This window comes from Astatotilapia calliptera, chromosome 5 (genome assembly GCF_900246225.1).
Source record: "Astatotilapia calliptera chromosome 5, fAstCal1.2, whole genome shotgun sequence".
Taxonomy (NCBI): domain Eukaryota; kingdom Metazoa; phylum Chordata; class Actinopteri; order Cichliformes; family Cichlidae; genus Astatotilapia; species Astatotilapia calliptera.
In genome coordinates, this window is record NC_039306.1 from 10,630,064 (window position 1) to 10,686,148 (window position 56,085).

Below are 56,085 nucleotides of genomic sequence, written 5' to 3' on the forward strand. Positions count from 1 at the left end.
CAACAATAAAAGCAGCCCAGTTTTCTCACACCTGCTTGATCGTGTGTGCGTGAACATGTGTGTGTTTGCACCACTGGGATCTGCAAAGAATGTAGGCATGATGCAACACACACACAATCACCAAAGCGGTGATGGATCAGTGGAGAATTCCTGATTCTGACACTCAGACAGTGAACTTCAGTGAGATCTCAGAGACTGTTAACTCACTCAAAACTCTGTTTCTCAGCTTCCACTGTGATGTAAAAACCAAGCTGGTCTATTTTTCATCAACTCTGATAATAAGGAGGCAGCTGTTTGATTAGTGTTCACAGTCAGGATTTGTTTCTGTCACTAGAGGCAGAGAAGTGTGCCTTCCAGTCACCAGAGGGAGACAAACCCCTACTCTGTTAGTTTACTCTTATTCTCTCCACCTTTGCTTCATGTGTAAGTTTACATCCTCATTTACTCACTTCTGCCCTCATATCTCACACCTTCATTCAAACAGAGAACATGAGGTACTAGGAAATTAACGAAATGAGACATCCTTGCTCACAGGTTTCATTTTAAAGGAAGGAAGGATTTGAATATGATCCATTTTTCTCTATTATAATTTTTTTTTATCACACAAATGGTAAAGGTCATGAATACAAAAGCATCACTTATTTATGCGGTCTTCTCCTAGCATGTGTTTTCCAGCTGTGTGTCATGCCTCTTTGATACGTCACGAGTGAAGAGCTCTTCCAGCGAGCCTCCTCTTTTCTCATTGCTCTTCTTCGTTTTAGGAACCGAGACATCTATCAACATGTCACCTTAAGGTAAATTTCAGGCTCACAGGAAGGAGGAAAGAGCCGACGAGGTTCACAACAGAGAAGTGAGAAAAGCCTTCTCTCTTTTTCTCCTTGATTGCTAAGTATGTTTGTTGATAACAGCAAATATAATTTCATGGCTCCCACTCAAATTTTACAAACACTCGTAATAAACTATTTTACACACGTAGAAGTTTGATTTAATGTAACAGGAGTCCTCAGGTTGTATTTCGGTGTTAAGTGACCAACATCAGAGTTAATAGATGAATAGGATCATAGCAAAATTCAACAATGTAATAATAAAAACCTGAAAGCAATTTCTCGATTAACTACATGAAATAAATGTTTGCTACTCTCTTCAAATGTTGCTTTTGTAAACCTTTATGCATACAAGCATTCTCGCTTTGGAAGAATTCTGTACTTAACAAAAGTGTTTTTACTTTAAAAGAATGCCTATGGTTAAAAAAAGCAATATTTTTTACTCTCTGATATATCCATATTCATAACATTTTATCAAGAAAACAATTTTAGAAAATGTTTTCATTGTAAAAGAATGCCCACTCTTCCTCTTTGACTCGTCAAATAAACTCATTTTCAAGCACTTGCGTTGTTGGATTCAATGACTGTAAAAAAGAAAAATCTCAAATCAAATACAAACTAAAAATCTTGTGCTTTTTACGTTAGTGAAGTCACACACAAGCTGGCATCCAAACTTGTGACTTGGAACTGATGGTCACAAGTCATCTGCAGCTACAATTTTCTATGTGAGTTTAGTAAGAAGCTGCAGGCATCTGCAAGCATGAGGAGTGCAGGGGGTTTAATTTTAGTGAGCACGAGAGGTGGGGTTTTTCTTGGGGGGGGGGGGGGGGGGTGCAGTCAAAAATGAAAAAGCTTCATGCAAGTGATACAGAATTGATCAAAAACCTAAATCAAGATGCTAAAGTAGTGCGTACAGGAATTAGGGAATAACAGGTGAGTAGCAAGAGATGCCTTTAATCAAATGCACTTGATCCGTGGGAGCAGACATTTGCTGGACAGTTTGCTGGTTTAGAACATTCAGGTGTATGCTAACACAATGCCAATCAGGAAATGAGCAATAATCTTAGAAACACATCAATCTGGGAAGGGTTATTAGGGCATTTAAAAACAATCAAAAGCTCATCATTCTACATTGAGAATGATTATTAACAAATAGAAAACATTTAAGCCAGCTACCAATACCCACATAGCAACATTGGTATGGCCCGGATCTGGCCCACACAATGTGATTACACATGGCCCACATACCGCAAAGAGTGATGGTGGCCCAGATCTGATTTGCCAGAGGTGGCCCACACATGGGCCAGCACAAGGCCAGTTGCAGACACACTGGTGGTCCTTTGCTGGCCCAAAACAGTTTCAGCTCTGGCCCTAGATGTCAGCCTAATGTGTGCCTTGATCAAGCCATGTAATAACAACATGTGCCGAAGCATATTAGTGCAAAAGTAACATGACGAAACTCTGTTCAGAGAGTGATTGGACTTTTTTTTTTTTTTTCACTCTCCCAGATTACTCAAAATGCTCTATACAACATGCCAAATTCACACACTTGCTCTAAACTGAGTGCTTCCTAACTACATTCATACACTTTTTTTTTTTGCACATGTCGAGGAGCGTGTCAGGCTACATTTCACTGTGTGTTATACTTGTATAACTATGCATGTGACAAATAAAGAACCTTGAACCTTGAACCTTGATTGTGCCCAAAAAGGGCAAGGGAAACTAAGCTTTTGTCACGGTCTGGAGGGCAGACCGTGGGGGATGTAGGAGAAAGGACCCAAAACGCAGACTTGATGGAATGAACAGTGGGTTTATTTACAGTGAGGTAAATGTACACCACACATTAAATCTCCAAAAGTGCTCCCTCGACTCCCGTGACGTGTCTTCTCCCAAGTGCTGGTATCCCGTGCTCTCTGCCCCTGTGCCTTCACACACCCCGTGTGTCTTGCAGTCCTGTGTTCCACTGTCCTCCTGGGGAAAAACACAGACACAGCCGTTATGGCACCAACTCCGGCAGGCATACACTTTAACAACACTAGAAACACTGACATGGAGTCTAACTCAACGATCCTGCGCCGGAGGAAGCTCCATCACTCTGTTAAGTAGCTCCCCCGACGATCCTGATCAGAAGCAGGTGTGTGGTAAGCTAGGCGTGACCAGCAGGTGGCTGTCCTTCATCCTCCAGCCTCACACACATACACACACCAGCATTGAACACAAGAACACAGTGCAGCAAACATACATCCAATACACTAATAACAATAAAGGTCCACACTGTTCACGAACCCCGAGTCCCCGGAACCGGGTCCGTGACAGCTTTTCCTTGCCCTAAGTGTGGACGGAGGGCCGAAATGGAGAGAAAAAGATTTCAAATGAAAACATATTAGTGGCACAGCTTAAGTTTGCAAAGCTGCATCTGGAAGAATCACAAGTATTCTGGACCAATGTCCTTTGGACAGATAAAAACAAAATGGAGATGTCTTGATGCACGCTCAATCATCCAGGTAAGCAGATACGGAGTTGATAAAGAGGGAATATTCTTTCTTAGCATGACTGTAGTCACATGGTATATGTTTATAAAAGCAGTAAACTGCCACCTAATTGCTTTGACATAGTGTTTACACAAAACATAACTGACATAATTCATACACAATAATGGCAGTACAATTATAAAATACCCAGTGATAGCAGCCTGACCTCCTCCACAGCACCATCCCTCTGATTATCGTGACTGTCCACATGACACATCACACTCTGATCCATCCATTTTATCAAGCTCAGCCTACATCTTTCACCCCTGCACGGACACACACATGATCCCAGTTGTGTAATTTGAATTAATTTTTTATGTCATGAGCAGAACATTTTTTCTGTTAATTTCTGAGATCTTCAAAATCAAATCACAGGCTATGCAGTTGCATTGAGAAAAGTCATGTGAGGAATGAAAACAATCATAAAGAGAAACCAAATACTTAACACAGGGCATGTGCCTTTGCTCCTGCTGAAGGATTAATCTCTGCAATGAAAGAAAAAATAAGTTTTTAACAATAGGATAATAAGGCCCTCTTATTTCGGGCATTTTGATCTCAACTCTCTCAGTTTCTCCTGCTTCACTCAGACGTCACACTGACAGAAAAAGCACTTAGCATACGACACGAGCAAATTTCATTTTCACTGAGAGTCGGAAACAAAATAAGACGTTCTTCCATCAGGAGATGATCTGAGTCAGCTCCTGGAGAATCCGAGATATTCTCTGACGTTTTCAGGATTTTACACACACACGTTTGTTTTTAGAGAAACCCATCAGTCTGCGAGGAATTCGACAGTTTGTCCTACTTACCAAGAGACAGAAAACAATAACATACAGCTTTAAATGGGTCAAATAAATTAAATTACTAACACAGTTTAAACCAGGATAAAATATGAAGTCTAAAAAAAAGCCCTATATCACTTATGAATGAATCAGGTTTGAATGAATGAGCTATTGTTCATGCTGCCTTACTACAGAAAGTCTGGCCTGGATAAAAATGCAGGTTTGAAAGTAAAATCCTTTATTTTACTGTTGAGATTGTGAGATCCATGTTGGGGAGCAGAAGTGGCCCAAGAGATTTTATTTATGAGGCTTTCTATTATGAAACAGTCTCCAGATCACTCAAAATTTTTAAAACAGTTACCACCTCAGTGTTATGTGTTAGCATGATAATAATAAGTACACTGTACTTGAAGTGGGCATATCATGGACACTTTCATCACAGTATTTTTATTCTTGCACTTCACCATGATACCTCTAACAATGATCTTGATTGATCTTATATTTAGCCTTGGTGCAGCCCTTCAGTTTTTCATCTGTCTGAATCAAGCCAATTTAGTGCCTTTTCCTATTAACCGAACTTTCCTCCGAGTGGATACCCCTTGCAAACAGAAGGTTTGAACAGCAGGTGTGTGGGAAGATCATATCGAGGATATTCTCTCTCTAAGACATCAGACAGGGCCACGGCTAGAAAAAACTAATTGAAACTGATGCATAAGAATTACATGAATATATTAGACTCATCCATTAAAACCATAACCCTGATATTAGCATGCATAAGGGACTGAGAACAGATTTTGGAGACAAACACATTTTTTTTAATCAATTGCTGTATGAAGTATTACTGATTATGTCCTTGTATAAACACACAGGGTTGCTAAGGCAAGTGTTATGTGACCTATGAACTAAAACAAATTTGCCACGCTATTGTACAACATAATATTTAACACAATGTTGAAATTTCACCTAATGATGGTGACAATGGTACTAATTATTAATCATAACTATCTGTTTACAAATTTCATCGTAATCAACCAGTAGCCGTCGACAGAGGTCACTTGAAATCACCCTCCTCAGCTATAAACCAGATGCTGGTTTTTACGGCATTACATGAGACAAAGAAATGATTTCAGGTTTTAGGATCTAAGCTTGACATTTCTCCAGATTAAATGTTGTCTATTAACAAGCTAAAATGAGAAAATTGCATTGTAGTAAAACTGTTAAATAACTTCAGGACGCTGGTATATTAATGATGCAACTTGTTTAACAGCAGGATGACCCAGATAATGGCTGCACATTGGGCTAACGATAACATTGTTCTCTATACCTTAAGTGCAGTGTTGGGGAGTAACTAGGGTTGCCAACCGTCCCTTAAAAAACGGAATCGTCCCGTATTTTGAAACAAAAGTTCACGTCCCGTATTGAGCTAATAAGGGACGCACTTTATCCCGTAATACAGTGAGAATCAAAAGTAGTCTATAACTTTTAATGGAATTAACACTTTGTTTGAAAACACAATTCCCAGCCCCTCTCCTGCTTTGTGACCAATGCGCTGACAGCACACTTATGACAATTCGAGTATGACAAGTCAGATTATCGCTTATCTCATTGGTCGAGAAAAGGTCGCTTACGGTGAAAATACCGGCCAACAGGGAAACAAACGCCGACACTGCGGTGCAAGTCTCGGACGGCACACTGTGCCTCCATAAAATGAAGGTTATAACAGAAAATCTGTCGCTCTCTCTCTCTGTCTGTCTTTCACTCACACAGACACGCACACCGCCACCATCAACTTTGCTAAATTGCTAATGAAAAACATTAATAAGGCAGCTGTGATTGAGCAACAGTGTAAATCCAACTATTTTCACGGTTGTTATGGTCGTGATAATTTTGTGATGCCACATCGAAAAGGCTCGGATGAGCTTTCCAAAGTTCTACAAGTTGTGCCTCCATCGCTTGTGTCCAGATCACACGCTGCACAGCCGTGCTGCTCCATCTTTTTCACCGACGTTTACGTGTTTGCGCGCGCGCAGTGTGAGCGGCTGTGGTGACACCCTCACGAGCGATTGATGATCGGGAGCTGCTCGAGGTGTTAATCGCTTCTCGTTACCCCACGTATACTACACGATGCACGATGAAGGCCAAAATCGGGCCGATCACCAAATCGGTCGCACGACTCAAAAATCGTCTCAAAATGGGCCAAAAATCGCACAGTGTGAGCCCAGCATTAGAGCAGCAATGTTTGTTCGCTCAGAGAAAGAAAAAAAAGGCTGCAAAAGTACAGGGAGGAATGGGAAAAGGAAAACACCTGGCTGGAAAAGTGCACTATAAAGCGCACTGCACTGTGTGCTGGCGCACTTTTTCCATAGGCATGCTTCTAATGGTGGGCACATGAAGAACACGAGGGGCGTGAAAGCTCGGGGAACCCTTAACCAATTTCTTGTCCACCAGGCATGGCAGAAGCAGATATGGTATGTAAACACTGGTTTGTTTTTTTTAAACCCTCTGGTTAAGGTTAATATGGGCATGTGCAGTGAATATCAGCGCTATGTGGCCAGAAGTGTAATAATATAATTTATTTTGTGTAATAAACAACTGCAAGGATAAATGATTACAACAAATAGATGACTAATACATAAAAGTAATACATGGATGAATAATGATGATGAGTTATGATGCGTAATCATGGGAACAAGCGGGTTTACAAACAGGAGCAGCTGATTAGCATTAGAAAAGCTGAAATAATACCTCAGCTGAAGCCAATTATACTAAATGCACTATATGTGCACTGTTACAAGAATATTTTTGTTCTATTGCTTTCTATTAATTTATATAATTTTAAGTTAAGCAGGACAGAGTTCTTTTAAAGAAAGATTTACTTATATTCTCAAAAGTTAAGCATGACAGGCTTCTGTTTAAGACAGAGACCTGTTTTACTGTGTTAATGTTGTCATTTTGAGCTAAAAATAAATGGCTAAATGATCATTTGTTTCACATATGGTCATATCACAAAGAATATGCATCTGCTTAAATCAAGTTCAAGTCAAATGGTTAAAAAATAATTTCACACACAAAAAAAGAGCTACCACACTGGGAAGGGTGAAGACAACTGGGTTGCCCAGCCCTGGCCACGAGGTGTCCCTTATTTATTTTTCAGGGAGTTGGCAACCCTAGGAGTAACGGAATACACACAGCAAAATCTCCAGTGTTAATTTAACACTGGAGAGTGTCTATATGGGTCCACACCTCTGAGTGTTAAATACAACACTGTTGAGTGTTAAATTAACACTTTTGACAGTGTTATATGTTTAAAAGTAACCTAGTCAGTTTTGAAGATTAACAATGGCTAACACTGAGCAGTGCTGATTTTCTAACACTGGAATATTTCTAACATTTTGAGTTATTTTCCAGTGTTAGAAAATCAGCACTGCTCAGTGTTAGTCTTTGTTAATCTTCAAAACTGACTAGGTTACTTTTAAACATATAACACTGTCAACAGTGTTGTATTTAACACTCAGAGGTGTGGACCCATATAGACACTCTCCAGTGTTAATTTAACACTGGAGATTTTGCTGTGCATGTACCGCCGTTACGTATTTAAAATACAAAATATGAGTAACTGTATTCCGTTACAGTTACCGTTTAAAAAGGTGGTATTCAGAATACAGTTACTTTGTTGAAATAAATGGATTACACTGCGGTACTTTCCTGTTTCATTTTGTCGCGGGTCAGGACTGTTTGGGTTTTGTTTGACAGCTACGTTCTGTTGTTCCAGGCGGCAGCGTTACGGTTGCCATGGTTACAGGGCGACGCTCTCTCTCTCTCTGCGACTGTGTGTTTCCTGGGTGAGAGAGCACCTTTTCGTTGTTGTTGTTGTTGTTGTGCTAAGCTAACAGGCAGAATGCTACAAGCATAGCTCTAAAGAATGTAGCATCATGGGCAGTGTAGTCCGTGTTGCAGGGAGAATGGACTGCCATACACGTTATGTGTCTGTGAGCGCGAGGAGGGAGAAAAAGGGGAGTGGAAAGGTACGAGTTGCCATCGAGGAAAAACGGGAGCTGGAAGCATGTAAATATAATAATAACCACTGCAGCCAAGAAGAGTGCCTGATGAGCCCAGTTGTAAGTAAGCTATTAAGACTCGACTGTACACCGTGTTCGTGTTTTCCTCCGAAAACAATAAGTTCCATTGGAGCAGCCTTTCAACGCCTCTCTCTGTCTCTCGCAATAAAAGTTGACCCACACAACAAAGTAAAGCTATTTTTCGGCTACGAGCCGACAGGGACCCCGCCGTATTAGTCAGAGGTCCCTTTACTACAGTTCGGAGTCGCGGACCTTCAGTAATAGTAATAAATCACACAGCAATAGTACATTCACGTTGTTGTAAAAAGCATGATAATATATTAAGTAATCTAAAGTATTCAGAATACGTTACTGTCATTGAGTAACGTAACGGAATACGTTACAGAATACATTTTGGGGCATGTATTCTGTACTCTGTAATGGAATACATTTTAAAAGTAACCTTCCCAACACTGCTTAAGTGTTACTAAAATTGTGACTTGTGCAGACTTTCTGTTTTACTGCATGTACTGTGGGAAGCCTCTACTCTGCTTCAGCGTGTGTGAAAAGTCAGTTTTGAGCTAATGCATTTTGATCTTACATGAGATGTTGAAGAAATCTAAAGACATTAGAGGTTGTTAGTGCTTAGAGACATTGTGTCCTGTTCTCATCCAGTCCGGTCACGAAAAAGGAATTTATTTCCTGTGTGTGGTTTCACAATTGTCACGTTTTTGTCTCGTCTGTGCACATGAACACAATTAACCTTTTAGACATTTCCAGGCCTCAGGGCTGAAGCAGCAGGAATGAAATGAGCAGGTTCGGCTGCTTGTACGTAGAAGAATCCCAGATATCTGACATTTAAATGGACGCTGTCACATTTTTCACATTTTGCCGGTTGTGAAGGAATGCAGTAATGCTGAACGTTCAGCTGAGCATTAAACGTACAGATGCAGCAGAGTCAGAACAGAGAGCAGCGTAGGAAAACAAAAACACAGGAGTGAATTCAATGTGAAAGTTGCATTTAAAGTCACAGGATGCTAAAACGAATGCCTTTATTTCTGGAGACCTTAACAGAAACAAAAGCATTCATTTGTTGTGTTGAACTTGATTTCTTACCTAAATCCAGAATTTTACTTGTATATGTGATTGTGAATTACCCACCACCGTAATAAAGACCTTACAGATACACATGTGCCTCAGGCTTTTGCTAAAAGGCAACATATTTGAAGGTCATTCATGAATGCGACCCACTTACTCCATGCAGAAATAGTAACAGGCTGTGGTTTGCCCCAGAGCTAACGGCAGCATTTAAACAATGCATGATTTTATTTTGACCTACTCTTAATAAAACAACAATGATAACAACAACTGTCTTGTATTAATTGATTTATGGTGGATTTAGAAAGTTTAAATGATTGTATTTTCTCAGTATCCAGGGCAGGATAATGACAATGCACACATTTCAAGCTAGGATTGCAGGGAGTAAATATATATATACAAAATATGTTTTTATGTATTAATGATTATAGGCTCCAGTTTCTGTGACCCTGAAGTGGTAAAGCAGAAGAAAACAGATGGGAATAATTTTATTCAATAATCCAATCATCAGAGGCATGTTTATGAATTGTAGTGCACACATAAATCAGCTGCCATAAGCGTTTTTCTTTAACAAAGCAGTTAATAGGTGGTATCAGATCTGACCGCAGGCTTGGTTCCTCCGGTTGCAGTCCAGCTCTGGTACCCCTTCATCAAACCCACATGAGCCTCATTAGCATTAGCTGATCAGGGCAGCAGCGAGGGAGCATGTGAGGTATGTTAGCAGTCATGAGACTGGACGTGGAGCTTCAATTAAAAGGGAAGTGACTGACGAGCTGCTGCTCGTTAAACTCCCACATCTCTTGAGTCTTGACTTGATGGACTTCAGGTGGACAAGATTTAACTTAAACAGTTTAAACATGTTTCTAATCGTGCTGCAATGTGAAAGCATATAACAAAAAAATCTGTTACATGTTAATTTATACACAAGATGTTGGAAGCTCATTAGCCAATGACACCTAAGTGCTGTAATAAGAAAAATATTCAACCAGTAGGCATATGTGGTTATTTCTTATGTTATAGTGTACACTTGTGCATTCTACACTTTTTTTTATTAATACATATGTAAAGCCTTGTTCAGGTATGAATTCAATAATACTGATAGTTTGAAAATATTATACAAAATCATCTCTCTATAAAACATATTTGTCTCTTTAACATTAATGATCCTCACACCCATTGACGGAGACAGTCATTAAAAAATAGAACGTACAGACACACTCAAACACATTAAGCTAAGAGGTGGTGTGCCACCAACTGCCTCCAGCTATGTAACAAGGAGCGAGTCCATGCAAGAGGTTCACTTAAGTACAAGATAATTATGTAAACATAAACTAACAAAGCTGAAACACTGAAGCACGCTGATGCCAGGTGAAGTCAAAGAACGAGGCTGAGCAGTACTGCTCGACCAACTTTTGCACCTTGGAAGGCCGAGATGATATGCAAGACCTTCACATCAGGCCAGGACTTTTTTTAGAGACATTGGGAGGGGGATCAGTAAGACGTTTAAAAAACTACATACCAAAGTCAGGAAAAAAAAACCTTATCCACATATAATTGATAAAGAAACCCTGTTTGCAAAAAGGGATTTACAAAAATAAAACAAGATCTAAGAAAAACTCAAGTATATCTCTATATACATACAAATGCAGTTAAAATTCATCCAATTACCATAGAAAGGGAACCTCACATTTATGCTGACATTTTAAATTATTAGGTCACAGCTCGTCTGTACAACTGTTTTCTAAAACAATGATGTGTTCCTCACAATATCCAAATGATGCAATCAAATCTTTCAGGAGAAGCACAGGTTTGACAAAGCCTGGAGATCTGATGATTTCTGCCATTAGCACAGACGAGTTTTCCTAATATTGTCTTGTTACTATAGTGACTATATTTCAGGAGTTTCTTAGAGACACCACATCCCAAATGTAATGGGAATACCTCCTTTAATTAAACAGATAAGAGAATTATTGCTCTCAGGTAACTAACCTGTCTATGGACTATGTAGCTTAATTAGCTTCCTAATTGATCCTGTCTCTATGAAAGGTGGATTTTACTCTTGGGATAGCAGCACAAACGAAAGATTTTGGATGGGGAAACACTGAAGTGCTCGTGTACTGGGTTAACAGCCTAAATGCTAAAAAACATTGCTGACATATACCAGGTAAGCAATTTTCAGTGAATCAGATGAATACCATCTTTCGGTATTTAATTCATTATGTTCATGATTTTAATGCTGGAAGACTTAAATAAGAAGAGTATACATTTTTCTATTGATAAAAAAAATATCATCTTGCTAATCCAGCCTATAGAAAATTACCTAAAATCCAGCTGCATGCTATGTGCTATGAAAGAAAATCTCAAAGTAGATAATTCCAGGCTCGGTGCCAGCTTCTTGAACAGGCTGTACCACACAGAAAGCCATTTTATTAGCCTGATAATTCCATTAAAAATGCTCCGAAAGGGAACCAAGAGACTATGTCAGCTTGCTTGTCTATTATAGCAGCCAAAAAATATTTACAGTCCTTCTTAAAGGCTTTCAAATTTATGGATGCTTGATATGTTTTTTTCTACAAGACTGTAAAAATGTGAATTTCATAGCTGAAGTTCGATTTTTTTTTTAGCACGGGAGTCTACTGGCTATTAGAGGAACTGCAGTTTGTGGCTACACCGTTGGGTTAGTTTTCTTTAGTCCCAGAGTTTGCAGCTTGGACAGAGTATCTGAGGATCTGATAGGTGAAGTTATTTTGGCAAATTTGACCTAACATTAGAACATATGATTCTTTCATGTTTGGGTTTAAAGAACCCAAACCCTTTTATATCATCAAACACTTGTTAGAAAGCTCAACTTTCTAGGATACAGTTTTAGAGCAATTTCTTGAAGATGATTTTTTAGACATGGCCAATGAATTCAGGGAGGTAAGGCAAAAACAAAGTAATAGGTAGTTTCAACATGCTTGAAAGTTTTTAATAACCACATTGTTGGTGCAAAACTATTTATCTTTGCTATCTTTGGCTTTTTTTTTAAATAAAAACATCAGGAATTACAGTAACTCTAATGTGAAACAGCTGACTTCAAAAGGGGGGGGGGGGGGGTCTGCTTACATAACAAACAAAAAAAACTTTACGTATCCACACACACATTCACTACTACAACACGGCTGCAATTGGCTGCTACTGCCAATCAGGAGCATGTGACTATGTGAATATGTAGGCTGGTCGACATCAACCGGCTGCACTCGCACCGTCTCTTCGTCCCACACACACACACGCACACACACATACACACACAGACACACAAACTAACAGTAACGGAGGCTGCTCCATCATGCACAGCAAAGAGCACATCAGGTAAGAAACTTTTTTTGTTGTGTATTATAGGTAATAATATTGTGTTTTTCTTGATACAGTGCCATTAGGTAACTAAGTCGTGGTTTCTAAACTTTTTGTGTGAGGACAGTGTTGTGTTATTGTATGTTTGTGATTTCGTTTTCTGAGGCCTGAAATGTAAATTTACATTTTCACTGATTTATGTGAAGAAAATCAAAGAGAAAAATTATTATATTTTTCAGCCTGCTTAGCTGTTAATCAGCTTTCAGCATCTTATTAGGCTCATGAGCTACAACTTGGTAGACCTGGTAACATGTTATATAATGGTCCACAATTCATAGTCATTTAGTTTAGTGAATATTGAGTCATTTATTTAAAAAAAAAATACACACACACACAACTACTACAGCCTTAAAATTGAAGAGAGAAGAAGAGTTGAAAGGATCAAGTCTATGGAGAAATAATAAGTTATTTTAAATATATTTTTAAGGTCCTTTACTGACTTATTTAACAGGTAAAGTGTACATTAAGAAATAAAGATTAAAAGACAGCAAAGATGTAGCTTAATTTTCATTTGCTTTCCTTGGTGAGTTTTTTAAATCGTACTTTTTTTCTCAAGCGAATTTAATTGAACTGCTGCTGGAGTGTTTTTAATTCCTCCTTCATCTGACACAGAGGTCTTTCAAAATACTGTAGCTTTGGAGAATGGCTATGGATAATTAATGGAAGTTGACCACCTAACACTTTGTCTAACATCAGTCACAAAGATGGAAAATCTTTACCAGCTCATACCACAATAGTGTTCAAGTTCTTCATTTTATCTTATGTGATTTATTGAGCTCTTCATTCATAACTGAATTCTTTCTTTTGGTCATTTTTATAATCTTTTCAATCCATTTTCTTTCTCATCCTTTGGCTGCTGTAACAAATAAATGTTCCCAATTTTGAGATAAATAAAATATTTACTCATATATGCTGACTTCATTATTTCAAACTTTTGCTAGGAGCATCCTCTGTTGTTTATATCTATATGAGAAAAGGCCCAAAAGTGATTTTGTTTTTGTTCATTTGTTTTCTTTATTTTGATTAAAACTTGTAAAAACATGTTGTGAACTGAAAATTGACATATTGTGAAGTCTGTGTAGGTTCTAAGTCTTCCAGGTAATGATAGTTGAGAGGCAAAATATCTTCAAAAACCTAAAGACGTCAGGTTGTCTTCTTTTTAAGCTCTCAAGAAATATTGTGAAATTGTTGGCAAACAGTTGCTTAATGTCAGTCACTTGGAGTCGTGTTTTTCTCCATCTGAGAAATACAAACAGTCTCTGTTTGTGGCCTGCATATTTCCCTGAGAGACGTAGCTGCCTTTTTATCTGCTGTGCGAACGGTTTTTACATAAGTTGACTCCATCTGTTGTTGGGGACTGAGAAAGTGGTGAGAAGTGAGTTAAAAAAAAAAACAGCTTCCTGCTCCAACTCAAAATGCTGCCGGGCAGCAAGGGTAAACAGAAACAGTAAAGGTGCAGGACAGGCGGCCACAAACTGAACTCAAACTCATATCAGGTCTTTCAGTGAACTTGGAAAATAATTCCCTCCAATTTCATTATTATTTGTGACCCATATTTTATTTCCCTTCAACATTGAAGTAATTTGTTAAATACTTTATACAGTGAGGCAGTGGTCTTGCAAAACATGAACATAAAAGGCCAGACTTAGTCCAAAGTAAGCTTTATGTTATGGACCTGATCCAAAATGTATTGAGCCTACACAGATCCCAGCGGAGAGGAAACAGCAACAGCAACAGCAAGATGAGGTGAATCATGATGATGTTGCAAAATAATATTTATTCTTTCTTTTTTGTGTCCGTAGTCATGACGAATACCAGAAGACAGCTGACTGGCTGATGTCCCAAACAAAGCACCGACCCCAGGTAGCAATCATCTGTGGATCCGGACTGGGCATGCTCGCTGACACACTGAAGTGTCAAGACTCCTTTGCTTATTCTGACATCCCAGGCTTCCCTCAGAGCACAGGTACACTGAATATTCAGGTTAATGACTGATAAATATGCTACATTATTCTGTTTAAAAGAACTGGTTCCCATATCTTCTAAATATTAATCATGTTAACATGGGATTCAAGGCAGTTTGAAGTTACTATTTGCACATATTGAACAAAACAAACTAACTAAAATATGTGGAAATATATATGTTAGGAGGTTAATTTATTTTTATGGGAGAAACATCTCCTCACTCATCCAAGTGACTTCTTCAGTCTTATAAACATTACATTTGCATAATGACTCACACTAGCACCACTGACTAAGAATGCACTGTGAGGTCAGTTTCATGGTCATTAAAATGCGAATTATCATAGCCATTGATCAATGGTCATTGATCATATTCTTAATATAACATATTAAGAATATGTTATATTGTTTTATAGGTTCTTTTTTAATTAAATTGATATGTGGGATTACAAATATCAGACTGTCGAACAGCAACTTTTTGTAAGTTCACCTGCTGATTTATAGAAAATAAATCCTAAAATTAACCAAGACAAGCAGTTAAATGGTTAAAACCATTTTAATATGAACAAGGAAAGAATGCATGAACTGCCTATATGAAATATATATATGAAGCATAGTTACATCAGAAGTTCCTGTATGTATGTGTTTGTGTTTGCAGTCCAGGGTCATGCAGGTCGGCTTGTTTTTGGGGAACTGAAGGGGAAGACATGCGTGTGCATGCAGGGTCGCTTCCACATGTATGAAGGACACTCTCTCTGCAAGGTACATGCACGCAAATGCACTGATCCTCGCTGAAATAATGCATTCCCTTCTGACCTCATGAATCTGATTCAAACCAGAACCCCAAAACTCCCTCAATTCCATGACAGCTCTGTGAAGACGTGTGAACCAAGCCAACCAAACCAACAATTCATAAGTTAACATTTTCTTAAAGATCAAACCACAAATTATAAAACTCTTAAAAAAAAACTTCTGAAAAGAGAAACAGATTTTTACAGACTGCACGTAATAAGGTTCACATACACCAGGCGCGCACACACACACACACACACACACACACACACACTTACACATGCACACACACACACACTCATAGTGAGCTGATTAAAAAAGCTTAGTCATGCACACATGTAACTGTAATCAGCAGCATGAGACTGAACTTGTAGTGTGTGTGTGTGTGTGTGTGTGTGTGTGTGTGTGTGTGTGTGTGTGTGTGTGTGTGTGTGTGTGTGTGCATACACCCGCATGTGAGAAGCCGGCCCAAGTCATGCATGGGTTTGGTCACATGCAGCCTTTTAGCTGTTCAATGGTGTCATTGTTTCCCTCTATAACCCAGACACACATACACACACACCCACTCTCTTTTTTATAATATTGAAAATAATGACACTCCTGTAAATGGAACTCTGTGGAAAATGGAAAGCTGCTTCTCAATAAACACATTTCACTCCTGGGCACCATTACTAGATAACCATCTGCAATGAAGCTCACTAAAAGCTAGAGGCCTGTGTGCGAGTTACAGCTTCACAGGAGGCTTCTGTGTTTGTCAATTCATTACTGAGGCTCCAACTTCCTGTCTGTCCATCAGACGACCTTCCCCATTCGAGTTTTCAAGCTGCTCGGAGTGGAGACCCTGATTGTCACAAATGCTGCTGGCTCACTGGCCGATGGCTTCCAGACTGGAGACATCATGATCATCAAAGACCACATCAACTTTCCCGGATTGGTCGGTCTGAACCCGCTGTGTGGGCCCAACGATGAGAAGTAATTACATGGATGGCTATGTATTGTTGCGACCGTTTTAAAGGTCTTTTTGTGTCTACTGCTCTTTACTGTTGTTGTGAAATTTGTTTTAGGCCCTTGCCTGACCACTATCAGCATGTGAGTGTGTGTGACTGTTAGACAGAAAGCATTTAAGCATAGAAAAAAGTGCTTGTGTGAATGGGTGTCAGGAGGTGAATGAGGTTTAGGTAGTGAAGCGCTATATAAGAGCGAGTCCATTTTCATATTATTTTTTGTTCGCAGGTTTGGTCCTCGCTTCCCAGCCATGTCTGGTTGCTATGACAAAGGTCTACGTTGCCTTGCTATGGAGATCGCCAAAGAGCTGGGTGTGGCCAGTGTTCTGCAGGAAGGCGTGTACGCCATGGTGGGTGGCCCCAACTTTGAAACCATTGCTGAGGCCAGACTGTTGCATCGGCTTGGTGTGGACGCTGTTGGTACGTTCAGTACAGCCACATTTTCATGGAAAAGCTAAAAATGTAAAGTTTTACTTAAGGTTAGCACCGCATGGACAGCCATGAGATCTTTAAATATCAACAAGAGTCATCTTCTGCACAAAAGGAATGAGTTTTGATTCTGTGGAGAACAGGAAAAAAGACAACTTCAGAAAATGGTACCATTGTTATATTTATTATTTAACTAGTGGCACTTTTTGTCAGGGCTGGGTCATATCAACTGCGATAATACTGGTATAAACTTGTACAATATGAAAATGTCATATTGTCACATCATTGTTATATCACACACAGTGTTTATGTTCTATAGTGTGCACAAGAACAAGACAAGCCCCAGCATGTCTGAGAGCAGCACGGACTCAAGCGCAGACTATGAATCACAATAAACAGTTCTTTACTCACACGACACCGAGTGCATTATATACAGGTGGGGAAGAGGGGATCCAGGGAATCCAGAGGTCCACGAGGAAAGACAGGGGAACGGGGTCCTCACTCTCGCACACAGCTCCACACGCTCGCTTCCAGTCAGCTCACTCCACACGGAAAACGCACACGCCACACTGCAACTGCCACACTCATGAACGGGGTCTCAGGACGGGGCACAGAGAATCTCTATACAAAGACAAATTGTCAATACCAAACAAAGCATGAAGAGAAATCAAAATATTTCGAAAACTAAAATTCCACTAACGAATGTTGCACAATAGTCCAGCGACGAAGGACTCACAGCTGCTGCCTTAAGAAGTGGCTGGTAAACAGGATGATGAATCTCCGGGGAGTAATTGCTTGCAGGTGTGAGGACCAGCCCATTATGAGCTTTGCCTGGTGAGATCAGACATCGCCATTTCCGATGTGAACAGAAAACACCTACATGTGTTAGACTGTAAATCTCCCCTAAGCTCGATTTATGCTTAGTGCCAAGTCCCTAAACCACAGAAGTCTACTCTCTGCACTGGTAAGTGTTGTGGCATTTGTTACAACAACTCTCTTGTTATGCCTGTTTTAAATATGACTCACATCAGCTCTTTGGAACAACTGGAAGCACTCTTGATTTTCCTACATGGCCTTTCAGGATAGTCATTAGATAATGGACATAACAGTTTTAAGGCCAGAGCCACCAAACTCTTGGCAGGTCACAGGTATATAGATTTTACTGATGAAATTGCTTTTTTCCCTCAGTATTAGTTAAGTATTTGTGAGAAGATGTGACCTATATCGATACATGCTTTGTGCGGTCAGCTTTGTATTCTACTAAGAGAAAGATCTTAGAGATATGTGTCCTCATTAAGGATTTGTGTTGATTTGTGGGGTTTTAGTCTCAGATGTATATTGTTAAATGGTGATTATGAGACAGTGTGTTTCAGCTATTTTACAGAGTAAAATGAAAGTAACGAGTAATGAGTTTGTAGAATGAATTACTTCTTCCCAGCACTAACTAAGTAACGTAATGTGTAATGTGTAATAATTACTTTTTTGAGTAACGATTCCAACACTGATCACAACAAAGGTGGGAAATAGCTCAACAAACATGCACAAATATTTGACCCACAACATAATAACAGAATCGGAATCACTAAATTCTTATCAGCTCCCTCCCTGATCCCACTGCACTAAAATCAGATAATCTCACTCCTGTTATCTGCCATCTTAACTAAAATGCTCGCTATTTATAGGGTTGAGTGGGAAAATTTGTTGCAGTAGCATCAGTATTATCATCAGTTGTTTCATCACTAGTTTTAGTAACATCCCCTGGTCTGTTTTGGGGGTTTTTTTTAGGTATGAGTACAGCTCCTGAGGTGGTTGTGGCAACTCACTGCGGTCTGAGAGTCTTTGGCCTCTCTTTGATCACCAACAAGGTAGTACACATCCGAGTCACTGATCAACAACTGATTAGCTATAACTGTGATCATTTACAAAGCTGCAGGCTACAAAAGTAACTCTGTTACAAAGACTCTGTGATATCTCACTTTGCTTCAGGTGGTGAAGAGTTACGAGGACACGGAAAGCGTGAACCACGAGGGCGTCTTGGAGATCGGCCGGCTGCGCTCTCACACCGTGCAGCAGCTGGTGACTGAGCTGATCGACAGGATGGAGATCAATAACAACGACAACCTTAATAAATCTATCTGAAAAACGTACAATCACCCAAAAACACATGAAGATTGTGTACATATTTCACTGGTGCATTCACAACATTTTTAGCACTTCTTCCTGTTTTGTTTTGCTGTAATTAAACTTTATTTATATCAACATGGTGCCTAATATTCTCCATCAGGGTAAATCAGAGTGTAAGTATTCTTTTATGATATTTGACTTTAAATCCTAAAACTTTATATACCAATAACCGCTGTGTTTGAAGGTGCTTTAATATGAAAAACATGAGACACAGTTTTCTTTTTGTATTATTGTCTTGCACATTTTTGTTGTAGAATTGTATGTAATGTAAAGTATTAGTAAAGTATGTCACAGATTTCCTGATTGATGTTAATCGGATTAAACAAACTGCCACATCTAACGCTTTCCGTTTCCTACTTATTGTGATTAGCTCGTTTGGGTAGCTGCAGTTCCTCTATTGTCCACTAGATGCTACTGTAATAAACCTGTAAATCAAGGATATTTTACATGACAGGCCACAGGACACATCAAGACCAGATCAGTGAAACTGCCCAGAAGTTTAAATACACATTTAATCCCTGAGATATATTAATTTAAGACAAAGACGCTCAATTTCAACAGTATGTCTGTTTTTCTACATGATAAAGAAATGCTGCTGCTAAATGAAAAACTGGTCCACACAACACATACATTACTATAGCAGATATTGAAAAAACAGGAATGTTTCTGTCATTTAATGTTATTACTTTATTACTTTGGTATACTATAAAAGGCCACGGGGGAGGTTTTTATTAGCAGAAAAAGCTGCAAAAGTTATGGAAATACAGACAAAAGTCCCAAATGTATGCCCTGCTTCACATTTTCCAAAGCCAACCAGTGGGACAGAATGGAGTCTGGCTCCTCATGTTTGACATCCCAGCTCTAAATGAAATGACGTAAACTGGAAACCAGTTTTGCAGAAATAAGATCATAAGATCATCAAGGCCAGGACTTATATTTTGGAACAAGGAGAGTGTTATATATGTGTATATATATATATATATATATATATATATATATATATATATATATATATATATATAATAAAGTGCAGTAAACCTGGAAATCATCAAGAAAATAAACAGCTATTTGTTGATGATATCAGAATCCTTTTATGGCCATCATAATTATTGTGAACCAAAAGCAGATAAAAACTATTTCACAAAAAGCAAAACTACTTGTAAAACACACAAAGCCTAGTTCACCAACAACTGATGACAAAATAACACGCAAGGTCAGGTTCCAATGCATTACATGTATTTGGCATTTTGTAATAAGGGTAAAAATAGGTATCAACACTCGGCCCACATCACACCAATTCAGCCCTGGCTTTATAACTGAATCAAAACACCCTGCCTGGAGCATGAGTTTTCAGCTGAATAATCCTTCTGCCCTGCTTCCTTCGAATGGCTTAACAATGACTCCAGACCAAACATGTGACTCAAACCACTCCAGATACATTCCCCTTTAAGCTCTAATCATTTTAACCAGAAGAACACTAGTCAAAGGGAGTACACAGACCAATGTAAAAAAAAAAAAAAAAAAAAAAGGAAAGGAAAGGAAAAGTTACTTTATGATTATGAATACTTTATAAAAGAGGTTAACAGATTTTGAATGCAAGTTCGCCATCAAGCAATTCTCTGCTATGAGTCAGTTGGTTTTAGTTTTCATTTAGTGAATCTTTTCATGAAACTGGGATAAAGGTACAAAGCTGTTTCTCATTTCTGATGTTTTGGTATTTGTATGTTCACACCTGCACTAATCAACTACACCCGTGTGTGTAATTCAGCCAAATCACAGCTTCTTTTATTGCAATAAAAACAAAAGCCAAAAACTACAACAAGTGCTCCAAAAATTTGCAAACAGTAACACGTGGAGACTGCAGTATGCCTCGGAGTCATGTTTTTTTTTTCCATGTTTTCACATTAGCCATGTGCAGATTATCATTGTCACTAACCATGACTATCAGAAGAGTCCTGGCCTGGGAATGTTTACTTTCAACTTTCTAAGAATGGCACAGTTTCATTTCTAAGCAACAGAAAAAACTTCAGTTGCAGAATACCAACAACGGACATTGGTACGTAAACAGATTAGCAGAAAATGCTTTACAGCAGTGACTGATATGTGTACATGTGATAATATATTTATTTTAAACTAGATTACAAGTGTAGAAGTGTGCATTGTTCATCAAAACAACTACAGGCTATTAGTGGCTAGTGAACTAAGACTGTAAAGTGTGTCTCCCCTCTTACTGCTGCCTGTGACTGAAGCATCTTTGTATGTTTTTCATCGTGTCTTTGCTTTCTTTTCAGTCACATTGATGCTTTTGTCACCATTAAAATTTTATACATTTTCTCATGAGGATGAAATTGATAGCTTTAAAAGAGGAAAGGGAAAAAAATTACTTTTTTCCCATAAAAAAGTAATTTGGGGCATAGATTCCTTAAACAGAATAAATCTTTAACCAAAACACCCTAACATAAGGCCTTCAGGTGAATCAGATGATCTTCATCACCAGATAAAGTGTCGTCACATGTCATGAAAAATTGTAGAGCTTTCTGATTTTAGGGCTTTTTACATTTAGTCCTAAGAATTAAAGATCTAAAAAAATGTTCATGTTCAGTGTTATTCTACCTTTTCTACCTCTCAAACTGTTGTTTAGTGTGGAGATCTGCATCACATTGCTGCTGCCTGCTTTCCAAATATCGCCATGACAGTGCCTGAGCAGGTGACCTACGAAGTCTTCTGTTTATCCCTGGCAGCTCTACTGCTGGCTGTGATTGAGCTCCTGCTGCTCTGTTGCGTCCTCAAACAAATCAGAAACAGGTAAAAGCAGCTGCCTCATAAAAATCAGCCGCTCAATTCTGCAATTCAGAGTTATTTAGATTTACACTGAACTACTATTCTTCTATGTTTATTTTAGAGGTCACTTTAAACCTTCAATTATCAATAATCTCTGGTGTTTTTAGCGTGGTTCTTTTTGCAAGAACATATGTTTGTATAAACTGCTTTGATACAACTTTGGCATTGATTTTAACATTTCAGATTAGCCAAACTCGCTCTCCTATTTTTGACAAAGGCACAATTCAATTCAATTCAATTCAGTTTTATTTATATAGCACCAAATCACAACAACAGTCGCCTCAAGGCGCTTTATGTTGTACAGTAGATCCTACAATAATAGATACATAAGACACTAGAGTCTTTGTATGTAATATTACAACTACCATGCTAAGCATTAAAACCACAACACTGGCTGACTTAATTCCCAGTTAGTGCATTTCTTACAATGGTGCAGCTAGCTCTAAACAGGAGTCATAGGAGTATTACAGTGTAAATAAGATTCATAAATCTCTGTTAGACCCAAAGTATGTGACTGCTTATAACTGAGGTGGCAAACAGGAAATTTAACCCATGGTCTTTAAAGGACACATAACAGAGAGATGTGGCTACTATGGCTACCTGCTCCCAACCAAGTTATATGTTCAGCATAATTTATCATGGATATTTAGCCAGGTAAAAGAATAAAAACAGCCATTGTTGCGACACTTTGACTTTAAACTTGACATGGCACACAAAGACATCCCTTTGTAGTACATATGGCTGTCGACATGATTCGTGTGTCACAGTTGAGCCTATGTCCCAGCTACTGCAGTTCCAGCACAAGAGCTGTTGTATGAAAATGCTGTTACTTAGACCAAATTATAATTTCAGCTTTGATTATGATCACTTGTTATTTCTAAGAATACCCAGGTCTTTGTATTGAAACTGGATTGCACACCTGGTGAGGATTTGTTTGGATCTGTGTGTCTGCCTTAAATTCAATAACATGTGACATTGCAGGCAGCATTTATCCCTTCAGCGCTCACACTGAGGCCGAGCCTTAGTCAGAAAATGAATAGCCCTGGTAAGTAGGGCAGCCTGACATTAATTCAGCAGATGTAATGGTTGACCCAATCATGACCAGTCTGGTGACGTCAGTCTTTGGCTTGCATACTGGAGATGTGTAGACACTTCAAGACTTGTTGAGGTGGTGCAGTGGTTTCCTCCCACAGTTGAGGAATCTAAACTGAGACTGTCTCGTTCTATGTGTTAGCCTAACTGGTGATCTGCTCAAGTCTCAGGCAAACCTTTCATCAGATGGGGTAGGCTCCAGCTTACAGCAGCCCTCTGCAGGATAATGCCAGTATATCGAATGGATGGATATTAAATAGATTTAAGTATTTGGTTAAATGATATCTTAGGTTAAAATTATGACTTTTAAAGGAAATCTCCTCTGCTGTTGGTCAGTTTTTCCCAGGCTGGTTTACTAGCGTAAAAATGAATGAAAGTAGTGAAGTTAGTGAGCCCATGTTTTCTCAAAATGATTTTCCCTTTACAATGAATGTTTTATAACCTTTTTTATAGTATCTTACTGTTGGTATTACTGGATAATATAGTCCAAATTACAAAAATCTGTTACATTACAGATACCAACATGGAACCGACTCAAGGGGCCATAAAGGTCTGGCTGTGTGTTCAGTGGAGAAAAAAAGGACCCAAAAAGTAACTTTGAGCAGTGATTAGTCTCTCCCATATCCACTGACCTTGCTGTGTGTTAAATAGCCTCTTACTGGATGGCAGGATTCAAGGAGAATATGAAGGTGTAATTACCCTTCAATGGGATTTTTATACTAGTATAGTCTGATTGGATGGATCCAGAGGACAGAGCTAGTTCTTGTGTTTCTTTTTCCAAGATGAAACAAATTCTCTCATTCAGACCTTAGGGAATATAGCTACAACGATGTAGAGACCACAAATATTGATCATCTCATTAGGTGTAAATAATCAGTTGGATCTGATTCCTCAGAAACATCACCGAGATGCAGATCTCAGCAGAACAACCTAGTCGTAAACTGACTGTCAGAACCAAGCCCGACCATGCAGACCAGCTGCTGGACCACCTGCTGGACAGAGTGTTTCTCCAGGGGAATGCAGGACTAGCATCTGGAGGAGAATCCCCAGCGGACGTTGAATCACAAACTGGAGGAGAATTCAAGAAGGAAGTTGGATTAGAACCTCAGAAGAACCTTAGAGAAGGATCTGGATCATACCCAGAAGCTTCAACATCCACTTCTCATCCTCAAAGAGGTAAGTGTTACCAAATTCACTTCACTTTTTCATTGTCATAAGTAGTTAATATGCAGTCCAGAAATATAAATACATTTTAAAAAATGATAATTACGTTTAAAAAGTCAGGAATATATGTTTAGTCATCTGAATAACACAAACGAAAATGTGTCTCAAAGTCGAGCTGAAACCTCAAAATAGCTTCAATAGTCCTGAAAAAGGCATTTGAACTGGCATGCAGTGAATTAAGTCAGACTGAATTAAATCTGTGATTTGGTGTAGTACAAATACTGGTTAATTTCTTCCAGAGTTTTAGTTGTTCCTTATTGACAGTGTGGAAGCATCGCCACCTCCTGTAACTAAAGGGAACTGCAGATTTTACAGTTTTGACTAATCTGGAAATACATACTGAAATGCTTCAGATAAGAAATGAATTTTGACTGAAGACTGATCCAGATTGTTCTCTCGTGCAGCTGTGAATCCTCTTCATAACAGACTGCAGCAGTGGTTCCAGGTGACTGCTCCTGGTCAACATGAGAAAAAAAGACATTTCAAAAGTTTGTATGAAATCCAAATTACATAAATCAAAAACTCAGCTGTTATTATATTTCCACATATTAAGTGTCATTTATTCATATGCTTATTTTTGCTTTAATATCCTTCACTCCAGCTGCATCCCATCAAACATCTTCTGTGGATCAAACCAACAACACGTACTCGCAGCAGTCCCATGAATCCCAGCATGGCTCTTCCTCATCTAAGGGTCCTTCATCCACTGCATCCTCAGAGGAAGACAAGTAGCACGATGGGACAGAAGATCAGAAACACAAACACTGATCAGATTCTGAAAGAATCTGTCAAATAAAACAGCAGAGCATATAACAGTCATGTTGGCGACCTCACTAACACGCAGCATTAGAGGAAGAATTCTTGTTCTTTACTGAAGTTAAAGGAGTTACACCAAAATCTATAAATATCAGTTGTCTTTCTTTTAAAATGATCATTTAGAAAACTAATTTGGAATAATGTACAGCAGTATTAAAGGTGCCGAGTACAGAAAAGTGAGCATGGTATACAGTTATACATAAAATATGGTCAAATATGATACCAATTTTTGGGATAAATAAAGTTGGTAAATTTCTGTGTTACAGCAGCCAAAACGTTAAGCGTAACCTAGCACACTAAATCATAATCTAAAAAGAATACAATAAAAACTAAAGTGTGACTAAAATACATTAATGCATTTTAAATACAATAATGATGAGATCATTATCACTTGTAAATCAATGTGTGTGAATGTATCTGAAGCATGAACGCAGCATGGAAATGTTGTCCTGGGTTTCGGACACACTGAGTTTTCTTGTTCTGTCTCTTCCCCGTGTTAAGTTTACTTTTACATCTGTGATTCTCTGCTTAGTTTTCGTTGCTTACTTCCTGTTTTACTTTATTAGTCAGTCGTCTTGTGTTTTTAATTATCTGTTATCATCGTTTTGTGTTTGCTGACATGGAATTATCTGGATTTTTTTTGCCATTTCAGTTTATGGATTTTGTAACTCTGGGCCCTGAACTACAAAGCAAGTTCAACATACCAAGGGTATATTTCCATTATCTGTATCAACTGGCATTAACACTGGCAATCGCTATAAGCAGTCACATGAAACTATTATCAGCTTGCCAAGGCAACCCAGGGTTTTTCCTGCATATTCTCATGAAAGGGGCGGTGTTGCAGTGTCTGATCATTTAGAAGGGGCATTTTCTGGAACAGATGACTTCTCCTACACAGAAACTGTGTAACACAGAAACCTCTCAAGAAACTTCCAGTTGCTTTTCGTTCCAAGCTCCTTAGATTACTCTGACCTGGATGACTGAGAACCTCCACAGACAATGTGATGAATGCTGCAGAAAATCATTAATCTGGTGATTTAGCACACAAAGTGATAACAATTTAAATTCAGCTTAATTAGCCACTACGCTCTCTATGTTACTGTTTCTTTCTAAGGTGACAGACCCATTTAAACACTGAAGCTTAAATAATACTGCCCCACAGTTTAATAAAGGAGTTTGTCAGCATAGCCACCTTCTGACAGTTTTAGTTTTTATTCTCCCAGCTGCAGACTCAGAGATGTTTAAGGGTTTGGAAGATTATTTACAATCTGTTTTTTATATTTACAAGTTGGTCTATGTACAAATTTGATGTGAGATGAGCAAGTACAGGATAGGTGTCATACTTTAAGATGCTTATAGAAGAATACAACTATTTTTAAATTGTTTGCTCCAAATAAATATAACAAAGTCAAATAATAAAGAGAATCTAAGCTCCAGGGAGGCAATATAAATTGCCCCCTAAACCTAATAACAAGTTTGGTCACCCTTAGCAGCAACAGCTGCAATCAAGCATTACTGGCAATGAGTGTTTTACAGCACTGTGGAGGAATTTTGGGCCCACTCATCTTTGCAGAATTGTTGTAATTCAGCCACACTGGAGAGTATTCGAGCATGAACTGACTTTTTAAGGTCATGCCACAGCACCTCAAGCAGATTCATTTCAGGACTTTGACTAGGCCACTCCAAAGTCTTCATTTTGTTTTTCTTGAGCCATTCAAAGGTGGACTTGCTGGAGAGTTTTGGATCATTGTCCTACTGCAGAACTGTTACGGATTCAAATATTGGGGATGGATACAAGAGGAAAAACCAAAATAACAACACTGGTCCGGCCGGGTTGAGTCAAACGATGATTTTAATGATCACACTCGTGGGAGATGGACACCGTACGCAGACAGCATCAGATCTCAAAATGGTGGAGCATTGATCAAACTCTTATAGCCTCTAGTGGCCCCCACCTAATCATAAAAGCCTAAACATTCACATTCTTTCTCTCACACGGCGCCTAAGCTACGACCTTGGCTCCCTGTTTATCTGCTCCTGCTGAGATGTGGCAGAAAACTCCAGTATGTTCTGTTCTCTTCTAATCAGACAAATAAGGCGATGAATTTCTGCGAACAGTATTTCTTATAACTCAGCAGTATAATGCATCATAAAACAATATCATTCATTCACAATAAATCAGCAGTCTAATGTAATACAGTTTAACAAATGTAATAGTTATCACCTTCTAATTCAGGAGAATAATGCAAACTCAAACTACATAATAATTCAATCTTTAATTAGGGGTCTAACATGGCATAAAATAATATTATAATCTCACAGAACCCAAGTGCGCTTCAGCTTGAGGTCACAAAAAGACAGCTGGAAATTGTTATTTCAGTAATTACATTATATGTGGCATAGTATGACAATGTTTGAGACAGGACAGGCAGGTAAGAAAAAGGAAAGGGGGGAGAAAATGGGGAAAAATATAATAAATGGACAGAGCACAAATACAAATAGACATGTAGAGTGTATCACCAACTGCTGCACCTGTAAGAAAAAAAACAAGCATACAGCATGTCCATCCTAGCAGGAGAAGCAAGGACGCCCCAGATGGGCCACACTTGGACAAAGCTTCAGAGTCCCAGAGGACTAGAAGCAACAGGCAGTCGACCCCGCTAGAGACTGGCCACCCTGGTACAAGCCGAGAACAGTTTTTAGTTTTTCTTTTTGCTATATTTACTATAATTTGATTTTCACTGTGCAACTGAAGAAACATATTTAAAAACTCTCCGCTGCTTGACTTCCTCTGACCATGTGGTGGCAGCAGAACTCAATATCTGACTTACTACTAATACTCATACTACTGTCAGTGAAACATATGTACAGCTTGTTTAGTGGAACTAATCTACATGTATACAGACTCTATCTGGAATTTTCGTTAACCAAAGGAAAGGAATTTAGCCAAACAATTCAATATGATAAACAAAACGCAGCTTTAAACTTACAAATGAAAGCAGAAAAACATTCAACATGTTTCACTTTGTCTCCCGGAAATGTTTGATGATTACTTTAAGGTTTACAAAATGTCTCACATAGGATGATTTCAAAGTATAAGGTTAGGATCACTGGGCAGTAACTGTTATTTGACATTTGGATTAGATTTTTACAAAAGGAAAGAAATTAAAGTTAGCTTTATTGTCAGCTCCAATATGAAGAAAATTGTAGAAACATAGAAATAAAAAATACAAAAACCAAAATACACAAAGTAAAATAAGAAACTTAAGACAAGAAAATGCCATAAAAAAAACTGTGTGTAATAGAGTGAGTTGTATATTACAGGTATGATAATGTCCTTAATGTATGTTACCATTTACGGTAAATGTTTGGTTTTTTTCACATTCTGCAAATAAAAGAGACAAATTGATATGAATCGGCTGTCCACTAAACCTCTAAACCTTGCAGTGCAGGCCTGTCGCCCTCTACAGATTTTCAGTAAAGGAGTGCAAATCGAGCTCTCATAAGAGCTTAAAAATCAGGGTGATAAAATGAACCGTATGTTTGTTCTAACATAAACTTCATTTCCTACTAAATAGTTTTATCTCTTTTTTAGGTTGTGATAGATGTACTTTATTTGCTTTTACAGCTAGTAGCTCTTCTTTAAGAGTTCCCAGTAACTCTTGGAACTTTAGTGGATTATTTTTCTGTAACTTTGAAACTGAAACAGAGTTTTAAATGACAAAGAAGTGTCTTAGTTAAGTAAACATTTTGACAAGATAGCACGTATTTTCCTATTTTTTTATGCCACGTCTTTATTTCCATATTTTCATGAGCATTATCAAGTGTGACGATGTTGACGCTAGATTCCGTTTCATCTCAATATAAGCATAAACTTAAAAAGCATTTAACATTGTGCTTATAGGAAATCATATCTCAGCCTCTATGAGACAGATTTATGTCATGCAAACTTTTTATTTACATATCACAAATCAGTGGCAGAAGGACATGAGACACATGACTGATGATCAGGCCATATAACAAATTCCCGGACCATGCTTAACAGTAATGATGGCTGGGAAACCCAGTTTAAAATAATCCAGACTGCACGGCATATCACTGCTGTGGGGCAGTCTCAGCACACAAACCCTCTGTACGAAGTGCAATAAAATCTAGAACATGCATATTTTTTTTTAGGATTGTTCAAAGATCTAAAGCTTCTGAAAAGAAGTTAAAAAAAACATATTGACATGGTGCAGTTTGCACATGCCCTCCATCCACTGTATACTGTCATTCGATGTGGCTAAAAATAATGTTTGTTTAATGTTATAGTAATTTTTTTTACATAGCTAGACTGGTGATTCAATACTGGACCTCCCGGTATGTACCCATAATGGACGATTTGTATTACAAGATTCTGAGAATTCTTCCCCTGGAAAAACTGACATTCACCTTAGAGGACAATATTGAGGGATTTAATTAAATCTGGCAACTGGTGGTGGATTCAATCGACCTCTCTGGACTGGAATTTTGTACATGGTCTGATGTGACTAAGTCTGGCCATTGACTTCAAAATGGGGCACTTCGTCATTGGGGTACTCTGCTTTGTTGTGTACATCCATAGAATCTGCACAACAGGTTAATTGATATCCTGCTGTTTTTAGTCTGAACTGTTAGATTTTTAGTGTTTATTTGTTGATTGTTGGTAAATTTTCCTTTTAAAAGGAGAAGGTTAATAGCCACAACATAAGGAAAGGTTGTACTGTATAAAGCAAGTCTATTATTTTGATAAAAGCCTGCAAATTAAATTTGTTTTTTAAAGCCCTTTAAAGGCTTTTTGTTTTTAAAACAAGTGGAAACACTGAAAGCTTTCAACCAGCTCATAAAACTAATGATGGCATGAGTCTTCTATGAGCTGTCTACACCTGATTAAAGCCAGATGCAGTTCTCAGCGGATGGCAAAATCAAAAAGAGGGGGTAGAAAGGTAGAGTTGTTTTGGTCTCAAATCAGAAATCGATTAGATATGGACTAGCTGACTGATAAAGTTATGAATCAACTGTGCCAGACTGTGCTGTTTAGGAAACGACATTTCAAACAAATGGGAATGCACAGAGAAACTCCTCCTTTTATATTCAAACTCTTAACCTGAGGGGGTGGACAAAAGCTAAACATCTGCGATGTGTTGAGTTTCAGTCAGAACACTCACACTGACACAGAGGAAGTGAATTTTCCATCTCAGCTCATGTGTAAACTGTGGGAATCCATTTCTACCAGAGGTATAAAAAGTTAAGAATAATGAATATGAAAATATTCATGTTGAATACTTAATTTGAATATGATTTATCCCAACTTTGGCATGCTATTAAAGCTTCACATTTTTAAAATGATTCTTTCATTTCTACATGGAAGATCGTATAACGGCATCCTGTATTCTGGACCAACTGCAAGCAGCGTAAAGATGACTGTTCAATACCAAAGCACAGGGAATTACAGTAGTCCAGACAGGAAGTAACAAAATCATGAATAACTTTTTCTAGGAACTTTGGGTTATTCAAATAAAATGTAAGCAAAAAGCAGGACAATTGTTATTAGCCTACTCTAACTTCTGGATCTGAATTAAGCCTTCACTGAATGCCTTAAACCTGCTCGTTTCCCACTGACCAGCAGGGGGCGACTCCTCTGGTCTGTTTGTACAGAAGTTTTGTAGTGTGGTGTTTAGTGTTTTCCTTTTGATCTTGTTCATCTGCATCCTCCGCTACTACTCCATTTCAACTTCTTCCTGAACTAGTAAGGGTTCTAACATGAGAAATCCTAGATGAACTTGCTTATTTACTCTTAATATCGTTGGGTCTGGTTATCATTTCAGATCAGACATGCGACCCTCCCATCTCCAGACAGCTAACAAGAACTAGCTAAACAACAACATAAATATAAGCTAACGTCGTGCCAGCTAACGTCAGGTCCTAGAAACCCGAACGTCTTTAAGTACTTTTCTCACCAATCCATCTGTCGATCTCCTGCTCCCTTCTCCTGTCACTCGGGAACAAGAGATACTTAAACTCCTCCACTTGGGGCAGGAACGCGTCTCTGACCTCGGCTGTGAACTGTTCCAGTGCGAGCTGGAGGCCATTACCCAATGAAGCCAACAGAACCACGTCATCTGCGAAAGGCAGAGATATCCTTAAGTCTTAATTCATCATTTTAACTCACCAGGACTACTAGCTACTAATCCATACAAAACTGGCGACTTCATCAACTGGTAGGTAATAATGTGTTATTTTTGTCCCCTCCATGTCAATTTGGATATTTCCATTATGAAATTACCCCAATGGAGCAAACTACAACTTATACTTAGTGTTAGTACGTCGACAGGGTGGTGTCTCAAAACATATTTAACAGTTTGTGCTCCTACTGTGAATGAACTTCCTGTATTTGGTCAATACATGCAACTTGTCTTGCCTCAAACTACACGTGACGAAATTCTTCAGCTGTGACATCAACATTTTATCACGCAAACACTAAACAATGCCACAACAACATGTGGTTTTACCTGTATTAACTGGGGAAAAAAATAGCCTCAGAGCTGAAATATTTCTCTGCTAACCTAAAAATCAGCTGTTTTCATTCCTTAGAAAGGCATTAAAATTATATCTTCAGTAGTTAGGGAGCTGATAAATTGCCATTAATAAACTGGTAAATGGACTGGTACTTACATAGCACCTTTCTACTCAATTTGACCACTCAAAGCACTTTGTAAGTCTGTTTTATCTAAACCTAAGCAGAGTAAAAATAAGCCTGATATTTGGTCTCCTTAGCATCCTTAAATTATTATTTCAATCATAGGATTAAACATGTTTAATATAAGTGTCCACCATTATAACATATGAGAGAAAATTAGAGCAAGTATTGTCTGTATCTTTTATTTCTATGTAACCAGAATTTTAAAAAAAAGTTGTCATATCAAATGTAAACTAGACTATTCCAACTGAGCTGTTTTGTTACTCCAGACTGTGTCTTTTAGGTCAAACAGGAAGTGACCAAAATGTTTTCCTAAACCGCCTGCCCTCCACACTGATAAAACTCTCTCTCTCAAACGCACACACACACACACACACACACACACACACTCCCTCCTCAGATATCTGTTTCTCCTCTGCTGTCACTCTGAGACACACACACATACACACACACTGGAGGAGGTAGATAACCGTGATTCCACTGCTGAATTTTTAACGCTGTTGTGGAACTTTTTTTTTCTAGGCGGGTTACTGTGGCACCAGGGTACTGTTACACTGACAGAGTCAGAGAGACAGGGTTCAGTTCAGTTCTGTTGTTTACTGAAGCTGGACGGAAGCAGCTGTGCATGGAGTGTATATGGTAAGTCTCTCTATCTATCTATCTATAGACATGCTGTGTGTTTTGTCCTGTTTTTAGCTATTAGTCATATAATAAACGAGTTTTAGATATTTCATTCAAAAAAACTTCACTTTCAGAGCTAAAATCATGTTTGAAATAGTTCTCATTCTTTCAGTTTGTTTGGTTTGCTTTAAGTAAAACCAAATAATGTTGTTCATCACCTCTTATTAACTAGTCAAGTACAGTTATTTGGTCTGTATATTGTATGTATTACATGAGCGATTTGTTACTGCTCATCCTTAGCTTCAAGTTTATCCGTTTTGTGGGACTGGTGATGCTGTAACTTTTTAATTGCAACCAACAGCTTTCACCTGGTCTGCCCGGCCTTCACCACCACTAACTGTTGTACTTGGCACCTTTAAATGTGTTAATTATTCATTATAGGAGGGTTTTTGTGTGTCTCTGCTCTCTGGTGCATAGGAGAAGTCGCTTTTGGTTCCTTCTTTGATCTCTAGCTAGATTTTGGAATTGAGACCTAAGTTTGACATTTTCCAGAAGGTTTCTTGAGTTTATATGTTTTTAGGTTTGTAATTTTGATTCCCATCTGTGATGTTTGTTATAATAGTATTAATTGTCTCAATGCATTTGTTTTCACAGAGAAATCAAATTAAACAAAGTTTTGGGTTTCTTTAACTCATTTTTAACAAAGAATGACATGACTGAATGAAATGCATGAAGTGTTGTGTATGATAGTGATACGTGATACCACAGAATACATGGAAATGTAATGAAGGTGTAAATTTTGTCTGAAACTGCAATCACTGTACAAATTGTTCACAAATTTCTTAATTGGCAAGGGCATGTTATTTGTTGTGTTGTTCCCTAGCAAAGTGCTTTCTCCTGTACATAAATCAGTGAGTGAGGTCACTCAGACACCACTTCAAAAATGCATTTATTAAAAAAAAAAAAAAAAAAAAAACTACTTTAAAACAAACACTATTTAAGGTTAGCTCGGCAGCTATCTGTCCACAGCAAAGTTATCACATTTTGAGTCCTTCTATGGCCTTGCAATCTTTTAATAATCCCTAAAAATAATCAACTGTACTTTCAGCTTTTAATTTACCTGCACGCAGACATATAGCCTGTATATAAATGATGGACATAGTCACTATAAAGTCACTCACTAATTTGTGGACACCTATTTTTAAGCAACAAGGTGAGCTTTTGGGCCGTCATGATCATAGGTTTTTTTAAACCACATGTCACGGGTGAGGGGTGGACGTCACTGAGAACGAACGAAGTACTTTTGAAAACTTACTGAATGAAAATCATGTTGCCATAAATTAGACTTTAAATTAGCTCAGCGGCTAATTTAAAGTAAATTGTCATCATCACATGTTGTAAGCTGCAAACTAATTTTCTCCTGCACTTTATACAGCATACAATCAGATTTATTTTTTAAAATCAAAGCAGTGGTGACTGCTGGCCATTAAAAAAAAAAAATCCAGATATGAAGTTTTCATGAATTGGCATCACCTTTCTGATCTGTAGGCTCTTTCTATGCATTCACTGTCCATTGTATTAGGTACAACTTGTCACCCACTCAAATATCTAATCAGCCAATCACATAGCAGTCAACATCAGAAGAAAGGTCATTTAAGTGCCTTTAATGCAGCATGGTTGTTGGTGCCAGATTGGCTAGTTTGAGTATTTTGGAGACTACTTATCTACAGGGATTGAATGGTCTGAAAAACAGAAACTATGCAGTGAGCTGTGGGTCTCTGGACAAAAATACCTTGTTAATGTCTGAGGTCAGAGGAGAAACAACTCAAATAAACACTGGTTATAATGATATGCAAATTTGCATCCCGTTGAATCTTGAAGCAGATGAGTTGTAAAAACACAAGACCACACCAAGTGCCACACCTGTCAGCTAAGAAGAGGAAATGGAGGCTAAAATTTGCACACGTTCACCAAAGTTGTAGAGTAAAAGACTGGAATAACATTTTCCTGTCCGGTGAATCAGGGTTTCTGCTACGACTTTTGGATGAATTTGGCGTAAACAATATAAAAACCATACATCCATACTGCTTTGTATTACCAGTTTATGCTGGTGGTAGTAGGGTTGTGATGGTATAAGGGGCGTTTTTCTTTGCACACTTAGGCCTCTTAGTACCGAGCATTGTTAAAACAGCACAGCCTACCTAGGTAGGCAAAAATGGAAGTTCAATCTGGTACTAGGTGTATCTAATAAACTGTCTAAGTGTAGTCTATAGCAGCGGTCCCCAACCCCCGGGCCTCGGACCGGTACCGGTCCGTGAGTCGTTTGGTACCGGGCCGCGAGAGTTGAGGCTCAGGTGTGAAATGTATAGTTTTCAGCGTTTTTACCGGTTTTCAGCGTTATTTTTTTTGAAATACTGTTATTTATTTAACCTTTTTTTTTAACAAGGAAATCTCTGGTGCTTTATTATGCATTTTATAGTGTAGAGTAGTTAACATTATGCCACAAAAATAGACTACGCTTTTAGCAAACAAATGAAGGTCTTGCTGTGTTTCTCCACCTTCTCTGGTGTAAACCTAAAAACAGAGCGCATTTCTACATCACTGTGGCAAAAACAGAGGTGGTTATTTGGGAAAGACAACAAATTGCCTCTCTGAAAAAGTTTGCAAGGACCTTTTTGGACCAGATTTTCCTCTGAACCATTAACAGTCTTATTTCCTCCCTCAGGCCCATCCTGTCCTAATGCCTTTACCGTAGGAACATGACCCTCAACACCCAGAGAGAGAAGGAGCCCCTCCAAAGGCGAGGCAGCACTCCAGTTCATCCCCTTTACCAGCAACCGCCTTGGATCCCCAGCAGCACCCAACCCAACCCAGAGCAGCCCCGTCCCCAGCGCAACCACCCCCCTCTGGGACAGTCAGCGTCCTACCACCCTGGAGACAAGTCCCTCCATTACCGTGCCCAGTGGAGTTCAGACTCTGATGATGACTCACAGAGTGATTCGGACTGTGTTTACAGAGTAGTGTTGCTTGGTGATCATGGAGTCGGAAAGACTAGCCTCGCAGGAATCTTTGCCGGGATAACAGACAAGGATGAACAACCTGGAGGTGGGACATTATGAGTGCTTGTTTTTTAAGTGCCTGGTGGTCATTACATCTAAATCGTCACACTTACTCATAGTTTTTAGTTAGTTAAGATAGTTAATTATTATTAGTAGTAGTAGTAGTATAGGTGTTGTTTAATTTAGTTGACAGGGTTAAAGTTTCCCGAAAAATGATGGACTTAACACCTTGAAAGATGTTCTTTCTGTTCAATATTGTAAAAAAATAAACTATTTCAGTTCAGTGCACATATTCAGGGTATTTTACAGGTAGGGTTCCTCTAGTCTTCTTGGAGAACTTGTCAGAGGATTCAAGCAGTCTCTTTGTTTTCATTGTCTTCATATGATCCCAGACTAACTTCATGATGTTAACTCAGCCCCATAAGAACAAATGGAGATGTATGTTACCCTTTGCTGCGCAATACCATAATGTCAAATCAAAAATGCTGCAAAGTTTTAGCACAAGCCACAGATATGTTAGGCCAGTCACTCCTAGGAAGTTTCTCCGTTTGTGGATGTTAGCTCTCACCACAGATCGATAGAGTCCCAAAGCTTTAGAAATGGCTTTACGCCTTCCTAGACCGACAGATGAAGGACTTTGTTTCTCTGCTGTTCTTGAGTTTCTTTTCATGGTGGCTGCAAAGCTTTAGCACAAGCCACAGATATGTTAACTGACAACTGACTCTGTATAAATAGAAATTAGCCAAAAGGATTCCTTAACCACAGACAATTTTTAACCATGCTTTCACAATCTTTCACACTCAGACTCAGTGCACGGTGGATCAGCACACACTTTCTGTCTCTGACTTTGTTGTGAGATCAACCTTGGCTGGCCTGAGATTGATCATCTGTCACGTGTTGACTGGCCTCAGGCCATAATTGATAAGCTGCATCGATCAGGTGATAGTCTGACGTGATGCGAATGGTCATACATCCATGGGTTTACATGTTTTGTTTTGTTACTTTTGTTTTTTGTTGTTGGTTAATCACTGATTGGCCTTTTTTTATCTTTTCAAAGTGATCTTTTATTTGCCTCCAACATCCATATAATTTGTGCGTAATTGTTTGATTTTCAGAGAGATGAATGCAAAAAGGCTTCTTTTCTGAGTAATTCATAGCACAGACATTACAGAGTATTATTCCAACGAAACATACAGAACATTTTGAAACATTAACATTTTGGCTTTTTTCTGTTTCATTTTTATGTGGGTTGTGCTGTCAGGGTTTACCTTATTGTTGTCTCTTTTTGGTCCACCATGTTGTTTATTACTTTAGTCATAGCTCTAGGGCTAACAGAGATGTTCAGCTGCTTCTGTCAGTGCTCCACTTTGGTTCAAACTAAAATCTCTGGACTAGATTTGGGTGATCTCGCTATAGTCCAGTCAACACTGAGACTGAGGGACAGGTTCAGGCTCATGTTAGGGTAACACTATCCACCTTTCATGTTGCATAGTGTGTGCGACCCATACACAATAAAGAAGCAGTACTGCTGCTGTAGCCTTATGTTCCAAATAGGACAAAGAGGACAAACTAACTGTTACTGGTATGAAAAAGAAAAACAGCCAAGGGAGTTTATTTCCCCCTTCAAACATAAAAAGAAAAAAATACACCATCAGGAGAATCTCCAGCTTGTTCACCTACAGCCTAATTTCTGAGCATAGCTTGACACACATTAATTGAACATCTAACTTTTGCCTGCATTTTTTTCCTCTTTGCTTTCTTTACTGCTGCTTCAGTATGTTTGTATATGTGCAAAATGCAACAACTGTCCACCCTAGACACACAGCTCAGTTTTTCACGCATCCAATGAAAATGAAGTTGAGGAGGGGTTATATACTAGCATTTCTGAAAATGCACAATTCTCTGCATTGCCCTTTAATTCAATATCAGCCAATAGATTATGTTTTATAGATCAGTGTTGCTGCTCACACGCATTAATTTCAAAGAGGGCAGAGGGTTTTCCGGCGTGGACTGAGCAGCTCAATCTGATTAAAGTCCGGACTGTGACAAAGCCACACTTGCTGGTGTGTTCTTGATCATTGTCCTGTTCAATTGCACTTGAGTCTCAGGGCGCAAGCTTGATGGCCAGACATTCTCATTCAGGAATTTCTGATGGAGAGCAGAATTCATGGTTCCATCAATTACGGTAAGTTGTCCAGGTCCTGAAGCAAAGCATCCCCAGAACACCACACTACCCTCACATTTGTCTGACTGTTGGTATGATGTTCTTATGAAATGCTGTTATTTTTATGCCAAAATGCTCAACTTTTGTCCAGAGAATGTTTTCCCAAAGTCTTGAGGACCATCAAGATGTGAGACAAGCCTGTGTGTTCTCTATGATTAGCAGTAGTTTTTGCCTTAGAGTTTTCCCATATATGTCTTTTAGTCTCTTTCTGACTTTTGAATCATGAACTCTGACCTTAACTGAGCCAAGTGAGGCCTACGGTTTGTTAGATGTTGTTCTGGGTTCTTTTGTCATCTCCTGGATAAGTCGCTGATCTGCTCTTGGAGTAATTTTGGTAGGCCGGTCACTTCTATGAAGTTTCTCCGTTTGTGGATGTTAGCTCTCACCACAGATCGATAGAGTCCCAAAGCTTTAGAAATGGCTTCACGCCTTCCTAGACCGACAGATGAAGGACTTTGTTTCTCAGGTGTTCTTGAGTTTCTTTTGATGGTGGCATGGTGTGTTGGTTTTGATCTTTTAGCCTACTTTACTTCATTAAACAGATTTTATTTAAGCAATTTCTTGAGTCAACAGGTCTGACTGTAATCACTGATAAATCTGATTATCAAGGAGGACAATTACTTTCACACAGGGCTGGATAGGTTTAGCTTTGTACTTTAAAAACTGTATTTTGTCTAATATTAAAATTAGTTTCATGGTGTGAGACATTTAAATATAATGAATGAGCAAAAAACAACAACAACAAAGGGGCAAATACTTTTTCACAGCCCTGTAGGAGCTGATATCCTTTAGCCTCAGCTGCTCTTCGGTACTTTCAGTGCCAATTAGCAAGTGTCAGCATGCAAACACGCTAAAATGCCAAACAAAATAAAAACCGACATGTGAGCGCGTTAGCATGCCGATCACAGCGTTTAGCTCAAAAGCAAATTCTCAAACCTGTCTTTTTTGTATTTATTGTATGTTACAGAAGACACATATGAGAGGACACTGACAGTAGATGGAGAGGAAACGACGCTCATCGTCATGGACAACTGGGAGAACGACAAACTGGTACAGTGTGTTAATATCAATATAGTAACTAAAACTAGAAAGTACATTTGGTTTATATCACTCATTGAAAAGTGCTTTTCAATAAAATGATTTTACATAAAAAACAATAAGGAGCCTAAAAAAATCATGCTACATACATTCATGCTGTTTACATAAAATAACATATCCTCTAACCAAAATTGCAGATATCAGCAGTTTCTAAAAGATGGAGAAAAAAAAACATATTTAAAGACAGTTACAGAGTCTTGAAATGACAGCAAAGGCACCAGTGATCTGGAAGTAGGCTTAATGATCGGGACGTAACATGTCTACCACATACAGCATGGCTGCACGTGACCATTTAAGGTTTTAAATATAAATAGTGCAACTTTACACTGGATTCTGTAGAGCACAGTGAGCCAGTGCAAGGCTGCCAACGCTGGAGTAATGTGATCTCTCTTTTTTGTCCCAGTAATTAATCTGGCTGCAGCATTTTGAACTAATTGCAGACCAGCAAGAGTGACTGACTAACTCTAGTATACAGTGCATTAAAGTAGTCCAGTCTACAGGTAACAAAAGCATGCATAACCCTTTGCAGATCTAGTGGTTTTAAAAAAATTATTTTAGTATGGAGAATGTTCTGAGCTGAAAGAAAGTTTTTAACCACAGCATTGATTTGTTTGTTGAATTTCACATTTTTCTAAAAGATTTTTCCATTGGTTTTAACCTCTATTTCATTAAAAGGGTAGTCAAAGATACTTTTAACCTCTCAGTTAAAAGTGGAGAGACAAACAATATGATCTCTGTTTTGGACTAGCTCAGCTGCAGAAAACTGAGACATCCCAATTTTCTATACCCAAAAAGCCCTTATTGAGCCTTATTATGGTACAGTGATTTCCAAAATTCAAAGATAAATACAGCTGCAAGTTATCTGCACAATGAAAAGAGATATAATACTGAAAATAAAACTAAGAGATTAACAAAACTGAATTAAATAAAAAGCAAAAACTAACTAAAATAGCATCGTGTACCTACAAAACAAACTAAACCAGCAATGTATAGGAAATGTGTTTAGTTGCAGTCGGGTCAGATTTGGTAGCACAACCAGCTTCTGTGAATCTGTTCATTAAGATGAGGATGTCAGTATTACTGTGTTTCAAATGTTTCCATTGTTTGGTTGTTTTTTGGATCGCTCTGAACTCCTTAAATCGTTTAATCTCACAGACAAACACTATGCTACAAACACTACACTTTATTTAAAAAAATAAAAATTATTGTGGAAACTAAGCGACAGTTTGAAACTAAACTGAACTCAAAACCACGGTGTGTCTGTGTGTTACAGAGTAAGGCTGTAGGGCAGGACAGGAAATTTACAGTGTTTGAATCTCTGGGTTTCACAGCCACATAAAAAAACAATAACAATGGTAGGGAACTGTGTCGAGATGATAATATTTTTTTTAAAAACAAACTTTTCCTATGTTGATTAAGGTTTTATTTTAGGATCTCTAAAACATAAACTTGTCGCTTTGACACAGCAAAATGAATTTTACCAAAAGAAATAAGATATGGTTGATAAAAAACTACCACAAAAAGTAAACATCTCAAGGTGTGCACAAATACAAATAATATGAACACGTGTGTCAGTAAGTTTGTTTTTTTCACATTAATGTGAAATTCAGAACAAAGTGTTCTGTTGGAGCAAATTTCATGACTAAATTTAACAAACATGTTGCAAATGCCCTAAAATGTACTAAAAAGCCTGTACAATAAAGTTCTTTCTACCTTGGTACCATTAAAAAAAGATTCTTGAGCTGCAAAGCAGTATAATTTATAGTGGCCATTTGCATAGCTCTCTGGTTATGCGTAGAGGATTATGAGTTAAACCAGTGCAGGAGCTACAGACATGTGTGCAGTGTAAGTCACTAAAAAAGTTGGACAACTTTGTCCAGCACAAGCAGCTTAAGAAGTAGACATTCATTATGTGAGTATTCACAAAGAAGCTGATAACATCTGATTTAAAGTCTGGGTTCAACCTTCTCTGTGTTTAGGTTTCCTGTCAGGAGGGGGAGGATGGCCCCTCTCACAATGACTGTCTGAAGGTGGGGAGTGCTTACGTCATCGTCTACTCGGTCACCGACCGCTCCAGCTTTGATTCTGCTGCTGAGCTCCGCATCACGCTCCGACGTACCCGCCAGGCCGAAAACCTTCCCATCATCCTCGTAGGAAACAAGAGTGACTTAGTCCGATCGAGAGAAGTTGCTGTGGAAGGTGGAGTGCAAGTGCAAGACGTACATAAAAACAAATAAAAACTACAAAAGTACTAATAATGAATTCCTGCTACTATATTAATATGTCTGTGTCATTTATCCCCAGAGGGCCGAGCATGTGCAGTCGTGTTTGATTGCAAATTCATTGAGACGTCAGCGTCGCTTCAGCACAACGTGACCGAGCTATTTGAGGGCGTGGTCCGACAGATCCGCCTTCGTCGAGACAGCACCGAGGCCATTCAACGCAGGCGCTCCGTTTATAAACGGAAAGAGAGCCTCACTTGTAAGGCCCGGCGCTTCCTGGACCGACTGGTGGCACGTAACAACCAGCGCATGGCAGTGAAAGTGCGGTCCAAGAGCTGCCACGACTTGGCCGTTCTGTGAATTTGTCCGCCAGCAAGTTTTTTGACTCACTAGAGCTCTCTCTGGTCGTGATAATAAGGACGTTAGAGTCTCCGGTGATTCTAACGCGCAGCGCCAGACAAGTTCAGCAGTGAACTACATCAGACAGTAACATAGTTACTATGATCCTGCTGATCATGTTTGAGCATCTGGTGTTAACATTTGTGGAACTATAACAGCAGATGACTTAAATATTGAGATACCAAACAGTTAAGTGTTCAATGTTCATTGTGATAGTGTGTTCAGTGTGTGTGGATCATGTGTCGCTTGTGTTGTTTTCCTGAGGTTTTGACTGTTTTTAGTTCCCCACTGTGCAGAATAAAGTCTTAATTAAGTCTTAAAGGAATTGTAATCTCAAAATCACATTTTTCACAAAGAACATGATATTGATATGTTATTATTTATGATGATGCCATATTTGTTTCCAAGTTAACTCCTTTTTTGAAAATTATTTGAATTTACTAACTGCTTTTTGTGTCTATTTTTAAAGGATGCATGTGGCCACTGTGCCATCAACTCAGACTGTCACTTGGTTTTTGAAACCAGTGATGTCCATAGTTAGAAAATGGAGTGCTAGACAGCTTAGTTAACAAGCTAAATCCACAAGACATGTAGCATCATAGCACAGATGTAGATTCCTGCTGATTTGAGTTTTCACTCACCAACTCAACAGCACCCTACTGAATAGGGTGTAGTCTTATTAGACAACAATCAATTCTACCGGAAATTTAAAAGCCTCCGACAGGACACCAACACTGCAAACATGGTGAAGAAGTCAATTTCACAGACTTGAATAAGAAGATGTGGTGTGAAAACAGATACCAGATATTACCTGTGTTGGTACACCTCAACTTTAAGCCCTAAAATTGAAAAGGATTTTTTAAAATCATCTAACCACCATGAATGGTGGATGGATGATTGGCATTTTAAGCGCCAATCTCCGGATTTGCTTCTTAATACCTGAAATTTGTTCAGAATTTGGCTCTTCTGCTTTCTCGTCTAATATAAGCTGCTAACATTAGCAATTTCAGTTAACTAGCGTAAGCCAAGCACTGGCGCATCATAAACTAACATTAACTAACATTTTGTTGGGTTACAGGTTAAATTTGAAAAAGCAAAGGACACACACACACACAGTGTACGCAGTTTCATATTTGTTTTCAGAGTGTACAGTTTCATTTATTTTGAAATATACTAGTTAAATATTCTCATCCGATTTATTCTTTCCCTCCAGTTAAAATCTTTTCTCTGCAGGAGACCCAGGGATCAAATCTGTGTTTCACTTCACATAAACACACTGTCAGGCCTGCTGGATATTTACTGTTGTCTTGGTGAGCTGTGGCCCATTGAAGAAGAGTTTGTTTACTGAGAGGTCGCCATGACGACACAGTCACATCTTGACATCTCTGTATGGTTGACATAAAGCAGGTGAGTGTTTGGGATGGTGACTTTTTATGGGATTGAACCTAACATCTACCTGCTGGAAACACACAGTACTTACAGCAACTCCCAGTTTCCACTGTTAAAATATGAATGTTGTGAGCACAAGTAAGACAGACATGAAGGATTATGAATATGCAACCAACACGGATGTACCTGCATGCAAGCCTCCAAAAAAAATATATATTGACTGGTTGAAAAGCAGGTTGTAATGGAGAGAGAGCAACAACAAAGACAAAAACAATATTTTACTTCAGGAGCTAATTTAAGGGATCAGTTGTCCCACATATTTTTGACACTGCCCCCTGGTGACAGTGCACAGCTACTACACATAGACAAAGGCCTGAAAAACTCTAAAACCACTTTACACTTTACAGGCCACATACAGCCCACTTTGATCATAAGTTGGGCTCTTTTTCTACACGATAAATGAAAGCCTGCTGTGACAAATCAAAACATCTGTCAGCTTGACTCTTTGGACTTACATTGTAATAAAAAAAATAAAATTACAGAAATAGTTCCTGCAGCTAATTGCCCAGACTGTCCAGTTTGTTGTTGTTGTTGTTTTTCGTCTTTTTTTTAACTGTACTCATAAAAAATGAATTTTACAGTAAAAAGTGAACAAGAGAAATTTTTCTGTTTTTCACAAAGTTACAGAGGTTTTATTATTCAAATAGCTAAGCATTTTGCGGTTTGACATAATTTGTAAAAGTTGAAATTTCCTTGAAATTGAATTGCAAAATCTTTTGTCAGAGGTCATTTTTGGAGGCGGAAAAACAAAAAACAGTGGCCAACATCACTGTACACAACAGTAGAGTGGTAATAAGCAAGCAAATAATGCACGAAATAGAGATCTCTTATGGAAAACTGGTCTCAAAGCAAACAGAGAGCTATGCAGGAAGTGCACTTTTTATCATGGTCAAATTCAGGTAATTCATTACAATGTTTTTCAAACGTGAAGTGTAGTTGTGGTCTTCTTTTGCTGTTGGTTCGCACTTTGTGTTTACATCTTTTTGTAGAATCTGTTTGGACTTTAATTGTTTGCTGTTTTAGCTGTTCAGCGGTTGTTGAAATGGTTTTGTGAGCTTTTAGCTGATATTCTGACATTTCTGTCAATACCACACATGTCTATATTTAGATAACAGATCCAGCAGTATATCGTGTTAAACCAGATGTTCTCCCTCTCGCCTCAGAGAGGTACAGAGATTGGGGTTCAACAGGTTAATTGTTTATTGCTTAATTACTTTGAATAGTATGAATAACCATTAGGAAGTTTTTTATAAGTAGGAAAAGCTGAAAACTTATGAAAATACAGTTAAAAGTCCAAAATGTTGTGCTTGTTTGTGGTGAGCAGCAGATCAAGCAAATTAAGAATTAAAAATGGCTTCAAGCGCACATTCAGGCCTGTGAGACTCATTTAAACACTCAGACACTGAGCCATGGCTCTGTGCTACATGCACACATTTCTGCATCTCTGCTACTCAAAGCAGGGCTGAAGATTCGGTTCCCAGATACCGACAGGTCATTAATAACTGACATGTGAAATTATCATGCAGGATGGATATAAGTCTATCGTACAGGGCCATATGTTTGACACCTCTGAACTTCACCGTCTCAGCGACATATATTCAACTCCTTTAATCAGGTTTTACTGTAAGATTTACTAAAAGATTTAAGCTTAAAAAATAAAACTTAAAAATTAGGTTGCTACACATTGTCATATTTCTAAATATTGGCCATTCAAAGGAAGGTTTTAGTTATATTTTTTAACTGTGACTCATGCAAAGCTACTCTTGTGGTGTTCCAGAATAAAAGGATGGCACTAGAGTAGGTCATTTTATCACACCAAAGGCAATTTTCATTGAATCAGTTCAAGTCAATTCAGTTTTATTTATACAGCACCAAATCACAACAACTGTCACCTCTGGTTGTTTTATACCATAAGGTAAAGACCCTATGACTGAGCACTTTGCAATAGTAGGAAGGAAAAACTCCCTATTAACAGGAAAAGTCCCTATAACCGTCTCAGGGAGGGGGGGTTCTCTGCAGCAAACAGCTGGAGGGTGAAGGGAAAGAAAAACAAGAGAAAGAAGAGGTGAGGAGAGGGGAAAAGAAGTTATCAGTGCATCACATGAAGTCCTGAAGCATAGACATACTACACTGTTATTCAAATTTTCCTTTGGCTAAAATCCTGCAAAATAAAAGTAGTGTTCAAAAAACATTATTACAAAAAGAAAAAACTGTCTTTGGCAGCATAACTAAAGGATGGGTTCAGGGTCACCTAATCGGTAACTATGAGCTTTATCAAAAAGTAAAGCTTTGAGTCGATCTTAAAATTAGAGAGGGTGTCTGTTTCCTGACAGCTGGTTCCACAGACGAGGGGCGTGAAAGCTGAAAGTTCTGCGTCCTTCCTTCTTTAATAAACTCTAGAAACCAGAAGAAAGCCTGTAGTCTGACAGCACCGAAAATATGGTACTATGAGGTATGTGAGATATGGTGAGGACTAATTATTCATAACTTTTTATCATGCCGCACATCACGAATGTGTAGCACTTTGCTATTTAGCACTAAACACAAGTTTGAGTTTTTACTGCTTATCCTGGTGTAAAATGCTATTGAGTCACTGCTGAGGTATTTCTCTCAAAGCTAAAGATCACAGACTGTTGGCGATGCTCAAAGAAAAGTAAGAATAATGAACCAGTCACTAAAAAATTCACAGAATTGAAGCCGACATGCTGTGAAATAACATCAAGCAGCTTTCCATCAACAGCAGTTTATCTGGAACCCACATCGACAGGGCGGTCGTCCCAGTTTTTCCTGATCAAATATCCTATCTGTTTATTGATCAAGCATTCCAGTGACATACATTTACACAAATACACACACTCACTCGCACACTGCAGCTGTACAGGGACAGTAGATGGAGGAGGGCTGTTGAACATTGATTTGATGAGGGTAATGGAAAGAATGCATGACTCTGCTCAACCCGGATGACACATACACACACTCATGCTCCCAGGCGCACACACACCACACACACACACACACACCACACACACAATGAGGTGTAAACATCCTCTCAGTGGAGGAGGACCAGACTGAACTGTGAGTTCAACTCCCTCCCGAATCTGTTATGAATAGAAACTTTAAAGTGACTTATTATGCTTATATCTAGCGCCATCAGTTTTTATTCCTAAATTCTTCCAGAGTAGTAGAGAAACACGTGGCTATATGACGAATATTCCCACTCATTTACATTGTACAGAACCAACAATAGACAAAAACTGTCCAAAACTTAAGCACTTTGAGTATCCTGAAGCTTAAGATTTTCACTCAGAGAATACGTGTGCATGTACTTTTTTCAGCTGCTCCCTTTAGTGGTCACTACCAGAGATGGGCAGCGTTACTGTAATCCGATTACTTTTTTCAAGTAACGAGTAAAGTAAGGGATTACTATTGCAAAAACGGTAATTAGATTACCGTTACTTTCCCGTAGGAACGCTGCGTTACTGCGTTACTAAAACCGTGATTTTTTTGCGAGAATGTCTCATGACAGTGACGTAAGCGAGAGCGACATTCGTGACAACAGCTGTGTGCAGATCAACAATGGATAATATAATGAGTGGAGGAGAGAGTTTGAGCATGCAGCGTTTGAAGCGTGGAAGTACTGAGCTTACTTTGAGTTAGATTCCATAAAAAGTGACAAAAACATTAGCGTCCGTTGTGCTTGGGAAGAAAACTTCGAAAAAAGCCCCCCTAAACAAGCTTCGAGTGCGCTACCACGTAATGGGAAATTCACAGAGAAACTCACGGATTCTTCCACTGACCGCTGTGGCACACCTGCACCAGGGTAAACCTCCGCCTACCCTACTCCTGCTTTACAGGTGAAAACAGAGCAACAGGACCGCTAGTCTTTGATTTTATTTATTTTCTGCTGTGTTTTACTTGCATCTATTTGAAAGACTGAGTGTAAACACAAAAAAAATATTTTATTTTATGTGCTGGAATGTGCAGAAAATAGGTTTAAATGTTAAACTAATTTCTTCAAGTCAGAGAATGTTGCATATAATTAAATTTTTGCTTGATACATAAAGTTAACCTCTTAAGCCGCAAGCCTAACTGATCTCCTGCCTTTTGCCCCGTATCAGGGGGCGTTGGGGCTTAAGAGGTTAAAAGATTAAAACTAATAAAACAAGTTTTAAAATTCAAATTCAAATTTTATTTGTCACACACACAACCATACACAGTATGACATGAGGTGAAATGCTTGTAGCTGTGCAATCCAATGCCCGACCATTAGATGACAGTGGTTTTACAGTATTTACAAAATTTACAGATTTAACTTAGAAATTTACAGTAAATTATAGGAAGTGTGCATGAAGAAAAACCAGAGTGCGTGTGGTGATGTGATGTGTGTGGGAGAGTCCAGTCCTACACCTGGTTCAGGGCCCGAATAGCCTGGGGGAAGAAGCTCCATTGTCTCTGTTTTGGCCTTAAGGAAGCAGAAGCGCTTCCCAGACCTCAACAGTGAGAAGAGTCCATTGTTGGGATGGGAGAGGTCCATCATAATCTTCCTAGCTTTGGTCTTGCACCGCTTGGTGTAGATGGAAAAAAAGAGACGTTTCCATTTGATTACATTTTGTATGATGGATTATGCAGAAAAAGTAGAATTGGGCTAAAAGATCTATTGCTTTATCACCTATTCAGGTTGTGAATTATGTTTTTAAAAAGTAACTAAGTAACTAAGTAATTAATTACTTTTGAAAATAAGTAATCAGTAAAGTAACGGGATTACTTTTGGTGGGATGTAATCAGTAATTGTGTGGATGCCTTAATAGGCATCCACACTATTGAGTTCCTGTTTCTCTTTATTCTTTATTATTCCGGGTGTTTCCGTACACTTTTTGCCGTGGATCTACTTCCACAATTTTTGTGCTATTTTCACCGTTCAAACTCTAAACTGTTCTGCTCTTTCTGCTAATGCCGGCTATGACTTTTGGTGTTTATTACTATTATACTTTTTAAAATATTACACTTTTTTCCTTTAATTTGTCCCATTGAAATGAATGGGAAACTTCCACAATTCTGCTAAAACTTTCTTGTCTTTGAAACTTAACTACTGCCTCATACTTTCACCTAGAAACTTCATTCAAACTTTAAAATGTTCTCAAATGATTTGGCTATTCCTGTATGATTCAGCTTTTTCAGATCTTCTACCGTTTTAATCTTATCCCTCTTTGAGTTTTCAGTTGCAAAATTGTGATTTTTCAGAAAATACATGCGTTGCTATGGTTGCTATGCAATTAACTCAGAGGGGACAGTGAAACTGTTTGAATTTTCTCTTCATGTCCAAACAACTTCTTGCTACTCGCTCAATTTCCACTCAAGCCCCACACATTATACATCAAAACGTAGGTATTTTTGCTGGCTTTCAGAAAATGTCACTATCATTGTTGTGGGACTTATAGATTTTTTGCAAATCTCCTCAGAGTAACACAAAGTCAGAAAACTCTCCATATAAACTCAATGGAGAGTTTGTTCAAAATCACCGCTGGATTTCTCTAATGAGAGGCATTTTCAAATTGTCATATCTCCTTAACGAAGCGAAGTTAAGACATGAGGCTTGTCCCCGTATATGTTCAGACACTCCTGACGCTCACAATTCAAGAATTTCTTTCTCACCTATTACCGTTCTGAAATGAGTTGGACTTGTTTGAGGGTAGGAAATTTGTCCCTCGCTCAGATTTCATCAGATTTCAATCTCTGGAAATGAACCACTTTTTTCTCTCGTCATATCTTTTTGATGGATTTCCACAGAGCCCTGAAAATTTCCATGACTGTTCACCAAAGCCTGCTGTTTCTTACGGTGAAAGAATGATTTTGATGCTCCATATAGATTTTGAGTTACCAAAGGTTGTTTGAGCGCAAGTCAAGGCAGTTTTTGCTTCGCCTCTACTCAGTTACAGTGTATTACAAGTCATATATCTTTAATAATTTATGTTTTATCTCTGAATTATGAAGACCTGAAGATTCCCCCATCTCTTCTGAATAAAACGATGCCTCAATGACCGTTCTAGCCTCTACGGTTAGGAAATTATGGCCATTTGTTCGAGGGGAATCCTGAATGTCAGAAATACACTGAAGAAAACTCACACCTCTCTCTGTCTCTGTGTGTGTAAGGGCTGACTACAGCAGGTGCAGCTAATTTAACTGACCTTCATATACCAAGCCCAGACTCTCCACAGCTCCTGTTCCCTTTACTCTCTGTGTATGTGTGTCTGTGTATCAATATTTCTCCTATGTTTAGGTATTACTCCTCAATCATAGTATTTCTGCTAAAGCAAAGTACTTCTACTACATCTTAGTACTTCTGCTAAATCATAGTATTTCTGCTAATTCATAGTATTTTTGCAAAATCATGGTATTTGTGCAAAATCATGGTTTTGGGGCCAAATATTTCTGTTATTTTATAATATATGTGCTGAATATATTATATGTGCAAAATCATAGTATTTATCCCAAATTATAGTATTTATGCCAAATTACAGTATTTCTGCTAAAACGCAGAAATAGTACCTTTTAGCAGGAATTTCTACCAAAAGATAGTACTTCTGCTAAATCAGAGTATTTCTGCTAAACCAGAGTATTCCTGCCAAATCATAGTATTTGTACTGAAACATGGTACTTCTGCCCAATCATAGTATTTGTACTAAATCATAGTACTTGTGCCAAATCATAGTATTTATACCCAATCAAAGTATTTCTGCTAAATCATAGCATTTGTGCCAAATCATGGTATTTGTGCAAAAACATAGTATGTCTGCAAAACCATAGTATATCTCTTATGTTATAGTATTACTACTAAGGCATAGTATTTCTGCCAAATCATAGTATGTGTGCCAAATCGCAGTATTTATACCAAATCACAGTATTTGTGGTAAAACATAGTATTTCTGCCATATTGTGGTATTTGTGCAAGAACATTGAACTGTTATGTTATAGTATTACTACTAAGTCATAGTATTTCTGCCAAATCATAGTATTTGTGCCAAAGCATCGTATTTGTATAGAGTCATAGTATTTCTTCTAAGTCATAGTATTTCAATCAAATCTCAGTAGTTGTTGTTAAAACGCAGTATTATTGCCAAATCATAGTATTTGTACCCAATCTTAGTATTTCTGCTAAATCATAGCATTTGTTCCAAATCATGGTATTTGTGAAAAAACATAGTATGTCTGCAAAACCATAGTATATCTCTTATGTTATAGAATTACTACTAAGGCATAGTATTTCTGCCAAATCATAGTATTTGTACTAAATCATAGTACTTGTGCGAAATCATAGTACAGCAAAATCTCCAGTGTTAAATTAACACTGGAGAGTGTCTATATGGGTCCACACCTCTGAGTGTTAAATACAACACTGTTGAGTGTTAAATTAACACTTTTCACAGTGTTATATGTTTAAAAGTAACCTAGTCAGTTTTGAAGATTAACAATGACTAACACTGAGCAGTGCTGATTTTCTAACACTGGAAAATAACTCAAAATGTTAGAAATATTCCAGTGTTAGAAAATCAGCACTGCTCAGTGTTAGCCATTGTTAATCTTCAAAACTGACTAGGTTACTTTTAAACATATAACACTGTGAAAAGTGTTAATTTAACACTCAACAGTGTTGTATTTAACACTCAGAGGTGTGGACCCATATAGACACTCTCCAGTGTTAATTTAACACTAGAGATTTTGCTGTGTATTTGTTGCACATCATAGTATTGGAACCAAAACACAGTATTTGTCCCAAAGCATCGTATTTGTATGGAGTAATAGTATTTCTTCAAAATCATAGTATTTCAATCAAATCTCAGTAGTTGTGTTAAAATGCAGTATTATTGCCAAATCATAGTATTTGTACCCAATCATAGTATTTTGGCCAAATTGTGGTATTTGTGCCCAATTAATAATTCTGTTATGTTATAGTATTACTACTAAGTCGTAGAATATCTGTTATGTTATAGTGTATCTGCGGAATATAGTATGTGTGCCAAATCGTAGTATTTATACCAAATCACAGTATTTATGCTAAAACATAGTATTTCTGCCATATTGTGGTATTTGTGCAAGAACATTGAACTGTTATGTTATAGTATTACTACTAAGTCATAGTATTTCTGCCAAATCATAGTATTTGTGTGAATTTGTATACTGTAATATCACTGTAGTATGTAGTGGCTAAGTAGGGGGTGTTTACAGTGTAAATAGGTCATCTCTTGTGTTGGAGTGCCCTCTTGTGGCGCCTTTTGGGTAGTGCCTTAGTAAACGTGAACCCTGTAAGAAGTGGTATCAGACTGATTTGTAGTGGAGGAATTTGTTGCCAGTTTTCTTAATCATAGAAACCACACCATATCACCTCTCCACATCCTCCTACTGTATGCCATGCCTCCCTGTACCATCCATCTGACCGCCAATAAACTCCACCTGTGGTAATCTAATCCCTGGATGTCAGCCTCTCCTTCTGACCGAGGATAGTTACTATTGCAGCACCACCCAGCATTAAACTGACGTACACCATTCTGTACAATAGTATTTGTGCTAAAAAGTAGTATTTCTGCCAAATCATAGTATTACTGCTATTTCATACTATTTAAGCGAAATTACAGTGTTTCTGCAAAAACATGTTTGAGGGGTGGAAATCTGTCCTCCTCTCATTTTTCAAACTCCGAAAATTAAGCCATTTCTTCTCTCGTCATATCTCCGCGACAGAGATACAAAGAGCTATGTAAATCGCAGTCAAAGTACACCAAAGTCCGCTGATTCACCCAGTGCAAGAATTATGCTTCTATCCCACCTAGTTTTTGAGTACAAATTTATACACTATCACAGACCGGTAATTCATATTGATAATTTATTACAATTCTGCAAAGTTTTATGATTTTAGCAGCTTTTCTAATATGGACCTCAGATTCTTGTTAACAGTCTATGGCAGAAATACATACAAGTACACAGCCTGATGAAGCAGACAGAAGCAGTACCTCTGATTGGTTCAGCATTTTCACCTCTTTTCAGCACAAATCTCAGCCTCTTCTGCTGTTTTCATTAGAATTGTAAGCTTTTCCACCTTTCTTCAGTTACGTGAGAACCAGTTTGGCTCAATGAGTAGCTGAAAAATAGCAGCCTCTTCTGCTGTTTTAGCAGGATTTCAGAGTTCAGCTTTTTCACTTGTTTTAAGCAAAAATTTCAGTTTCTTTACCTCATTTCACAACAAAGTTCTTCCTCTTCACCTCTTTTCTGCTAATTTGAGCTTCTGCTCCACAGTGCACATTGTCCCTCTCATCATATCTTTGCTTGTGACCAGAACTCATTTGGCTCAGAGGGTAGGGCATCTGCCGTGAGACCCGGTGGCAGAGGTTTGAATCCTACCTGTGACAGTTGCTACACATGTTCCCTGCTTGCATGCGCTCTGCTTTCTTGTGTGTCACTGCTCTCCAGTGTGTCATTACACATACAGCCATCTTCAGCAAGCACTTCTGCTTCTACACCTCTTTTCAGCTCATCTTTTTGCTTCTTTGCCTCTTTTCAGCAGAAATTCTTCTGATTCACCTCTTTTCTGCCAAATGTTTAGCTTTTTCACCTCTTATCAGCACAATTCTAAGCAGCTTCTGCTAATTTCACCACAATTGTCACTCTCTCCACCTGTTCTTTGTGTGAATGAGTTTGGTGCAGTGAGGTGAATCGCCGCCTTTAGACCAGAAGGGCCAGGTTCAAATCCTGCTCAGGGCAATGATTTTTGTTTTGTTTTTTCAACTTTTTCAGCTTTTTTCAGCAGACATCTTCAGCGTTAAGGCATCCACACAGCATTTTCGCAGGAAATGCAAATTTTTCTAGTTAGATACTGATTTCTTTTTTCAAGTAACTTGACCAACACTGGTCACTACAGTGGATCATCTGCCTCCATCTTACCTATTCCCAGCATCCTCGCCTGTCACACCAACATTCCCCATGTCCTCCTTCACTACATCTATGGCGCTTGTCTGTGGTCTTTCTCTTTTCCTCCTGCCTGGCAGCTCCATATTTACCATTCTTTCCCCAATATATCCACTATCCCTCCTCTGCACATGTCCAAACCATCTCAGCCTTCCCTCTTGAACATTGTCTCCAAAATCCTCAACCTGAGCTGACCCCTCGCCTCTGATGTACTTATTTCTAATCTTATCCATCCTGGTCACCCCCAAAGAAAATCTTAGCATCCTCATGTTTGATTTGGCAAAGATTTTATGACGGATGCCATTCCTGATGTAACCTTCCTTATTTATCTAGTCTTGGGACCGGCACTTAAAGTAAACTGTCTTGCGTCCCTCCCTGTAGCTAGCTTATTACTTGTACTTGCACTGATGTCATTATTTAAAGCTTTGGTCATGTTTAAGATAAGTGTCTACTGGTAGACACTTATCTTTGTACTTACACTTGTAACAGGAGAAATCCCAAGCATGCATAATAGGTCCACCACCAGCAAAAACAGATGACGCCCACATAAGGAGTCAGCCAGAGTGACAGAGGCTGAAACAGTGCAGCGAACCAGCACACCACATATTATGCCTCAAGTGTCTTAATATTGCTTTTGCACTTATCATCTAGGTGGGTTACATCTACTTGTTTTGGTTTAGGAAAAGATCACATCTAAACCCTACATACCGACATGTTGCTAAAAGGCATCTAATGTGTTAACATGTGGCTAAGGCATCCCGCCTTTAAAGTCTCTGATGAGCTATGATGAGTAAAATAGTCTCTGCTCGGCCCTTTGTTCTTTTACCTGTAAAATCATGAAACACTGTACATGGCTAATTGCTGAGCAACAGGCAAACCTGAATGTCACAGACTGAGAGAAACCCTCTGTGGGTATATCTGCACCTTAACACGCTGCCACTGACCTCAGGCTTATTCTTAATACCATTTCAAACATTTCAGACCCTTTGAGGTGCGTTTGATTTGCCGACATGGAGTACAGAAGAGAGAAAATCAAGCACTCGCCTGTGTTTATTTCAACTGAACAGTTTCCACTCTGTATGTGTCCATGTCTCTGGTTCAGTGTGCAGACATCAGTCCTGTAACTCTGCCTCTTTATTCACTGTGACACGATGAAGATCTACAGGAATGTAAACTGACTGCAGTTTAGCTTCATGATACTGTGGCTCCACCTGGAGGCTGAATGTTGTTTTCTTTAAAGATGTACTCAGCCATTTTTTGAGTTGTTGGTTTTTGGGGTTTTTTTGTTGTTTTTGGGGGGGATAAAAAAAAGTTTTGTAATTACTTCTAGCAAACTGATGACATACATGTAACCCAGTTCCTGGAACCTGCCATATGGCCCCGCCCCTACATCTTTTTTGTTTTTGTTTTTTACCTGTCCATCAGTTGTAGCAAGCAGAATCATGGTCTGAATGCTTTGTTGAGCCAAACTTATTTACTTTCCCAAGAGGAGCACCATAGTGTTTTTAATTGTTTTTGTTTAATTAATTATTTAATTTCTATTATTGGTGTTATTATCTGTGTGGATATTATGCTGGAGCAGACAAGGAATAAAGGCCAGATTGGCAAAAGATAGAAGACAACAGGGGAAAGGGGGGATGGAAAAAAGGACAGAAAAGAAGGGGATGGGGGATGAAACAAAAGACCCACAAGGAACCGGATGCCGACGGACCCCAAGTAAGCTGAAGATCTGAGGCCACATGTCCTAATGACAAACGTGTCCACCCCAGGGAAGCCAAGGGAAAGGGAGGTCCCAGACGTCTTGATGCATGCTCAATCATCCAGGTAAGGAAATGCCATCTTGATGCAGTGTTTTCAGTGGGAGAAACATTTCATAACTCATCCAAGTGACTTCTTTAGTCTAATCTGACTGCAGGTTTCCCAACCTTATAAACAATACATTGCACAGTGACTGAAACTAGCACTACTGAATGAACAATGGGCTGGAAGGTCAGTTCCTTGATGATTAATCAATCACTAATCAATCCGTCCCAGATGGAGCTCCCACAGCAAAAGGCATGAGTGCCAGGGGACTACAGGCAGCGGGCAACTGACCCTGCGGCAAGCCGAGGATAGGGCCCCGAGAACCCCCCAACACAGCAGGTTATGACTTTATGTCAGCTAATGTTAGACTCGAGTGTCCTAAAAATAACTCTTTCCTTCTGATAAATAAATAGTTTGACCACATTCTCATACAGTATGAGAGTTTATTAAGTTAGTGTCAAGTTCAACCGCGTTAGATCCACTTGAAAGACATTTTCAGTAATGCTGGCTAACAGCAGCTAACAGTGGAAAAAAGTGGGGCTTACCAACAGAACATTTAAGGATATCCTCAACAACATGTGAAGTAGAACAGTGTATTTGACTGGCATTAGACTCCTTTTAAAACGTTTTAGAGCCTCCTCTAGAGTAAATAGATGAGACTCACCTGGCATATTAAGGTAAACAGCTAACTGACAACCTTGCAGACCTAAACAAAAAAAAAATATGATAGGACAGATCTGAGGAACCCCAGTTTTTGCGGTGACTTGGGGGTAAAAACGCATACTGCAAAATATGGCTATTGAGTCCATTTTTTTGTTTGTTTGTTTATTTGTTTGTTCTTGTTTTCTTGTTTTTTGCTGACTAAAGCACATTTTTCCTACAAGAGCCATTATAGCTAGGCGGTAAGAAAACAGAAATCAGTGGACTGCAGTTTGTAATCTTGTGACCTCTAGTGGTAAGAATTTACACACTTTAAACTGAAAAAGGTTTAAAGGGAAAATATATATACATATCATCATAAAATGATAATGACTGTGTCTGACCTCTTTAAATACACGAGTTTGTAAAAGCAATACACAAACAAAGAAGTCAGATTTACTTTATGTTTTTCATTCTCCCACAATATGTTTATTCATATATGGCCTCTCAGTTTTGCTTTTCTGCATTTGGCGCAAATGCAAAAGAAAAACATTTTGAAGATGTCCCCTAATAATTGTAGTATTTATTCCTCTCATCCTGTTTAACATTTAATTTCTATCTTTGTTTATCTATTTTTTCTGTCTTTTCCTTAACTACCACCGCCTTTGCCACTGATGTAGGCCTATAGGTTGTAACTTGCCCTGTATCATACAGACACACCGAACACGTTGCGCTTTTGCGCAATTTGGTCCTGATGTTCCCAAGCCAGGAAAGAAAAAGACGGAGATTCTGAGTTCATCAGATTCTTAGAGAAGGCATTTTATGTTTTGATCCAGGAGCTGAAACTGTACGATGGCCGCTTTTGAACG

At 38.5% G+C, this 56,085-nt stretch overlaps 3 protein-coding genes across 5 annotated transcripts; all 3 read left to right on the top strand.

Annotated features, from left to right (window-relative positions):
- The first annotated feature begins 12,518 nt into the window (after positions 1-12,518).
- pnp4a (purine nucleoside phosphorylase 4a) lies at positions 12,519-19,397 on the top strand. Its single transcript, XM_026167177.1, has 7 exons — positions 12,519-12,644; positions 14,489-14,652; positions 15,307-15,410; positions 16,237-16,412; positions 16,674-16,864; positions 18,659-18,738; positions 18,860-19,397. Exons 1-7 carry the CDS (start codon positions 12,622-12,624, stop codon positions 19,010-19,012), a joined length of 891 nt encoding a protein of 296 aa, XP_026022962.1. The 5' UTR covers positions 12,519-12,621; the 3' UTR covers positions 19,013-19,397.
- Positions 19,398-21,051: 1,654 nt separating this feature from the next.
- Positions 21,052-25,029, top strand: LOC113021656 (uncharacterized). Of its 2 annotated transcripts, none has more exons than XM_026166356.1 (5): positions 21,052-21,113; positions 21,699-21,862; positions 23,886-24,166; positions 24,619-24,702; positions 24,816-25,029. In XM_026166356.1, exons 2-5 carry the CDS (start codon positions 21,747-21,749, stop codon positions 24,944-24,946), a joined length of 612 nt encoding a protein of 203 aa, XP_026022141.1. In that variant the 5' UTR covers positions 21,052-21,113; positions 21,699-21,746; the 3' UTR covers positions 24,947-25,029. The 2 variants fall into 2 exon arrangements, with proteins under 2 accessions (XP_026022141.1, XP_026022142.1); XM_026166357.1 differs by lacking the exon at positions 21,052-21,113 and adding an exon at positions 21,150-21,313.
- A 5,627-nt stretch (positions 25,030-30,656) lies between these two features.
- Positions 30,657-43,316, top strand: rem1 (RAS (RAD and GEM)-like GTP-binding 1). Of its 2 annotated transcripts, XM_026167179.1 has the most exons (7): positions 30,657-30,797; positions 30,877-31,269; positions 32,271-32,387; positions 35,095-35,474; positions 38,620-38,702; positions 40,730-40,949; positions 41,055-43,316. In XM_026167179.1, the coding sequence occupies exons 4-7, from the start codon at positions 35,129-35,131 to the stop codon at positions 41,330-41,332; spliced, it is 927 nt and encodes a 308-aa protein (XP_026022964.1). In that variant the 5' UTR covers positions 30,657-30,797; positions 30,877-31,269; positions 32,271-32,387; positions 35,095-35,128; the 3' UTR covers positions 41,333-43,316. The 2 variants fall into 2 exon arrangements, with proteins under 2 accessions (XP_026022964.1, XP_026022967.1); XM_026167182.1 differs by lacking the exons at positions 30,657-30,797; positions 30,877-31,269 and having other exon boundaries at positions 32,090-32,387.
- Positions 43,317-56,085: the final 12,769 nt, after the last annotated feature.

Coding starts and splice junctions, on each gene's coding strand:
- rem1 (XM_026167179.1), top strand. CDS start 35,129: ATGACCCTCAACACCCAGAGAGAGAAGGAGCCCCTCCAAAGGCGAGGC. Junction 35,475..38,619: donor CAAGGATGAACAACCTGGAG/GTGGGACATTAT, acceptor TGTATGTTACAG/AAGACACATATGAGAGGACA. Junction 38,703..40,729: donor ACTGGGAGAACGACAAACTG/GTACAGTGTGTT, acceptor CTCTGTGTTTAG/GTTTCCTGTCAGGAGGGGGA.
- pnp4a (XM_026167177.1), top strand. CDS start 12,622: ATGCACAGCAAAGAGCACATCAG. Junction 16,865..18,658: donor GCTTGGTGTGGACGCTGTTG/GTACGTTCAGTA, acceptor GGTTTTTTTTAG/GTATGAGTACAGCTCCTGAG. Junction 18,739..18,859: donor TCTCTTTGATCACCAACAAG/GTAGTACACATC, acceptor ACTTTGCTTCAG/GTGGTGAAGAGTTACGAGGA.
- LOC113021656 (XM_026166356.1), top strand. CDS start 21,747: ATGACAGTGCCTGAGCAGGTGACCTACGAAGTCTTCTGTTTATCCCTG. Junction 21,863..23,885: donor CTCAAACAAATCAGAAACAG/GTAAAAGCAGCT, acceptor CTGATTCCTCAG/AAACATCACCGAGATGCAGA. Junction 24,703..24,815: donor GAAAAAAAGACATTTCAAAA/GTTTGTATGAAA, acceptor CCTTCACTCCAG/CTGCATCCCATCAAACATCT.